Source organism: Callorhinus ursinus, unplaced genomic scaffold, assembly GCF_003265705.2.
Source record: "Callorhinus ursinus isolate GAN/ISIS: 27379988/994484 unplaced genomic scaffold, GSC_fseal_2.0 scaffold8, whole genome shotgun sequence".
NCBI lineage: Eukaryota > Metazoa > Chordata > Mammalia > Carnivora > Otariidae > Callorhinus > Callorhinus ursinus.
The window spans coordinates 37,844,561-37,900,039 of NW_027397070.1; the positions used below are offsets into that span (position 1 = coordinate 37,844,561).

Sequence of the window (55,479 nt, forward strand, 5' to 3'; positions counted from 1 at the left end):
ATTTTCTTACACATTAGTTATTAAAGGTAGAATTATAATACTCTGAAAATCTCTCTGTTACAACTTTTTCATAGTATAAGCATACATTATATTCAGTTAATGTCTTGGGCCTAAAATCTGAGACCAGCAACTTAGTTTTATGTTAATATGCTCTTAGTTATAATATGACCTTAAGAAGTTTCTCTTACTTAGACAAAAAAAAAAATCTTTCTCTCACAGGACACTTGAAGTTGTTAAATATATAGTACCTGTATCCCTACTTTATAACATCATTAATTGTTTTTTTAAGGGAAAATTATATTTCCATTTTAGATTATGAGATTGTTTTTAAAGATTTTATTTATTTATTCATGAAAGAGAGAGAGAGGCAGAGGGAGAAGCAGGCTCCCAAGGAGCAGGGAGCCCGACGCGGGACTCGATCCCAGGACACTGGGACCATGACCTGAGCCGAAGGCAGACGCTCAACCATCTGAGCCACCCAGGCGCCCAGATTATGAGATTCTGATATCACTAAAAAAATCTAACTGGTAAAAAAAAGTCTAACCTAAGAAATGAATAGGTCACCTTTTTTAAAAGATTATTTATTTTTTACTTATTTATTTACTTGACAGAGGGAGAGGGTACAAGCAGGGGGAGTGGCAGGTAGAGGGAGAGGGAGAAGCAGGCTCCCTGCTCGAGCCGGATGTGGACTCCATCCCAGGACCCTGGAATCACGACCCGAGCCGGAGGCGGATGCCGAACTGACTGAGCCACCTAGGCACCCCAATAGTATTGGTCACTTTTTAAATAAATAATGATTTAGAGCCGTAAAAACAATCTTTTATTCCCTTTTTTGTTAGGGTCTGGTAAATACAGAAGAATAAGATGGTCCCTCAGAGTTATCAAAGTTTTCCTATAAATACCATGTCCCTCTAGCACAGGTGAAATAACTTGTCATGTAACTTTTATGTAGATCACTGTGTTCAGGTCTCACCTCTTATTTTTTACCTTAGTTTTATACATTAGACAGCCTGAAGTTAAACTATGGTGAAGTATAAAAGATCTTTGGTTTTCTGTTAGCATTTCTTCACTCACTGGGATAAACTGAAGAAGTTGACTGAAGTGTGTTCTTCCTGACATTGGTGGTGAGGTGAACGGATTCTATTTGGAGTCGCTGGTCTTTCTCAGGCCTTTGTGGAGTGTTAGCTCATAATTTCTCCCTGTCCGCCCCACCCCAAGTTATATACATTGTTAGGTAAAAAACTCTTGGTGACTGAAATATTCTTAACTCCTATTTTAAGTGAGTAATCTCATGTAATAAGCCAGTCCTGAGGCCACAGCCTCAAAGCCCCACTGCCAGTGTATAGGTGGGTTTCCATGTTATCTTATCTGAACAGCAGTGGACTGAGTGGAACATGAATCCAGCTGATTAGTTTTATACTAATTATGTGTCACCCAGTAGTGAGACTGGGGGGCTGGGGGTGGGGGCTGGGGCAGTAAGGGGAAGCAGTGAGATGCCAATTGTCATATGTTTAAAATTGATGGGAATATAGTTACTATTTACTGAGCATCTCTTAACCTAATTAAACTGTGGGGATAAAACAAAGAATATATTAGGCATTCTCAATTGTAACCTAGCATTGCTGACATCAGTGTTGGAAGGAAAAATAACAAAAGTCAGTTGTAAGAAGGAATTCGAAGACAGGATTTGAAAAGTGAAAAGCATAAATGTAAAAATATAATTGAATACTCACTGACACAAAGCAAGTTTCTTTGCTTTAAGCAACACTAATTTTGAGTAGGGTGGTGCTTTACACACATTACTCCTTTAAAAACCTCATAACCCCTGACTTCGGTATCTTCAAGGAGGATCAGAGTTGTCTTGCCCTGGGTAGCACATCTAGATATGCAGCAGAACCAAGTTACAAAAACCTTATTTCCACGCATCCTCCCCTAAACCTCCACCAACACCCCCCCCCATCGACCTAATCCCGCCCTGGATTTGAAATTAATTTAGTGCTATTAAATTTTGGGACAAAGGGATCTTCCCTATGGAATTGAATCTTGTTACTCCAATTAAGAACAAAAAACAGTTAAGTGGTTTACTTCACGGTTGGAAGGCCATGAAGAATTGACTTGTACAGAACTAACCCCTGGGCAGCTTTACTCTGCGTACGCCTCTAAGCCACCAGAGGTAGCCAGAAAGTGGACGGAGCCCCGCGGGAACGGGAACCGGGCCGAGGCGTGCCCCGCCGGGGCTGCGCAGCCCGGCCGTTCGCCAGCCCGCGGGCGCAGTCCCCGCCCCCCGCCCGACCCCTCAGCTGCAGCCCTCGGGCCGCGGTTGGCCGCGCCGGTGGGCAGCTGACTGGGTGACCATGTTTGGCGGGCTGGGAGAGGACAGGCATCCGGTGCCGTTGTTTTATTCCCGGAGAAGGCGGTGGGACGGGCAGGCCACTTCCCTGCCGGAGGTAAGTGCAGCCTTGGTCGCCCCGACCCCCGAGGCCGGAGCAGGCCTGCCCTGCCGCCGCCTCCCCGGCCCCGCGGCTCCCGGGGCGTCTCCCCCTGCAGCGGCCCTGCCCTCAACCCTGGGCGAGCGGCTCTTTGACAGACGTGGCCCTGTTTGCCTACAAAACCAAGACTAGAGAGGTGTACTCGGCCAAAGGTCAGAATTGAATTCTGGCTTCCTACCCAGATATTTAGATGTTTATGAAAGTTCCACCCCAGCACCTCTAATTTGGTTGGTTGCAAAATAAATAGCCCTCCTGTGCAGAAAGCCGTCGTGCTCCGGGCGCGATCCCCGGTTAGGAAAGGCTAGTGGCTTGGTAGCTACCACTACTGAAAAGGTAAGCTTGTCCTTTGCCTCCTTCCCCCTGAAGGGCGGGGTCGGTGTTAGAGCACGCTCCCCTGTTTTGAATGTCTTATCTCCTCTCCTCCGCTGAGGCTCCGCTGGGCATGTTTGTTGTGGTCTGAGTCCCAGTTCATAAATTGCTCTGATGAGCCCCGGGATAGTAGTGCAGACTAAGTGAAACGTCCTCCCTTCCCTTCCTTTTCTTCCTCCCCGCTCTTCATCCCTCTCTTCCTTCTTTTCTACTGAAACTATACCTGAACACAAAAAGGATAAAATCCTGGCTTCAATCAAAACAAAACAAAACCCCACCACACAACATTTGAAGATTCTACATCTTTACTGAATAAAGAACAACAAGTGGGAATTGTTAAAAGTTCATTGTGACATGTGTATTGTAAATTGAATTTTTAATATTTGCTGCAATCATTTCATTTTACAGCAGTTGGGATTGCGATTGGGGATGTGGTACTGGAAAGATGAAACCAGAACTCTTGAATTCAGAAGGTAAATTTTATTAAAACTTTATTTTAGCTTTTATAAAAATTATATGTGCTTGGGGTAAAAAAAAAAAAATCAAGCAATACACAAGAGTATAATGAGCAAAATAAATATCTGCTGAAATCCCACCATCTAGAGAAAACCATTTTGGTGAGCAGCCTTCCAGATACCACTTTCTGATAACATTTATCAGCTGCTTCCTATGTAGCACTGTGCTAATCAGTTTGCCAACCCTTTGAAAAAGCTGCATGTTCATCCACTTAAGAGATGAAGAAACTAAACTCAAAGGGTTAAGCAATTTAAAGAAAACTAAGTGACTTAGCCAAATAACACAGCTCACAGGTGACTAAGATGATTGAAATCTAGGTCTGTTGGCTCAGAGTCCATATTTTTTTTTTAAAGACTTTATTTATTTGAGAGAGAGCGTGGAGCAGTGGGAAGGGGCAGAAGGAGAGGGAGAAGCAGACTCTGTGCTGAGCAGGGAGCCCGATGCGGGGCTTGATCCCAGGACCCTGACCCTGGGATCATGACATGAGCCGAAGGCAAATGCTTAAAGGGCTGAGCCACCCAGGTGCCCCCAGAGTCCATATTCTTAACTACTTTATAAAATTGCCTCTTTGAGTTACAGAAATACAATTTTACATTAATGAGGCCATATTATACTTGCTGCATAATAGACAGTTCTCCAAGGATTAATTATTAAATTAGGAAAAACCGATTTTAATCTCCATTGAGAAAATACTGACTCTATTAAAAGTGTATAACTTGGGGCACCTGGGTGGCCCAGTCGGTTGAGAGGGGTCGGTGTTAGAGCATGTTTCCCTGTTTTGAGGCTCAGGTCATGATCCCAGGGTCCTGGGATCGAGCCCCGCATTGGGCGCCCTCTCCTCCCCGCTTGTGCTGTCTGTTGCTATCTCTGTCTCTCTCAAATAAATAAATAAAATCTTTAAAAAATTAATAAAAAGTGCATAACTAAACAAACAGTACTAGCCACTATCTGCTGTGTACCTATTATATGCCAGACGTTTGCATGTTTTCTGATTCTTAAACAGCCATGAAAAGTGAGAATTAATACCTCCATTTTATTTTTTTAATATCTTTTTTTTTATTCATTTGAGACACAGAGATACAGAGAGAGAGAGCATTAGCAGGGGAGAGGCAGAGGGAGAGGGAGAAGCAGGCTCCCCGCTGAGCAGGGAGCCCAATGCGGGACTCCATCCCAGGACTCTGGGATCATGACCTGAGCTGAAGGCAGACGCTTAACCATCTGAGCCACCCAGGTGCCCCGAATACCTCCATTTTATAGATGAAGAAACAAGGCTCAGGGAGATTAAGCATCTGACCCAAAGTCATACAGCCAGTAAGTAGCAAAACTGACATTTTGAATCAGGGTTTGTCTGATGCCACAGCCCTTCCCACATATACACTGTCTCCCTCCTTTAGACCGTAAGCCCCTCAGTGGCAGGAGCTGTCTTACTCATCTTTGTGTCCCTAGGAGCTGTCTACAGAACTTCACAGAGTACACCCTCACCAGGTGTTTATTGAATATTTCAGTAAACCAACTAGTTTCAAGTAGAGGAAGGCCAGAGGCAGGGGACCAGTTAAAAAGCTAGTTGTGGGGGGCGCCTGGGTGGCTCAGTTGGTTAAGCAGCTGCCTTTGGCTCAGGTCATGGTCCCAGGGTCCTGGGATAGAGCCCCGCATCAAGCCCCACATCGGGCTCCCTGCGCGGCGGGGAGCCTGCTTCTCCCTCTCCCTCTGCCTGCCTCTCTGCCTACTTGTTCTCTCTCTGTATCTCTCTGCCAAATAAATAAATAAAATCTTTAAAAAAAAAAAAAAAAGCTAGTTGTGGGAGGTTTATAGATGGCTGTACAGGTACAAAACCATGAGTCGGCTTGAAGTCTTGTATCAGGAGGAATAGAGAAGGGTGCAGGACTACGAAATACTTCAGAGTTGGAACTGACAGGATTTTGGGTAGAATTGATAAGATGTGAAGGGAGAAGGAGAAGAGGGGCTCCTGCTGATTCCCAGTGTCTGGCTTGGGTGATTGTGTAGCTGGGACTGCCCTTCACCTCTATACAGAATAACAGACAAAACTGGTGATGTGCTTGAGGTTACTGTGACGTATTCACAATGGTCTCTTAGGCTATTGGATAAATGGGCCTGGAAATCGGGAAAGGCTAAGCGATGTATTTTATAGTTACAGTATAAATATAATGATATTTAATGTCAAACAGTTTAAAGGCTAAGCATTGTTTTAGAGTCAAAATCAAAAGTTTATATTTCAGGGAGCCTGGGTGGCTCAGATGGTTAAGCGATGATAATCCTTCGGCTCAGGTCATGATCCCAGGGTCCTGAGATCGAGTCCCGCATCGGGCTCCCTGCTCCTTGGGAGCCTGCTTCTCCCTCTGCCTCTCTCTCTCACTGTCTCTCATGAATAAATAAATAAAAATCTTTAAAAATAAGTTTATATTTCATAGAATATTTGTTTCAATATTTCTGGGGTGTTTGTCATTTCCAAAGTGGTGATTGATTTCAGTTTTTTGTTTGTAGATGTGTCACAGAAAATTCTGTTGTGTAGCTCCTGAAATATCACACTCAGTGAGTGTGAGATTGACAGTGAGAAAGAAAGAGCTTTGGGATTAGACAGCCAAGATAAACACAGGAGTCAAAGTACAAGTTAAATACCTGTTAAAATACCAGAAAATGTGGACATAAATTTTAAGTGCCAACATTTTCATTTCTTAATCTTCATGTATATTTAAAGGCCATTTCAATCCTCTCTCTCTCTCTCTCTTTCTGAGAGAGAGAGAAAGAAAGCAGGCATGCATGTGGGTGGATGGAGAGGGAGAGAATCTTAAGCAGCCTCCATGTCCAGCACAGAGCCGAGCAGGGCTCGATCTCACAACGCTGAGATCATGACCTGAGCTGAAATTAAGAGTTGGATGCTTAACCGACTGAGACACCCAGGTGCCTCTCAATCCTCTCTTCCTATGATGAAAGTTGGACCATACTTTTTACTTACCTTTGTAAATGAAATTAATTTGCAGTATTTTTCAAACTAATTTTCAGTGCTAATTTAATGGTAACCCACCGAAGTCTCACTGTTTCCTATATACGCCTACTAATAAATTCACAAATTATCAATTTCACAGACTTTCTTACTCATAAAATATTCATATCCATAAACTAGTTTCTTTTGGTTTATTATCAAATTATTCTTTAAAAAATGGCTTGATTGATTTCCACTAATTTTGGAGAATATATGTGTGATGGTATGATTTAAAAGGTAGATTATATGACATAATGTTGAAAGGCCAGATACAAAAATGTAAATCTATAATTCCATTTATATAAAAGTTTAAAATAACAGGCAAAAAAAGAACTGTGATGATAGAGGTCAGAATAGTGGTTACCTTTGGGACATTATCAACTGACAGGAGGTGGGGGAAGGTGTAAGAGAACCTTCCGAGGTCCTGGCAATGGACTATATATTGATCTGGGTGGTGGTTACATGGGTATGTACATAGTAAAAAATTCATCAAGCTGTCCACTTAAGATTTATGTACTTTACTACATGTTAAATTATACCACAATTTTTTTTTTAAGATTTTATTTATTTGGCAGAGAGACAGTGAGAGAGGGAACAAGCAGTGGGTGTGGGAGAGGGAGAAGCAGGCTTCCCGCTGAGCAGGGAGCCCAATGCGGGGCTCGGTCCCAGGACCCCGGGATCATGACCCGAGCCGACGCCTAACAACCACCCAGGCGCCCCTATACCACAGTTTTAAAAAGCAAAAAACCAAACCAAACCAAAACAACACACAAAGTCCAGACTGTGGAGTACACAAAATGGGAGCAGTTAGGAGAGAGAGGGAAAAGAATGCCATGAGGAGTAGACGGGTGACAGCCGTTTTGTGGTGGAGCTGCTCTGTTTCAGCAACTCAGCATGGCAAATCTCAGCGTATCAGGATTCCCTTGGGACTCCAGCTGCTAAGGACAGTCCTAAGGAAGAGGAAAGTAGACCTTTGTATGTTTTAGGCCAGAGTTAGTGTTTGGATTTGATGGAAGTGCAGGTACTGATTCCCTTTTAGAGTCTAAGCATATCCCATCACAATTGAATTAAATTGTGAGAGAACTCATGAGCCGGAACATGCTCTTTTTTTTTTTCTTTTCTGAAACTGTGTTTCAGAGACTTACCTCACCCCAGTTACTGGTGATGGTACAGGGCAGAGGCAGGGGAGGCTGAGAGGAGCCAGCGGTAGGGGTGGGAGCAGCGGAGGCAGAGGGAAGGCCTGTTCAGTTACTGTACTCAGACCTGGTTCTGTTTAGTATGCTCCATCAACCTTGACTGAGCATGTATTGGATGGGATTGCATCTATGCTCTAGAAAGCCCCTCCCACAGTAGCATGGAGCGGAAGGTTAGAACTAGGGGCGCCTGGGTGGCTCAGGTCATGATCTCAGGGTCCTGGGGGGATGGGGCTTCCTGCTCAGCAGGGAGTCTGCATCTCCCTCTTCCTCTTCCTCTGTGCACAGCTGGCTCTCTCAAATTTTTTTAACAGTCTAAAAACAAACAAACAAACAAAAGAACTAGGGAGACAATCAGGCAGCCGTCCAAGGGGGGCGGGGACTAGGACCCGGATGAAGAGTGGCAGGAGAACAGAGAGTCAAAGACCCACGGTAGAGGCAATGGGAGGTAACTCTGGCCCCGCTGACGGAGGGAGTAGTTGGTGAGACTGGCTGTGAGATGAGGGCAGGAAGCACGAATGTCCCAGTCACTGTGTGGGCAATGATATTGCTCCTTGAGATAAGGAGGGAGGGAGGGCCAGTAAGTTTGTGGAGGGGGTGAAGGGTAACAAGTTACTTTTGTAGATGTGCAGAATTTGAGGTAGCTGCCCGTGAGACTCCCAGGTCAGTAGGCGGGAGTTTGGCCCCCCTGAGAGAGGCCTGAGCAGAATTAGAGCATGGAGTGGAAATGACAGAGGCCAGAACCCTAGGAAATATGTACTTTTAAAAATTAGGAAAAAAAATTTAAAAAGTCATATTATTTTTTTTACTTTAATTTTTTAAAAGATTTTATTTATCAGAGAAAGAGTACAAGCAGGAAGGAGTGGCAGGTAGAGCAGGCAGAGGGAGAAGCAGGCTCCCTGCTGAGCAGGGAGCCCGATGCAGGGCTCGATCCCAGGACCCCAAGATCATGACCTGAGCCAAAGGCAGACGCTTAACAAACTGAGCCACCCAGGCACCCCTAAAAGTCATATTATTTAAACAATCAGAAAATACCAGTAAGCAAAAACAAAGAACTTTACAGTCCCACCCAGCAAAGTAAGAGTTAACATATTAACATCTTATTATATAGCCTTCTAAATCTTCTATATATGTACACAAACACATGCTTTTAACTGACTACATTCTACATATCTTTTTTCTTTTTCTTTTTTTTATGTTCAGTTAGCCACTGTATTATTATCTTTTTTCTTATGGCAAAGTTGTACATATGTACTGAAAACAAGTACATAAACGTACAGAGTTGAAAGTGAAGATTCCACCATTGTTCTACCCCCAAAGACCAACAGTGCACCAGTGTTAAGGGTTACCACCTTATTTTTGTCTTCGACATACTGGTTCCATTTATTTTATATCCAGTGACTGAAAATTCCAATGTCTAAAATCCTTGCAGGTCTGATTTTTTGCTAGTTTTTTTCTTATAGCATTATTAAAGTTTTATAAATAATTGTAAACATTTAAAACTTTTTATACTGGAATATTTCCAGCATATACAAAAGTAGAAGGATGATGTAATGAACTCCCAACATTCCCATGACATAGCATCAACAGTCACCAAATTAAGGTCAACTTCATATCATCCACACCCCATCTCCTCCACCCCTTGATTATTTTAAAGCAAATTCCAGACATCATATCATTTCATCTATAAATATCTCAGTATGTATCTCAAAAAAATAAAGCACTGTCTTAAAAAAAACTTACTATTTGCGCACTTATAGTGTAAATGGTAATCTCTTTATATCATCATATATTCAGTTTGTATTCAGGGGTCTGCTATGGTCCAATGTTTTATAAGTTTCTTCCAATCAGGATCCACATAATTTCCATACATTGTAATTGGTTTAATACGTCTCTTAATCAAGTGTACATGTCTTAAAGTTTTATTTTCACGTGGCTCCCAGGAACAGTGGACAGGCAAAGAAAGAGGAGCTAGTGAAAGAGAAAGGACAGTTAGAAGGGTCAGAGAAAACGCATTGGGACGCACAGGGCTTTGAAATCAAGAGGACGGGGCAGGGAGTGTCAGCATGCCAGATGCTAAAGAGGGTTTAAGGTGAGGCAAATACTAAAAACAGGCCTTTAAATTTAACAAGTTAGGATTGCTGGGGGTGGGGGGGCTAGGTGGGAAACAGTTTCAGGAGGCCAGTAAAGTGGAAATCAGATAACAGTAGTTTGAAGAGAACATCTGGGATAAATTTCAAGAACCTAGCAAAAATAGAGTACTCTTATCGGTGACTTTATCTATGAAGAAGGAAAAAAAAGAGATAGTAGGCTTTTGGGGATCCAGTGCTAAGGGAAGGGGATTTTTGTTGGTTTTGTTTTCAAGGTAGGAAAATCTCAAGTTTGTTTTGGGGAAAAAAAGAAATGCAACAGAAGAGAAGGAGTACGGAATGGGGTCAAGAGCACAGAAAAGACAGTAGCGCCTTCCCACTGAGTACCGTGGAAGGGAGGTGACACAGACAGGAGGACAGCGGCAGTTGGAGGGGGTGGGGGCAGGTTGGGTATCTATGCTGCCCTTCTTACTGAGTAAACCCGACCCTTCCAGGCTCCTGTTAGAAGGGGAATCTCTTGGTAGCAGTGCTATGACCCTAACTCTTTCCCCTGAGATTGCTTCTCTCCTTAGGGCCCACTCATTAGTTACTGTCACCACTGCCACCACTGGGCTAGGGCCAGGGCTGAGGAAAACTGCATGCAGCCAAGTACCTTGACCCAGTCCCCAAATAGGGCCATTTTCTGAAACCCAGGGGAGGGGGAGGACAGGGAAGTCTTCCCAGGGGAGGTGATATCTAAGCCAAGACCTGAAGAGGAGTAAGGGGTTGGCAAGGCAAAGGGAGATTTGGTTGGGGAGGAAGAGAGTGCATTCCAGGCAGAAGGCCCAGCGTGTGCAAAGGCCCAGTCCTGAGAGGGCCTGGGGCATATTTGAGACTGCAGGCAGTTCAGGAAGCTGGATATAGGGTTCCAGACGGGTGTGAGTAGAAGACTTAAACCAGGGTAAGATCATGAAAGGTCTTGCATGCAATGTTGAGGAATCTGAACCTCACAGGGGAGCCGCTGGAAGGGTTTTTTTTTTTTTTAATTTTTAAAACTTTTTAATATATTTTTTAAAGATTTACTTTTGAGAGAGTGTGTGTGCGAGCAGGGGGAGGGGAGGAGAGGGAGAGAGAGAATCTTAAGCAGACTCCCTGGGAGCAGGAGATCAGTTAAGAAGTAGTTGCAGGGCGCCTGGGTGGCTCAGATGGTTGAGCATCTGCCTTCAGCTCGGGTCATGATCCCGGGGTCCTGGGATCGAGTCCCGAATTGGGCTCCCTGCTCTTTGGGGAGCCTGCTTCTCCCTCTGCCTCTCTCTCTCTCTGTCTCTCATGAATAAATAAATAAAAATCTTAAAAAAAAAAAAGCAGTTGCAGACATTCTGTTGACAGATGATGGTGGCTAAAATTAGGAAGGTGGCAATGGGAAGAGAGGGAAGTAGACAAATTTGAGATGTATTTAAGGATTAAGTGGTTAGTGGGCTGCAAGGGCCACAGGTGATGGAGAAACCAAGGATGACACCATTTTGCGGCTTGGCCACCTGGTGGGTGGTGGTGCCCGTTTGCCAAGATGGGGGAGTAGTAGGGAGTACAAGTTAAAGGGGAATGAGTTCAGCTCATCCTGAGTTTCAGATGTCTGTAGGAGGCCCAAGCGAAGGTGTCCAGTAGGCAGGTGTATCATTTTATAAGTTTGCAGAAAGAGCTGAACCTTCACTATAAAGTTGTAGGTAATCGATGTTAGTGGACTAGATGGGATTACTCAGGGGAAGTGAGAAGAGGAGCGAGATGGAACCCTGAGAAAGGCTCTCATTTAGGGAACATGTCCAGGAAAAGGAAAAGGAGCTTTAAAAGGAGACTAAAGAAAGAACAGCCAGCAGTGGGGAAGAAAATTTGAAGTGTTATGAATCCAAATAATTTGCTTTTGCAAAGTAACAGCTTGATCTCAGGGGCATTCGGTGTCAACCCGTCAATTTCAAGCCCTGGGAATCCCTCCTGGGGTTTTAGTCCTCTTTCACATGGCGTAGGCCCCCTTTTACACCCACTAGCAAATGGGAGTTCACAGACTTCTAGGTATTCTTGAGTTCAGAGAAGAGGATCCCTTTCCTCTTTCCAGCCTTTCAGGCCTTCACCTCTTTCCTGAATGAGTGACAATGGAAATCTTACCTTTTAGAGAAGACCTAGCTCCCTATGTCACAGGCAGATCTTGCCTTATATTTGCAGATTATACCCTGAGACGGATAACTGTATCAGAATATAAGATGCCCATAACCTCCACAGAAGAAGTGGACACACACTAATGGGCAGGAAAGGATGGTCATTATTTCTTAATAGGCAGTTAAGGAAGAGACTTTGAAGGGGGGCCTGAAAGTTCAAAGACCTAGGGTTCAAAGCCTATGTCTCTCACTGACTAGGTGGTTATATTTGTCATGATCAGTTCCCTCATCTGTAAAATGGAATAATAATGCTTTGTGAGGCATAAATGAGGGTGTTGCATAATTCACCAGCATGCATGTCCATTTCTTGTTTGTTAAAGAGGGAATACCTTTCTTCACAGGCCACCTCTGGGTTGGCCCATGAGGCAGGCTTCCCTCTGACACAGTGTCAGCTGCCCTACCCTTTCTTGTTTCAAGAGGCCCTCCTCACAGCTGGGAGAGAGTCAGCAGCCCGCCTGAGTCTTTGCCAAGGTCATTGACTCCCCTGGGGATATACAGCTGAGGAAACTCAACCTCCAGAAGCCCCACACTCCTCTTGTCTTTCCTCGGGGCCTGAGAGAAGACTCTAATGACCACTGAGGAGCTCTAATTTGTGTGGAAGCCAAGAGTGGTCCAGCCCTCTGCATTTTAGGGATCGTTCTAGGGGAAAATATGATTCTTTTCCTCATTTATTTCAGGGCAAAGGGAAATGACATGATTATGTTGTAATACTGGGAATGTAACAAAACGTGGTCTGAGAAAGGCCCAGATTCTAAAGGGGTTGCCAAATGGAGGGGGAAATGGCGGAGACTGCAGGAGGGCACAGAACTAGTTCAGCCTGCAGTTTGGGAGCCAATCAGAGGTATGATTCTAGCTTTCAGTTACTACTAGTGATGCTTTGTAGTGATTTCAAATGCACTGTGAGCATAGTCTGCCTGTAGAGCTATAGCAGGGCACTCACAGGGAGAAATCCTTCTCACCAGACAAGCTAGAAAATGACTTTACTCAAGGGAACAGCCACTCAGAATAGTGGGAAGTAGAGAAGGCATGTCTGAAGGTCAGAGAATAAGGACTAGAAGCTTAGCAGTAAATGTCAGGCTATTGGCTAAGGACAGGCACTTAGTGTCTTATTTTAAGGCTCTCTCATCTCAAATCATCTCAGGCAAATAGGGCAAGACACTTTGAATGATAGGGATAGGACTGAGAAAAGGGTAGGAGACAGCAATTTCATTTGACAGTCACTGAGATTGGGTGTATCTATCTTCTAGAGAAGAGAAATCCTGGGAGAGCTGGTGACCTGTGACTTCCTTAGCCTGGGGTAGGAAAGTTAACAGCCAGTGGCTCATAAGTGGCCAAAACAGTGTGATGATCCAAGAAGAAATGTGAAAACAACTTTGTGTTCTTTTTTTGGGTGGTTATATGAAGGAATCTGCACAAGGCATCTAGCAAGGAGAAATGGCTTCAGAGAGCCATTAGAAAATGTCTGGGGGGCCCCTGGGGGACTTAGTTAAGCATCTGACTCTTGATCTCAGCTCGGGTCTTGGTCTAAGGGTCATGAGTTTGAGCCGTGCACTGGGCTCCATGCTGGGCGTAGAGCCTACTTAAAAAAAAAAAAGTCTGGATGTTTGGAAGATTTGATTATTTTGTTAAAGGCTGTCCAAATGGTCTGTCAATATAACATAATCAACCATATAGTGTTTTCTTTCTATGTGTCTCTATCAACTTTTTCTTAGTGATGCAGGAAATAAATCAATATATTCCTATTATTAAAAAGAAACACCTCAAAACGGAAGTACACAGATTGGAAGATAGACCTCTTCATCACCATTTCACCTCTCTGCCCCATCTGATCCCCAGTCTCTCTTTGGCAGTAGCCCCCATCAACATTTGGTATTCTTCCATTTCTTTATTTTTTCCCCACCCACCCCCTCAGTATTTCAGCATACCCACCCCCTCAGTATTTCAGCATACTCTCCCCACTAAATACCCAATCCTTGGAGGCATCAGAAAGAATGAAAAGCTTAGAAATCATCCACTGACCAACATGGTGCCAATGACCTTAAAAAAAAAGTAGAAAAATGCAAAGGATCATTTCCTTGCGGTGACATAATGTACATGCTTTTAGGAGCTAACTTATTCTACAACCCGAATACTGCTAGGAGGTTGGCAAAAACTGGAGGAAGAAAGAACCAAACTGATTAACTTTATTATTCCCATGGGAAAGTATTTCTCTAAAATGATTACTTTCGGGGCGCCTGGGTGGCTCAGTTGGTTAAGCGACTGCCTTCGGCTCAGGTCATGATCCTGGAGTCCCGGGATCGAGTCCCACATCGGGCTCCCTGCTCAGTGGGGAGTCTGCTTCTCCCTCTGACCCTGTTCCCTCTCCTGCTATCTCTCATTCTCTCTCTCTCAAATAAATAAATAAAATCTTTAAAAAAAAAAAATAAAAAAAAATAAAATGATTACTTTGTGGGTAACACTAATCAAAGAAAATTTTCAAAGGAAGTTGTTTCAAAAACTGTTGTGTCAAAAAAAAAAAACCTGTTAAAATACACAAAACTATTTTGTTGGCAAGGAGATGAAGAGAGTAGACATGATTGATATCCATCTTTAGAAAATGAGTAAAGTCTGGGGGGATGTGCTTCTATTACTACACCTGCATTTAAGCTTGGGAAAAGACATGAAACTGTGGGCAGAAATTAAGCTTCTGGGTCGTGTTATCACTGTGGCATTGTTTCAGACAGAAAAAATGAAAATCATAATCCACGGTGGGCTTCGAAACCAATGTATTTGGTAGACACCCCACTTCTCCCAGAAAATGTACTCTCTGTAAGGGCAGGAACCACATTCTGCTGGTCTTCAAAATGTCTTTCTTGGCTTTTCTATTAAGCATTTGCTGATATTCCCAAGAGGTTGTGCATGGACTCAGACAGACACCATTTTCTTTTCCTGTCAGAGCAATGTGTGACAGAGTATGGCCTCAGTATCTGTGTGTTTGTTGCTTAGTCATGGTCCCTTCTTAGCCCCATTACTGCTTAGTAAATGTTTGTATAACCTTAGAATTCAAGAAGCCCTGAGTTAAAGAAAGGGTCCTGAAACCTTCCATGAGATAGTCAAGAGTCCAGAGCAGCGACAACTAAAATGGCAGCTCAGGAGGCAGGACTGCCTGGTGGGTACGCGCATGGCTCTGCAGTGAGAGATCCCGGACTGCAATCCTGGCTCCGACACGGGCTCGGTGATCTTGGTCATGTTACTTATCTCTTTCTAAGCTTCGGTTTTTCCGTGTGTAAAAATGGCCATACTAGTAATATTTTCCTCATAGAGGCACTGTGATTGAACAAGATTGTGCCTAAAAGCACTTGGTACGTAACAAGTGCTCAGTAAATAAAAACATCTCTCCAGACTTCTCATGAGCTTTCTGTTTCTTGTGAAGCTACTATGACATTTTCAGATGGAAATGTTTTGTGTATGGTGGTGTTCTGGAGACTGCAGATACGTAGAGGCTGAACGTAAAGTCTGAAACGTTCGTCTCTTTCTAGATGGTTGTTCCATATGTAAATAATGTGAATTGAGTACCACGGTGCCTCAGATTCTCCTCAGGTGCCTATCATAACATCTGCAAGTCCTAAGATGCCATGAGCTACTGTCCTGATAGGATCAGTCTTCCCCCGGGGAAAGGTTAGGGTCCTAATTTTCTCCTTTCTATTACAGTTTTACACCTGCAATAGAACTCAAGGAGAAAGGAAAGAAAGGCAAAGCAATACACTTTGCTGAAACTGACGGCCCCGCTTCAGACAGGTACCTTTGCTTCCCAACTGTGGCAGTGCTGCTGACCGCTCTCAGCAGAATGGCTCAAGTTGTCACAAATTCTTTTTTTTTTTAAGATTTTATTTATTTATTTGACAGAGACACAGCAAGAGAGGGAACACAAGCAGGGGGAGCAGGAGAGGGAGAAGCAGGCTTCCCGCGGAGCAGGGAGCCCGACATGGGGCTCAATCCCAGGACCCTGGGATCATGACCTGAGCTGAAGGCAGATGCTTAACGACTGAGCCACCCAGGCGCCCCTATGCAGATACCTTTTAAGGAAAGAACATGCACTGTTTCTCAGTTATGGGGGGTGTTACAATAGTCCTTGCAGATGTATCCCTGTGATAATTTGGCTCATAGCAAATTTTCAACGTTTTATACTTTTTTTAAAAATCTGAAAATGGTAGCTACACCATGAATAGATTATCTAAATAGATGATTAATAGGTGATTTAAATGATCTGTTTTGGATGGAATTGGTATTTACATTTTATATCAGGCTTTTCTCCTACCCCTAGCCTGGTAAATATAACGTTTAATAAAATGCATTCCAGAATTCTCCTCCATTAAACAAAACCCATTTTTGGGTTTTGACACTCACACTCTCCTTACTTTATAGTAAAAGTCTCATGTACCTCAGGATCAATTAAATACAACTGAAACCTTTCAAACCACCACTAGAGACTGTTCTATTCTAAAATAGGTTGACAGATAAAAAGTTTGCTTCAAGAGACGATAAGTCACCTAAAGCCTTAGAGAAACGAGGTCAGCAGGGCAACGTGACACTACATGATGCTAAATGTGAGTAACTGTTGGGTCATCTTCACATATCCTATCTAGAGTGGATCTCTGACACAGCCCTTTGTCCGTCTCTCAATTGTCCATCTTCTCTCCTTTCAGTTGTTGCTTTGTTTTTGCTACAAGATACTGAGATGCAGCGGATCTGTTCTTTTACAACGTTTATGAGGTATGTAATGCTCATGAGACATTTTAGACCTTTTATCCTTAATTTGAAGCAATTTTAACTGATAAATGATGACAAATCTGGTTTTTTGCCAGGGACATGGGACTGGCTTCATGCAGGCCATCCCTTCAGGACTCAGTCCCCAAGGCTGAGACCAAAGACAGGAAGCCAGAAGTCACAGGAACCCAGAACAAAGTCCCAGGGCAAGGAGTATAGAGAGCACGTTGTGAAAGTCCCATAAAGACTACATTATATTTATATAATGGTTAGAGGGTAGACTCACTTACTGAACATCAGTTTTCTCCATGTTTGGAGCCCCCGCAAGTACTAGGTGTATGACTCTGGGTAAGCTTCTTGACTTTTCTAAGCCTGTTTCCTCAGATACAAAATCGGAAGTAATTGTGTCTCGGTCTGGCTGCGGGTCGGTGTTCAATGAGAACTGGGTACCCAAGATTGGCAGCCCTCCCACATTCCCTCAGCATTCAGCGAAGGCTGCTTGTGGCAAGCACCTGAAGCTTTATTCCACAGCGGGAGCACACTCAGCCTGACCACAGGGCAAGCTGGGAGCACTGTCAGTGTCCCAGAGGCAGCCTTCAGCCAGAGTTGTGCTAGATGGGAGAGTTGGTACAAAGATATCCCAGCTTCCCTCTGTCAGGATAACTCTGAGAAGTTTTCTGCACTGTCTCCCGGAGCCCCCCACAGGACTGAACTGCATTTGTCCATAGGGATAATGAACTTGTTAACACCCGCTGTGTGGGCTTCCTTCCCCTTTCCTGTCTTGCTTCCCCAACCTGCTACTCATGTTTCCTGTGAGCACTTCCTAAGTAAACTACTTAATCTCACATCTTTGTCTCAGAGTCTGTTTCTGAGAGAACCCAGCCCAGGACAGGTAGTTAATAACATTGTGGAAAAAAAATCAGCAATGCTCATCTTCATCCGGTTGTCAAGGTATAGTTGAAGAAAGAATGTCAGTAAGAATTTGCATTTGCTAGAAAGGAAGCAGCAAAAATCTTGTAAGAATACTTAGAAAGACAAAGGCTTCTAGTTTTAAAAGAAATGAGATGGGATTGTGAATCAATGCAACCTTTTCCTAGAGCAAAACTGTGAAACTTCAATATGCTGTACACCATGCCCTAGCAATTTCACTCCTAGGAAGTTCCTCAGAGACGTGGCCACAAGGATAATTATGGCAGCAATGTTAACAGTATTTTTAAAAGAACTACCTATCCATCAATAGAGGACTAGTTCAATAAAATATGAGATATAGAAAACTTTATACAACTTTTAAAAGGATGAGGAAAATTGATACATGGTATCATGGAAAGAGGTCCGTTCTAAGCAACTAAGTGAAAAAAGCAAGTTGCAAAGACTTGCATATATATGCATTATCTTCTTTGTTACCGAAGAAAATTTTAAGGCATATATTCATGCATATGTATGTGCGTTGGTGGGGGAGGACCTTACATGTAATTGTCTATGCTTTGAAAAATTTAGGAAGGATTCATTCCACTCTTAGCAGTGGCTGTCGCTTGGAAGTAGGATGGTAGCAAAGGAGTGAGAGGACTTTTTACTTTACACATTTGTGTACATTTTTTAAACAATGGAAAATATTATTTGTATAATGAAAACTTCTTAAAAATTAAAACTAATTGATAAGCAAACCTGTAATTTAGTGTGTGACCCCCTAAAAAGTTTGGTTACAAAAATCAGATTTCTTACATCTTCGATAGTATAGTAGGTAGAATTTTAAATGGTAAATTGTGTGATAGGCATGATAATGTGTATTTCTACTTATTCTTATGTCATGTGCCCACATATTCTTATGAAAAGTTTTATGCTTGAAATATGTTTATACTATATGTTAACTAATTAGAATTTAAATAAAAATTTGAAGAAAAAATAGGGCGCCTGGGTGGCTCAGTTGGTTAAGCGACTGCCTTCGGCTCAGGTCATGGTCCTGGAGTCCCAGAATCGAGTCCCGTATCGGGCTCCCTGCTCAGCGGGGAGTCTGCTTCTCCCTCTGACCCTCCCCCCTCTCATGCTCTCTCTCTCTCTCTCATTCTCTCTCTCAAATAAATAAATAAATAAAATCTTGAAGAAAAAATAAATATGTTAGCATTCATTTCTTCTATTTTTTTTTTAATTCTTCCCTTAGGAATAAAAATCTTGACAATTTCCTCATGGCATTGTTGTACTATTTATCTCATTACTTGGAAAAAAATTCACTGGAAAAGAAACCCGAAAGCTATATGGTGTAAGTAGGATTTTGTAGTGCACTTTAAAGTTTTATTATTGCCAGTATGAAAACTAAGGTAGAGATGATGGAAATTTTTAAATTTGGGGAGTATATGAAAACAAACATTTCACATGGGAGGAGTTCATCAGTTTTTAAAGCTCACTGAATAATTCAAATGGTTTTTCTAGCAACAAAATATTCCAGATAATATAGACCAGCACTGCCCAATAGAAATATAATGAGAGCCACATAGGTAACTTAAAATTTTTCAGTAGCTCTATTTAAAAAAATGTAAAAGATAAAGGTGAAATTAATTTTAATAATGTGTTTTATTTAATTCAATGACTCAAAAATGTCATTGCAACATGTAGTCAATATTAGAAAGTTATTGATGACATACTTTTTTTTTTGGTGGTAAGTCTTTGAAATCTGATATCTATATTACACTTAACAATATACCTCAATTCATACTAACCACTCAATAGCCACATGTGGCTTCATGGCTACCATATTGGACAGTGCAGATATAGATATTGGTTCTATGCTTTTTATGCTTCTGAAATTCTCGCTAGGGCTTTTGTAAGCATCTAATGAAAAAAACGAAGAATTAAAAAAATTAATAGATATGACCAAAATGATATTCCATATCACAGAAGAAAATAAGATTTCTTAGGCTACATAGGAAGAATTTAACTGCTTTAGGCAGAGGTGGCTTACAGCTGTACAGGGCAAGAATCTGGGAACTCAGAATCCAGAGCAGAACAATGCCTCTCAGGCTTGGTGACCTTTGGCAAGCCATGGAACTTTCCAAGTGCCCAGGCTGCCCTCCCCGGTACTTGTGGAACCAATCCAGTGATTCAGCTGTTAGAAATGCTGTTAGAGTCATCAATTTGTTGCTGTGGAATGTTGTTTTTTTTTTAAGATTTTATTTATTTGAGGGAGAGACACAGCGAGAGAGGGAACACAAACAAGCAGGGGGAGTGGGAGAGGGAGAAGCAGGCTTCCCGCTGAGCAGGGAGCCCAATGCAGGACTCGATCCCAGGACTCTGGGATCATGACCTGAGCCAAAGGCAGACGCTTAACGACTGAGCCACCCAGGCGCCCCCTATGGTGTGATTCTAAAATAATAAGACGAAGGTTTCACTTTCAGGATTCCAGTGGTCAGTTAGTGTACTTATTAATAGAAATAAATATAGATTATATTGAGATATCTGGACTTAAATAACTTTAAGAAAAAAATTGATTTCAGTCAAACTAGTGAGATAGAACAGAGATAATAGTATCTACTTTACAGAGTTATCATCCAGATTAGATGAGATCATCAATATTATCTTAATGCAGAGGTTGCCGCTTGGGAGGAAAGCCTACAACTTGTGAGAGGAGAGCTGGAAGGGGTACAGAGGTACACTGTGGTGGTTTTAGACGATTAAAAGCCCTAATTCCGGAAGAAGAAGCCTTATCCCCATTTTAGAGATGAAGAAGCTAAGGCTCAGGTTAAGGAGCTGGCCAGAGAAGACTTGCCTAGTTAGTGGTGGAGCTGAGATGGGTGCCCAGATCCATCTAACTCCCCAGCCTCTCAGCCTCTGTGCAGCATGTTCGCCACCCTGTCCCAGTCAGCTGAGCCCTCTTATACAGTTTATCCATTTGTAATTAGGATTTGTAGCTTCTGTACAAAGGCAAAATTATGCAGTTTTTAAAACAAGTATTTTTCAAGTCATTACATCTTCATAATTATTTTTAATGGTGGCGTAACTTTCCGTCAAGCTAATGTGTGTTGATGGACTGACTGACTTATTAAGTCATTACTAAGCTACTTACAGTGACTATTAAGTCATTTATTAAGCTAATGTGTGTTGATGGACTGACTGACCTATTAAAAGGCAGTATGGTACGTACTGTGGTTAAGAGTGTGGACTTTGGTGCTGGAATAAATCCTATAGGGACTCATATGTTAAGTTAATAAATGTCAAGTCCTTCAACAGTATTTGGCTGTATTACTACAGCCTGCATTACTACTCCTTTTTCCCCTCCATTTTATATATTTTTGGGAGTTGCCAGTTTTCCTGATAAACAAGTAGGTAATAACTGAATATTATTGACTATCTTCATGCATTAGATTTCCCCCTTAATTTTGGATAATTTTTTTTAAGAAGGATAAATTTCCAGGAGAGATTATTGGACCCAAGTTTATGGTCAGTTGTATGGCACTTGAAATTATTGTCAAGTTTTCCCCAAAGGATTATACTTGTTTTAAATGGCAGGTTCTACACAGACCTACTGAATCAAGATCTTGGAGAGGGGGGTGGCATTAGGAATCTGCACTTTTAGCGAGTATCCCAGGCAATTCTTACATATATTTATTTATTTATTTTTAAGATTTTATTTCTTTGAGAGAGGGAGACACAGCGAAAGAGGGAACACAAGCAGAGGGAGTGGGAGAGGGAGAAGCAGGCTTCCCGCTGAGCAGGGACCCTGATGCGGGGCTCGATCCCAGGGCCCTGGGCAGACACTTAACGACTGAGCCAACGAGGCGCCCCAATTCTTACATATATTTAAACTTAGGAGCCAGTGGCCTAAAAGTTTCAAGGCATTTTTTCCTTGTTTTGTCTTCAACAGCAAAAGAGATGTATTAGCTACTGGCAGCTCTGGCAACGCAGGGGTGAGGAATAAGAGAGGGTGGAGGTTGCTGAAAGAGACAGGGAGGCAGGCATAGTGATGGGGTTTGGGGTGCAGATGGATGCAGATGTTTGGGTTATATGAAATTTGGGCATTTAAAGTTGGAACTCACTTTATCTATTCCAGAAACTTACTTTATTCCAGTGACTCACAAGCCTTCTCACCGCATGTGATAACATTTTGTGCTTTGAAATAGCTCTATGATCCTTAAACCCCTTCCTCCACAGCATATCCTCATGTGGTCACTCTAGTGGTTAACATCAGAAGGGGGAGTAATTTGTCCCTGTTGTTTAAAGTGCATTTCATGGGGTTTAAATCTTTCTGAAAGTTAAAAGGCAGATAAAAAGCCAATGACACTTCACTTTTCTTTCTTTTTTTTTTTTAAGACTTATTTATTTATTTGACAGACAGCAAGAGAGGGAACACAAGCAGGGGGAGTGGGAGAGGGAGAAGCAGGCTTCCCGCCGAGCAGGGAGCCCGAAGCGGAACTCGATCCCAGGACCCTGGGATCATGACCTGAGCTGAAGGCAGTTGCTTAACCAACTGAGCCACCCAGGCGCCCTGACACTTCACTTTTCAATAGCAATCACTGGAATGTATTGTTAGCAGTATTTTTTCCTACTATATTGTACTGCAAAAACTCTAAAATTTGGCTCCAGACACGCTGTAACCTGCGAACAGGTTGTCTTTTGGAAAGTTCATTTGCAATTCGATTGGAGCTGGGGCAGTGTTTTCGCAGGGAAGCAAGGTTATTATAATTGATGCCAAAGTTCCCAGATGAGTGGTCCACACGTGCTTCCTCAGCCAACACAGAACTGGGAGTAGGGAAGCATTGAGAAGGTCGAACATTGGGCCTTCAAATTTAGTAGTAACTTCAGGAACCCAGGGGAAGCTGAAGGGAGAGAGTCTCCATAGCTCTTTTAACAAAACAGCAGGGAAATGGGCTGCTAGCTGCCTCAGAAACCAGTGTAGGTCATTTGTCAGTTGAGCTGTCCTATATAAATTAGGACAGCCTATATGTAAAATTAAGGATACATACTACAAAGAATCTATAAAGTGAAAATTCACCGTAAACTCAAGATGCTGATTACAATGATAACTATCAAAGGGCTTGGAGGCCCTCCCTTTGCCATAGCTCAAATTGAATAAAAGGTAAGTGAGATGTGTTGACTCACTTGTATTTCTTTCAAAATAGTTTACACTTCTGACTTTTTGCTAATTAGTATTGGCATTTGCCCAAATGAACCCAAATGATCATTTTCTTTTCAGGGGCCTTGTAGAGAAGAAAGAGATGGAATTGGTTATAAGTAAGTTAGAAGCGGCCCAGAAGTACTTGGCCCAGAAGTACTGCATTCTCGTCCTGGGCTTGGCCATGCCTGATAAGCATCACATGTGCTGCGGAAAGTAAGAGCACACTGCACAGTTTCATGAGATCTTCACTTGTTTATGTATTCATATCCAGAAAATTTGACTTTTGGTGCCCTTGTGAAAGTTTCCACTTTGGTTGTAGAGGATAGTTGGACTCAGGTGAGACTCTGCCCCAAACACATGTGGTGTCTTGTTTGAGAAAGCCGAGTATGGGAAGGATCCCAGAATCTACACTGCTTAAGTTTAAAAGACTTTCCCCGCAGGGTATACTGGCTCAGCAGAATCTCGCTCTCAACCTGGAAGGCTTCCTGCTTCCAGGGCCAGGGCCCCACGGCTGCCTAGGGCAGGAGGCCTGGTGATGGGCCAGTGTCAAAGGGGGCGTTGGGTGTGTCCCTTGCCCTTCTGCTGCTCATTGTGCAGCAACAGGACCTGTGGGGACAAGCTAGTAAGGTGGGGGTGATAAGATGACATTTGTGTGGAGATAATCTTTGCCCTAGAATGATAGTTTATATATTACTGTAATTAAATTTTAAGTGTCTCGTGGGGCACCTGGCTGGCTCAGTCAGTACAGCAAGCACCTCTTGATCTCTGGGTTGTGAGTTCGAGCCCCACATTGGGTGTAGAGATTACTTCAAAATCTTTAAAAAAAATAATGTGTCGTATCACAGGAGGGTTTGGAGACATTGAGGGAAAGCTCTGATCCTTAAATTGCACTCCCCCCCACAATCTCCTTCTCAGAGTGGTTTTACAACAGGCTCAAGAGCCACACCAAAGCTGTGGCCAGAACCCTTATTTTTAACTTCATAGAAAAAGAACAGAATTCATGATTTCTCTCTGCATTCCCCACATTTTCAAAATACAGATATTTCCATATGCTCTGTTTAGTTATTCTGCTTACAGAATCTCACCTAACACTTTGAATAGCAACTATAGTTCTGTGTGATACACCAGTTTGCCTCACCATTCCTTCTGTGCACGCTTATGTGATTTCAGTTTTTCTGCTTTATGCTATTTCTGCGTTAGATATCATTATGGAAATTACTTTTGTCTATTTGAGCTATTTACTTATGGCTTATTACCCAGAATGTATTTACCTAGAAGGCATCAGTAGTTCCCTAGCTCTTGTTACATATTGCCAGATTGTTCTCCAGAGAGGCTAGAACATTTTGTATCACCATCAGCAATACACATACCTAGCTCTATTAGTTAAATATTTTTGATAGCTTAAAGTTGTAAAAAAAAAAAAAAAAAAAAAGCTTAAAGCTCTTTCCTTTGACTTTCAATCTTTCATGACTGTGGGGGTCTGTGCTCTTTTTCTTTATAAAATAATTTACTGCCTGTTTATTATATTATTAATTATCAAAATTACTGCCTCATCTAGTTTTAACCATTTATCAACTAGAAAGTGGGTATTGTATAATTTATGTTTCATATAGCAAGGCTTGGCCATTTGTTTTTCTGGTTTGTTGCTTTCCTTTGATGTTCATGTTTTTACACATTATGAAAGTGTTAAAAATCTTTATTTGAACACTTCTACCTTGTTTCTAATGCTATTCAGTAGCCATATAAGTTCATCATCAGCTTCACAGTTTCCTATTCAGTCACTTTAAAATTACTTTTTCTCAGGGGTGCCTAGGTGGCTCAGTCAGTTAAGTGTCCTGACCCTGATTTCAGCTCAGGTTATGATCTCAGGGTCATGAGATCGAGCCCCAAGTCGGGCTCCATGCTGGGCATGGAGCCTGCTTGGGATTCTCTCTCCCTCTCTCTCTGCCCTTGCCCCCCCCTTAAAAAAATTACTTTTTCTCAACTTAACATTACTCTAATTTCTTCTGTCTTCTAAGTGTCACTTCAAATTGAGAAAGCTAGAATTTGAGGTTTGTATTAGCTTGGGCTGCCATAACAAACTACCACAGACTGAATGCCTTAAACAGCAGAATTTATTTTCTCATAGTTTTGAAGCCTAGAAGTCTAAGATCAGAAGGCCGGCATTGTGAGTTTTGGTGAGGGCCCTCTTCCTGGCTTGCAGACAGCTGCCTTCTCACTGGGTCCCTCCATGATGGAAAGAGAAAGTCCTAGTCTCTCTCTTTCTGTTCTTAAAAGGACACTAATCCCATCGTGGGGGGTCCACCCTCATGACCTCCTCTGAACCTAATTACCCCCACCTGCAAATGTTATCATAGTGGTTGTTAAGGCTTCAACATATGAATTTGGGATGGGACTAGGGGGACACAAACATTAGGTCCACAACAAGGTTAAAAAAACCTACTCTAGGGCGCCTGGGTGGCTCAGTCCGTTAAGCATCTGCCTTCAGCTCAGGTCATGATCCTGGGGTCCTGGGACTGCGTCCGGTTTTGAGTTCCCCGCTCAATGGGGAGCCTGCTTCTCCCTCTCCATTTTCCCCTCCCCACTGCTCATGCTCTCTCTTTCTCTCTCAAATAAATAAATAAAATCTTTATTAAAAAAAAACCTCAAAAACAAAAAACACAAAACAGAAAAACACCTACTCTTAAAAAATAATTATATTGGCAATATTTAATGTTTAATTTTTTTAAAAGATTTTATTTATTTATTTAACAGAGAGGGACACAGTGAGAGAGGGAACACAAGCAGGGGGAGTGGGAGAGGGAGAAGCAGGCTTCCCATGGATCAGGGAGCCCGATGCGGGGCTCGATCCCAGGACCCTGGGATCATGACCTGAGCTGAAGGCAGACACTTAACGACTGAGCCACCCAGGTGCCCCTAATGTTTAATTTTTAAAGATTTTTATTTTTAAGTAATCTCTACACCCAGTGTGGGGCTCGAACTCACAACCCTGAGACCAAGAGTTGCATGCTCTACTGACTGAGCCAGCCAGGCACCCCTTAATGTTTAATCTTTAAAAGCACAGGTACAGGGGTGGCTGGCGTGTGGCCCCACTGGTTAAGCTTCGGACTCTTGATTTTGGCTCAGGTCATGATCTCAGGGTTTGTGGGATTTAATGCCTCAGGCTCAGCGGGGAGTCTGCTTGAGATTCTCTCCCTCTCCCTCTGTGCCTCCCTTCCACTCATGCGTGCACACGCTCTCTCTCCCTCCCTCTCTCAAATAAATAAATCTTTAAAAACATTAAAAATAAAAGCACATGTGCAGTGCGGACTAATTTTGAGATTTAAAAAACCCAAACTATGAGTAATTATAACTAAAGATTTTATTATATCTTTTAGTTCTCTGGATATAGAACGTACACTTACATTATTATGCTTTTAACAGTACATTTTTATTACGATGTAATTTTTACAAACTTTTAAAGAACTCATCGTGTTTGAAAGATAAGGATTGCCTCAGTTTAGTACTGGCTCATCTCCAGGAGGTGCTGGTCTTTTTGTCATTATATGCAACATCACCTGCTTTTCTCCTGCCTATTGGATAGCAGTTTGGAAAAGAATCAGTTTAGAGCTCACCACCCACCACTCACATAGCAAATTCCATACGGGTCATAGAGCTGAACAAAGGATATCAAGGAAAATAGATTACAGCATGTTTTTTGCCAATAAACGTTGTTAATTGGCCATGGGCGTTGATTATGTCCTAGAATGGAGTTTATATTGTTCTTTTGGCTATTTTTATCTAGAAGGTGAGGACAGTTTTTTTGCCAGTTAGGAGTGATTACCTGATTTTAATATATCGTTCTTTCACTTCCAATGTGAATAAGTTAATATTCCCATGAGAACATTCTCATGTATTTTCTGACTTTTCTAATATATGCACACTTAATATTGGACTAGGACCACCTTAAGCTATTTGTCTCTGGAGTTAAATTAGAGATTTCAGAAGAACCAGCAATTTGGGGGCAGTTAATTTAGTGCTTTCATGTTTCTCGAAAAGTAGGAGGACATACTTTTCTATTCTTAATACATCTGTAAAATCCTGATATCGCAAAAGCTTTGGCACGATTTTGATGAACGTGTTCAGTAAAAGATCTCCGTGTTTTCCAGGATAGATAAGGAAACCTCTTCATGGCACATGCTATAGAATTAGATCTATTCTTCGGGCCAATTCGGGCTCCATCCCCGCCTCTATCCTAGGATTTCTACCCTCCTCCTTTGCTCTCAGTGCAAGCTGTCGCCTGATGGGTGACCAGAGAGGCTGGCATAGGGATGAGCATACAGAGAAAGGGGTCTCTTTGAAACTCAGTTTTATAAATCATCCTTAAGCCCCATTCCCCACCCCCACCCTTCTAGTCACGGTCAATACGGCCTCTTTCCCCTCCCACAAACACATCCCTTTGATATTCTGTTCCTTTGTGCAGAGTAGGCCTTGACCTCCATTTAAACCTGATTTCCATCCAAAGCAGCAGGGGGTAAGTGGGAGCAAACTTTTTTTCTCTAGGGCCTCAGGACCCCTTGGGCCTGGCTTTTTTTTTCCCAGGAATATAAAATATGATATACTTTCCTCATTTTGTTTTAGAGCTAAGAGTCTAATGTAGCAAGAAGGAATAAGAAAGCATCATAACAGGGGCACCTGGGTGGGTCAGACAGTTAAGCGTCTGCCTTCAGCTCAGGTCATGATCCCAGGGTCCTGGGATTGAGCCCCACATCGCATTGGGCTCCCTGCTCCGCAGAAGCCTGCTTCTCCCTTTCCCTCTGCCTGCTGCTTCCCCTGCTTGTACTCTCTCTCTCTCTGTCAAAAATAAATAAAATCTTTAAAAAAAAAAAGAGAGAGAAGAAAGCTTCATAGTAGGTCACTGAAAATCTCTGGATTTACCACCAGGTTGGCTTTCCCCCCTTTTCTTTGGAGTTTGCCCTCACAGGTGAAATGTACAGCATTTTTGCTGACTAGCATGGTAGCCACTTGCTACATGTGGCTATTGAGCACTTGGAATGCAGCTGGTCCATATTTAAATGGATGTAAAATATACACTATAGATGTATATAGATGTAAAATATACACTATACAAACAAGTTTAAAAATGAACAAAATATCTCATTAATCATTCTAAAATGTTGGCTACATATTAAAATAATATTTCAGGGTTTGGATACAATAAGTATATTATTAAAATTAATTTCACCTGTTTCTTTTTACTGTGGCCACCAGAAATTTTATTCAAAAATTACATTTGTGGCTCACATTATATTTCCATTGGATTTTGCTATTATAAAGTCTATTTGAATTTGGAGTGTTTAAATTTGTTATTGATGCTCAGTGAATCTTTAAATTTATAGTCAGTTTATAATTATGTACTTAATACAAAAATTATAAAGTAAAATTAAAAAGAAGAAAAATGACCCAAAATTCACCAAGAGAGGAATTTGCAGATTTAAACTAGGAGGTTCCCAAATGTGCTCATTCTCTGCCTCCATTTCCTTGACTCATTTCAGGTTCATACGCAGAGCTAAATCAGAATGGTAAGAAGAAACCCACTGCCTTCTGTACTTGATTTCGGTGGGGTAGGCTCCTTCAGTTTGCTTTGGGCTTTAAGAGAGAAAGAAGTCTCCTTTTATGGCAACTTGAGGGGAAGGGGAAGAGGTTCATGGTACCTTCTCTTCTAATGTTTAAAAAGAGAGGAGAGGCAACTGGCTGGCTCGGGTGGAGGAGCATGTGACTCTTGATCTTGGGGTCATGAGTTGAAGTCCCATGTTAGGTGTAGAGATTACTTAAATAAAATAAAACTTAAAAAAAAAAAAGAGAGAGGGACACCTGGGTGGCTCAGTCAGTTTAGCATCCGACTCTTGATTTCAGCTCAGGTTATGATCTCAGGGTCATCAGACAGAGCCCCACATGGGGCTCTGCACTGGGTGTGGAACCTGCTTAATATTGTCTCTTTCCCTCTCCCTCTCCCCACCCCTCCTCATGCCCACTTGGGAGTGTGCACATGCACTCTCTCTCTCTAAAAAAAAAAAAGAGAGATAAGAAAAGAAAAGAGGCGGGGCGTCTGGGTGGTCAGTGGGTTGAGTGTCTGCCTTCCCCTCAGGTCGTGGTCTCCGTGTCCCGGGATCCAGCCCCACATGGACTTCCTGCTCAGCAGGGAGTCTGCTGCTCTCTCTCTCTCCTGTCCCTCCCCACCACTCATTCTCTCTCTCTCAAATAAATAAATAAAGTCTTTAAAAAGAGAAAGAAAGAAAAGAGAGGAGAGGAGAAAGTGTGTGTTTCCTGTGCACCCTGTCACTTCAAAACCTCACTAAGATGGTGCTGGTTTGAGTTGTATTAAACCTCTGGTTTGAGTTGTATAACCCTAAGTGCTGGTCTAAATCTTCTCCCAGAAGGCAGGCTGACTTGGTATTCCAGATACCGAGTGTGGTTGGTTTTTGCTTCAGCTTGGCAGGTCTGCATGGTGTCTGGTGTCAGCTGGTAGAGGCCATGGAAGAGGGGAAATGCCACATAAGCACTCTGGTCAGGTGGAGGCTGCAGGTGGCACAGAAGGACAACAGAGGCTTGTCCTGAAAGTTTCTGCTGGGCCTGTAATTTAATGTTTTCCATCTGCAAACTAATCTAAAGGAAAAGCTTGTTTTCCTAGCGTTCTGGTTGCAGGGACAGATGTGGAGATCTGACAGGCCCAAGTTTTAGTACAGACTCTGTCCCTAATTACATGTCTTTGAACTTCAGTCTCCTCAGCTGTAAAGTGGGAATAATAATGCTGACTACATCGTAGAGATCTTATGAGGACTAAATATGGTCATGTAAAGGGCTTAGCATACTTGGCACAGGGTCCATACTTAGTAAATAAGCACTGTAATGATTGCCTTACTTCCTTGTTGAAGACTTGCACACGAGGAAACCAGTGTATGAATGAAGAGGCTGCAGGAAGGGAGGGATCCACCCCAGTAAAAGCTGAACCAGTGCTTCCGTGTTCCCCCCAAATGGAGGGCTAATTTGGGCCTACACAGATCATGAAGTCCCTGAGGGGTTTGGTTCATCTTCCCCAGACCACTGGAGTTCAGGATGGTTCTTGAAAGCCTGATAACAAGGGCCAATCCTGGGAGTCTGTTATTCAGAGGAAGTCTCAAGCAAAACCAGAAGCACATCCAGGATCAGCCTTGGAGTGCCTGGGTCTAGCCTTGGCCCCCTTGAGTGATCAAGTGATTGCAGGTGCATAGCCCTCTCCATCAGTTCTCAAGTCCTCCGCAGGCCATGGCAGCTCTCCTAAGGCTGGGAATCAGAACTAGAATGGCATGTGTTGGGGAGGGGGGCCAAGTTCAGTAAGTGTGCCCATGCCGGTACAGTATCCTTAACACTGAATTTGTGTTGCAAGGACTCCTGAGCAGATGCCTGCCTTTAAGAGACAAGGCTCAGTGTATATACCACATCTAGAAGGAAGAGCGCACTGCTGTCTCCAGTGAACTGCAGATTTTATTTAAAGATTTTTTTTAATCTTTCTAAGATTTTTAAGATGTTTATTCTTTGTCTTTTTCTCCATTGTAGACTTCCCTTTAGTTTCCTATTTCCCTACCTACTAACACCCCATGTTACCTCTTTACCACCTTTCCACTCCCCTTTCTCCCCAACCCTCACATCACCAAAAACGTTCATAAGAATACATTTCCTGCTGGCTTGTGTATCCTGAATTTATATTGATTAACTTTTAACCAAACACTCTAGTAGGGGTTTTGATCTGGATAACCTGAGAAGTTGAAGAAAAAGATACCGGGACTCATCAATGCCTTTTGACCGCATTTACGTAGCTAAATAGCCTTGGGGCCGGGGTGCCTGGGTGGCTCAGTCGGTTAAGCGGCTGCCTTCGGCCCAGGTCACGATTCCAGGGTCCTGGGATGGAGCCCCACATCAGGCTCCCTGCCGAGTGGGTAGCCTGCTTCTCCCTCTCCCTCTACCTGCCGCTCCCCCTGCTTGTACTCTCTCTCTCTAATAAAAAATAAAAAATCTTAAAAAATAAATAAATAGCCTTGGGGCCACAGGTAATGATCCTGCCAAGAGGCCTTTGAAGATAGGGGCTTGCCTAGATCACTGAAAGATTGAACTTCCCTCTCAACCTGTAGTTGTGATTTGTTATATTGCAGGGAGAAAATATCAGATACACAGAAAGACTGGAAATTCTTTGAGGTGAGTCTTTGGGGCTTTTCTCTTTTGAATGAAACATGAAGTATACCAGTAACCAATAGCCATTTGTTAGGTACTTATTTTTAGTGAATATCTTTTCTTAAAAGGTTGCTAACAAGCTGTATGCCATATCTTAAATTTTTGGTCTCATTTTCCTCCTGCAAATGTGAGTACGTGTGTAATTTTCCACAGCTTTTCAGGAATGTGGAGAAATGGGGTCATCTGGGTTTGCGTCTGATTAGCAGCGTTATATAGACAGGTGGGAGTTTTTACTATCATAGCCGTGGGTCGTGATTCTTGTCTGTTTTCTGTCGTAGTCCTTTTATACTTTCTGTACATATGTAGCTTGGATTGTCTTCCGACGTCAACACTTCACAGAGATTGAGGAAGAAATAGGGAGGCTCTTTCGTACCAATATGTTCAACATTCCTCGGAGGAAGCGTGAGGATGAAGAATCGGGGGGAAAGAAACACATGACTTTTGTACAATTCAGGTATGACCTTTTGACTTTCCAAAGCTCAGGGATATTTCTAGAAAACAGGATGATGTAACCTAAATGTCACCCCTCCCCACCCCAGGAGAATGATGGCAAAACGCCCAGCGATTAAAAAAGCCATCAACATGCGCTCTCCAGTCATGTCTACTCTGCTGCCGTCTCTCAGAGAAAAAGCTCAGAATGTCTTTGAGAAAAAGAATCATCAAGGAGGCATCAGACTCCCAGCCCCGAGGCAAGAGCACATGGACAGTCTGGGCTCTGTGCCCATGCCAACGTAAGTGGCCCAAGGAGAGAGAAAGGGGAGCCTCGGGTCATGTCCTAGGTTGGGCCAGGAGGCGCAGGGGCTCAGACACCATGCCTTGTCCAGAAAGTTGAACGAAGATGAAAGCTGCCTTCCTACCCACCCCCCTCCGCTCCACCTGTTTCCTTTCCCAAGCATCTCTTGGTACACCTGGCCAGACTAGAAAACACTGCTAGAAAGTTATGCTAGACTTCAAAGAGTTCTAATTTGGAGGAGGGAGTAGCCAACTTTATAAGGCTGAAGTTTCTCCATTAGAAGAACTACCTCTGGGAAATGTGGGAAGGCCAGTTACAAAATCTTACTGTGGGCTGAGTTTTTGGACCCACACTTAAGACCACAATGGGGGTTCATGGAAACAGGGAAAACTTAAAAAGAAAAAAATATATATATATAGGTGTGTGTGTGTGTGTGTGCGCGCGCACGCAGCTTTGGTGTGTACACACACATACACACACATGCACGCACAGCCAGAACCATACACCTTCTTCTTTGGCCTTATTGCTTCAGCTATACCAGTAATTCTTTTCACAGAGTTGGCATCTTGGGGGAGCCTCGGTGTCTGTTCAACCCCCATACACTTCTCCCCCTTGAACCAGAAGAAAACACGAAACCGGATGGGAGACATTCTTCCCTGATAGAAAGAAATAACATGAAGATCCAGGATACACTGAACTTAGTCATGAGAACACTGTCCTCTCAAACAACATTCCCTAAACAATCGGGTACATTCCATTTCTGTAATTAAGTCTCTGTATTTGAAGTAAACTACTTTGACTTAATCACTTTATATAGGACTAATATTTATTATTATTAAACTTTTTAAATTCAAATTATTTTGTTAAAAGTTCAACAGTAGACAATTAAAGAATCCCAGAAAGCTTTTGAAAAACTCATTTTCCTGTATTTACTAGTTTGCTGTGTTATTTATTTACCTCCTTGGCTTCTCTGTGACTATTCAGAGTAATATATTAGGACATTTAACCAGTGTTCAATGGACTAGTGAAGAAACATCCTGTGTATTTGTTCCTAAGTTCATTTTTACTGTATGAGAGAGTATATTTGGGACTTTTGAAAACTAAATTTTATAAAAAGGGAAATTAAAATGTTTTTAAAATGAAATGTTTTTCTATGGCTATGTTATTATTGGCATTGAGATATAAAGTATATATGATTCATTTAAAAGCCTTTTAGCATATATGTTTCATTCATTCTTTCATTTACCCATTCAACGACAAACATGTATTAAGCCTCTGGTCCATCCAAAGCCGTGTGCTGGGTTATGTAGGGAAAAGGGTTCATCAGGACAGAGACCATCATATCCTCAGATGTGGGTAGTGGAGAAGATAAACAAAATACACACCTGCTCACAAGACAATATTGAATGTGTTAGAAGCCATAAAAGAGGTAAAAACCAAGGCCCTAAGAGGACAGAGCAGAAGAGCAATCACTTCTAGGGGGACCAGGAGCATTTGGACTTGAATTTGGCTTTGGGGGGGATCGGTTGGCACTAAAGGGGGACTTCCAGGGAGAGGAAGAACATGTGCAAAGGCCCAGAGATGAAAAAATATGCCCTGTGACTGAGGAAAGGCAGGAGCATGATGCCTGCAAAGGGAGCAGTCGAGGAGCAGGCTGGAAAGGACAGCTGAATGTCCAGCTACGGAGTGAGTTGGATGTTACTTGGCAGGAGGTGATGATTAAGAATCACTAAGGAGGGGCGCCTGGATGGCTCAGTTGGTTAAGCAGCTGTCTACAGTTCAGGTCATGATCCCAGGATCCTGGGGTCAAGTCCCATGCCGGGCTCCCTGCTCCGCAGAGAGTCTGCTTCTCCCTCTGCCTGCCGCTCCCCCTGCTCATGCTCTTTCTGTCTCTGTCTCTCTCTCAAATAAGTAAACAAAATCTTAAAAAAAAATACAAAAATAAAACTGCAAAGTTTTTATCAAAATCATGTACTATGAGCTAACCTTTGTTGGACTTTTAATTTATGTAGAGAATTTGGTTATAATGTACTCTGTCATAACAAATCTCTATCTAGAATATGTTGACATGGTTTTATTTTTGGTTTTTGTTTTTATTTTTTGATATTTTAAAATAAAGCCCGAGAATTATGAGACTTTTATAACTATCTTTACTAGGGCACTGGGCTTTTCTCTACCTCCTTTCTGAACGGCAAGGCTTTGGGATACTTCATTTACTAATTCCTTCATTTGCTTATTCATTTTTTCATTCTATAATTAGTATATCCCCACTCTGTGCTGGGCACCATGTTTGGTGCTAGGAATTCAGTGTAGAAAAAATACAGCCAGCTCTGACTTGGAACTGACAAGTCTTAGGGAGTAACAGATGGGAAGCAAATACCATGATAATGAACTAATTGCAGTGGTGATGAATGCTGCATAAGAGAAGGAGAGAACGCCAAGAGTGTGGAACCAGAGACTTGCTGGGGTGTGCAGGATGGGCAGGGGGAAGAGAGTTCACCCCTCAGGAAGTGACATTTAAATCTGAGACTTGAGGGGCGCCCAGCTGGCTCAGTCAGTGGAGCCTGTGACTCTTGATCTCAGGGTTGTGAATTCGAGCCCCACGTTGGTTGTAGTGATTATTTTATTTTTTTTTAAGATTTTATTTATTTATTCATGAGAGACAGAGGGAGAAAGAGAGAGGGAGAGAGAGAGAGAAGCAGAGGGAGAAGCAGGCTCCCAAGGAGCAGGGAGCCCGATGCGGGACTCGATCCCAGGACCCTGGGATCATGACCTGAGCTGAAGGCAGACGCTTAACCATCTGAGCCACCCAGGTGCCCGGTTGTAGTGATTATTTTAAAAAATAAAATCTTAAAAAAAAATCTTAAAAAAATAATAAAATCTTAAAAAAAATAATAACCAACTGAGCCTGCATGGCTCAGTTGGTTAAGCATCCAACTTGATTTCAGCTCATGTCTTGATCTCAGGATTGTGAGTTCAATCTCCACATCCATGCCCAGCCTGGAGCCTACTTAAAAAATAAGTAAGTAAATAAATCTGAGACTTGAAGACACATGGGATTAGAGTGGTAGAAAGTGAGGAGGGGAATGCTCCTAACCATATTAATCTATTGCTGTGAAACAAATTACCCCAAAACAGCGGCTTAAAACAGTAACATTTATTATCTCACAGTTTCTGTGGGTCAGGCATTGGTGTGCAGCTTAGCTTGAATCTTCTGACTCCTGGTCTCTCATAAAGGTTTCAACCAATGTGTCAACCAGGGCTGAAGTCATCTGAAGGCTCAACTGGGGTTTGATCTGCTTTCAAAATGACTCAAGTGGTTGTTGGCAGGATTAAATTCCTCATAGACTATTGGACTGAGGCTGCAGCCCCTCAGAAGCTACTGGCCCAAAGCCTCCTTCTTTTCCCTGCTATATGAGCCTGTGCCTCAGTAGCTTACAATAAATCAGTAGGCTTCGTCAGAGTGAACAAGTAAGAAAGGAAGAGAAAGTGTGCAAGACAGAAGTTAGTAATTTACCTACTACTGGAACTGCCATTCCATCAGTTTGCTGTATTCTGTTCTTTAGAAGCAAGTCACAAGGTTCAGCCTACTCTCAATGGGAGGAGACCATACAGGGTCATGAATACCAAGAGGTGAGGGTCACTGCGGGTCTTAAAAGTCAGCCTGCCACACTGGCTATGAAAATCTTGAGGCTGGAAGCAAAGCCTTTTGAAGTTGTTTCGATAAGGCTTTTGTGGGTATAGACAGAAAGGATAGAAGGATGAGATGTGGCAAGAAAATAGGGAGAGCCTATCATGGAAGGTTCTGTAAGTGTATTAAGGATACACTTAAGATCAATGGGGTTGTTACAATGTGATTATGCAGTTTGTGGCTTGCACAAGGGCACCAGTCAAAGGGATGGATGGGGTCTGAAATCCAAATACACATCTTTACTTGGCCCTAGATCTTTCCAGAGAGTCCCTTTAGTAATTTACAAAACAACAAACTTAAATGGGTACCCTTTGATGTTTTTTAAGCAGGTGCATTGTTAAAGCTTACCAAAGGGTTTGTTTGCTTTTTGTTTTTTTAAATATTTGGCAATTAAGTGAATGAAAAAGCAAGCTCCCAACTGAGAGAAAATACCTGCAAAACTCATATCTGATAGCGGACTTGAATGCAAAATATACAAGAACTCTTAAAAATCAACAATAAGAAAACAACCCAATGAAAAAAATGGGCAAAAATCTTACATAAGGGGCACCTGGGTGGCTCAGTTGTTAAGCATCTGCCTTTGGCTCAGGTCATGATTCCAATGTCCTGGGATCGAGCTCCATGTGGGGCTCCCTGCTCAGTGGGAAGACTGCTTCTCCCTCTCTCATTCCCCTTGCTTGTGTTTCTTCTCTCACTGTGTCTGTCTGTCAAATAAGTAAATAAATTTTTTTAAATTTTATTCATTTATTTGACCGAGAGATAGCACAAGCAGGCAGAGCAGCAAGCAGAGGGAGAGGGAGAAGCAGGCTCCCCGCTGAGCAAGGAGCCCGATGTGGGGCTCGATCCCAGGACCCTGGGATCATGACCTGAGCTGAAGGCAGACACTTAACCGACTGAGTCACCCAGGCACACCAAGTAAATCAAATCTTAAAAAAACAAACAAACTTACATAAGACAACTTACCAAAGAAAATATACACACAACAAATAAGCATATGAAGAGATGTTCACAATCATTAGGGAAGGCAAATTTTGAAAGTTATGAGATAACACTACACACCTATTAACATGGCTAAAATCCAAAGAACTGACAATATCAAATGCTGGTGAGGTTGCAGAGCAAAGGAACTCTTATTCACTGCTGGTGGGGCGGGTGGGGAGGGAATAAAAATGATGCAGCCACCTTAGACGATGATTCAGAAATTTCTTTCTCTATGTTTCTTACTTTTAAGTTTCTTAAGATTCATATGAAAATGTAAGAGACCCAGATAAGCAAAACAATCTTGCAAAAGAACAAAGTTGGAAGACTAACACATTCTGATTTCAAAATTTTAACTCAAAAGGGATCATAGACCTAAATGTAAGAGCTAAAACTAGGAAAGTCTTAGAAGAAAATGTTGAAGTAAATCTTGATGGTATTGTGTTAGGCATTGGTTTCTTAAATATGAATGACACCAAAAACACAAGCAAGAAAAGAAAAGATTGATAAATTGGTTTTCATCAAAATTAATAACTTTTGTACTTCAAAGGACACTATCAAGGAAATGAGGGTGATGGTTGTTCAACTCTGTGAATATACTAAAAATAATTAAATTTTACACTTTAATGGTGAATTGTATGGCATATTTTTATCTCAATGAAGCTGCTATAAGTGAAAACAATCCACAGAATGGGAGAAAATATTTGCACATCATATATGTGATAAAGGTCTGATATTCAGAATATATAATGAATTCTTACAACTCCACAATAAAAAATAAATACTCCAATTTTTATTTTATTTTATTAAGTTTTTATTTTAATCACCTGGTGCTCGTCATGAGACACACACTCCTGAATCCCTATCACCTATTTCACCCATCCCCCACCCTCCCCTCTGGTAACCATCAGTTTGTTCTCTAGAGTTAAGAGTCTGTTTCTTGATTTGTCTCTCTCCCTCTTTTTTTTCCCCTTTACTCATTTGTTTCTTAAACTCCACATGTGAAATCATATGGTATTTATCTTGCTCTGACATTTCACTTAGCATTATACATCTAGATCCATCCGTGTCATTGCAAATGGCAAGAATTCTTTTTTTTTAAGATTTCATTCTTTTTTATGGCTAAATAATATTCTATTGTATATATATACCACATCTTTATCCATTCATCAATCGATGGGCATGGGCTGCTTCCATATCTTGGCTCTTGTAAATAATGCTGCTATAAACATGGGGATGCATGTGTCCCTTTGAATTAGTGTTTTTATATTCCTTGAGTAAATACCCAGTAGTGTGATTGCTGGATCTTATGGTAGTTCTATTTTTAACTTTCTGAGGAACCTCTATACTTTTTGAGCCACCCACAGTGGCTGCACTGTTTGCATCCCCACCAACGTTATAAGAGGGTTCCTTTTTCTCCACATCCTTGCCAACACCTGTTGTTTCTTGTGTTGATTTTAGCCATTCTGACAGGTGTGAGGTGATAGCTCATTGTAGTTTTGATTTGTATTTCCCTGATGGTAAGTCATGATGAGCATCTTTTCATGTGTCTGTTGGCCATCTGTATGTCTTCACTGGAGAAATTTCTATTCATGTCTTCTGCCTATTTTTAAATTGGATTATCTGTTTTTTGGGTATTAAGTTGTATAACTTCTTTATATATTTTGAATACTAATGCTTTGTTGGATATGTCATTTGCAAATATCTTCTCCCATTCCATAAGTTGCCTTTTAGTTTTGTTGATTATTTCCTTCACTGTGCAGATTTTTATTTTGATGTAGTCCCAGTAGTTCATTTGTGCTTTTGTTTCCCTTGCCTCAGACCTATCTAGAAAAAAGTTGCTATGGCCAATGTCAGAGAAATTACTCCCTATGTTCTCTTCTAAGATTTTTATGGTTTCAGATCTCATATTTAGGTCTTTAATCTATTTTGAACTGATTTTTGTATATGGTGTAAGAAAGTGATCCAGCTTCATTTTTTTGCATATTGCTGTCCAGTTTTCCCAACACCATTTATTGAAGAGACTGTCTTTTTCTCATTGGATATTGGATATTGGATATTGGATATTTCATTCCTCCTTTGTCAAAGATTAATTGACCATATAATTGTGTGTTTATTTCTGGATTTTCTATTCTGTTCTATTGATCTATGTGTCCATTTTGTGCCAAAGTACCATGCTGTTTTGATCACTACAGCTTTGTAATATAACTGCAAGTCCAGAATTGTGCTGCCTCCAGCTTTTCTTTTCTTTTCCAGGATTATTTTGGCTCTTTGGTGTCTTTTGTGGTTCCATACAAATTTTAGGATTGTTTGTTCTAGCTCTGTGAAAAATGCTGTTGGTATTTTGATAGGGATTGCATTAAATGTGTAGATTGCTTTGGGTAGTATAGACATTTTAACAATACTTGTTCCTCCGATCCATGAGTATGGAATGTCTTTCTATTTCTTGGTCTCTTCAATTTCTTTCATGAATTTTTTTTTTTAAGATTTTATTTATTGACAGAGAGAGAGTGAGCACAAGCAGGGGGAGCAGCAGGGAGAGGCAGAGGGAGAAGCAGGCTCCTTGAAGAGCATGGAACCTGATGCAGGGCTCCATCCCAGGACCCTGGGATCATGACCTGAGCCAAAGGCAGACACTTAACCAACTGAGCCACCCAGATGCCCCTATGAATGTTTTATAGTTTTCAGAGTACAGGTCATTCACTTCTTTAGTTAGGTTTATTCCTAGGTATCTTATTATTTTTGGTGCTATTGTAAATGGGATTGCTTTCTGAATTTCTCCTTAAGTTGCTCCATTATTGGTGTATAGAAATGCAACAAATTCTTGTAGATTAATTTTGTATCCCGCAACTTTACTGAATTCATTTATCAGTTCTAGCAGTTTTTTGGTGGAGTCTTCTGGGTTTTCTGCATATAGTATCATGTCATCTGCAAATAGTGAAAGTTTTACTTCTCCTTGATGATTTGGATACATTTTACTTCTTTTTGTTGTCTGACTGCTGTGGCTAGGGCTTCCAGTACTGTGTTTAATGAAAGTGGTGAAAGTGGACTTCTTGTCCTGTTCTTAACCTTAGGGAAAAGGCTCTCAGTTTTTCCCATTGAGGATGATGTTAACTGCGGGTTTTCATACATGGCCTTTATTATGTTGAAGTATGTTCCCTTTAAAACCTACTTTGTTGAAGGTTTTTATCATGAATGGATGTTCTACTTTGTCAAATGCCCTTTCTGCATCTATTGAAATGATGCAGAAAGAATAGAATAAAGAATATTCTTTTTTTTTTAAAGATTTCATTTATTTATCTGACAGAAAGAGACACAGCAAGAGAGGGAACACAAGCAGGGGGAGTGGGAGAGGGAGAAGCAGTCTCCCCACCGAGCAGGGAGCCCCATGCGGGGCTTGATTCCAGGACTCTGGGATCATGACCTGAGCCAAAGGCAGACGCTTAATGACTGAGCCACCCAGGCACCCCAAAAATGTTCTTTATAAATAAAATAAGAACTTTCTCTATTATTCATGTGATGTATCACATTGATTGATTTTTGAATATTGAATATTGAACCACCTTTGCAACCCAGGAATAACTATCACTTGATTATGGTGAAGACTTTTTAAATGTATTGTTGCATTTGGTTTACTAGTGTTTTGTTGGGGATTTATGTGTCTACATTCATCAGGGATATTGGCCTGAAATTCTTTTTTTTTTTTTTTTTTGTGGTGTTTTTTTTTGGTTTTTGGTTTTTAGGTTAATGCGGGCTTTTGGGCTGAATTTTTTTTTTTTTTTTTTTTTTTGTGATGTCTTTATCTGATTTTTGGTATCAGGGTAATGCTGGCCTCATGGAATGAATTTGGAAATTTTCCTTCCTTTGCTTTCTTTCTTTTTTCTTTCTTTTTTTTTTTTTTAATAGTTTGAGAAGAATAGGCTTTAACTCTTCTTTAAATGTTTGGTAGAATTTGCCTATGAAGCCATCTGGTCCTGGACGTTTGTTTGTGGGAGTTTTCAGTTACTGATTCAGTTTCTTTGCTGGTAATCAGTCCATTCAAATTTTCTATTTCTGGGGCACCTGGATGGCTCAGTTGGTTAAGCGACTGCCTTCGGCTCAGGTCATGATCCTGGAGTCCCGGGATCGAGTCCCACATCGGGCTCCCTGCTCAGCAGGGAGTCTGCTTCTCCCTCTGACCCTCCCCCCTCTCATGTGCTCTCTCTCATTCTCGCTCTTTCAAATAAATAAATAAAATCTTTAAAAAAAAATTTTTCTATTTCTTCCGGTTTCAGTTTTGGTAGGTTATATGTTTCTAGGGATTTACCCATTTCTTATAGATTGTTCAGTTTGTTGGCATATAGTTTTTCATATTATTCTCTTATAATTGTTTATATTTCTGTGGTGTTGGTTGTTATTTCTTATTTGTGATTTTATTTATTTGAATTCTTCTTTTTTCTTCACAAGTCTAGACATTTATCAGTTTTATTGATGTTTTCAAAGCACGAGCTCCTGGTTTCATTGATTTGTTTTATTGGTTTTTTTTTTTTTTTTTAGTTTCTATATCCTTTATTTCTGCCCTAATCTTTATTATTTCCTTCCTTCTGCTGGTTTTAAGTTTTGTTTGTTGTTCTTTTTCTAGCTCCTTTAGGTGTAAGGTTAGGTTGTTTATTTGAGCTTTTTCTTGCTTCTTGAGGTAGGCCTATCTGGCTATAAACATCCCTCTTAGAACTGCTTTTGCCACATCCCAAAGGTTTTGAACCATTGTGTTTTCATTTTCATTTCTTTTCATGTAGTTTTTAATTTCTTCTTTTATTTCTTGTTTTACTCATTCATTATTGAGTAGCATGTTATTTAACCTCTATGTATTTGTGGTCTTTCCAGATTTTTTCTTGTGGTTGACTTCTAGTTTCATAGTGATGCATGTCAGAGAAGATGCATGGTATGACACAGTCTTTTTGAATTGTTGAGGCTTTTTTTTTTAACATTTTATTTATTTATTTGACAAAAAGAACCCATCCTTTACTCCTCTCCTCCCCATGTTTTAGGTATATGATATCATATTTTACATCTTTTTGTTTTGTGAGTTCCTTGACTGGTTTTTTTACAGAAATATTCATTTTTGGGCGCCTGGGTGGCTCAGCTGGTTAAGCGACTGCCTTTGGCTCAGGTCATGATCCTGGAGTCCCAGGATCGAGTCCTGCATCGGGCTCCCTGCTCGGCAGGGAGTCTGCTTCTCCCTCTGACCCTCTTCCCTCTCATGCTCTCTCTCTCTCATTCTCTCTCTCAAATAAATAAATAAATAAAAATCTTAAAAAAATAAAATAAAAAAAGAAATATTCATTTTTACTGCTTTTGTGTTTCCTACCTTCATACTGTCATATTTGGTCTTTCCTTTCCACTCAGAGTCCCCTTTAATATTTCTTGCAATGTTGGTTTAGTGGTCATGAACTCCTTTAGTTTTTGTTTGGAAAACTATTTATTGCTCCTCCTATTCTGAGTGATAGCCTTGCTGGACAGAGTACTCTTGGCTGCTGGTTTTTCGCATTCATCACTTTGAATATATCATACCACCTTTCTGGCTTGGAAAGTTTCTGCTGAAAAGTCTGCTCATAGCCTCATGGGGTTCCTTTGTATTTAACTGTCTTCTATCTTGCTGCTTTTAACATTCTTTCTTTATTGGTATATTTTGTCATTTTAATAACAATATGTCTTGGTGTGGATCTTCTTTTGTTGATTTTCTTGGGAGTTCTCTGTGCTTCTTGGATCCAGATATCTGTTTCCTTTCCCAGATTTGGGAAATTTTCAGCTATTATTTCTTCAGATAAATTCTCTGCCCTCTTTTCTTTCTCTTCTTTTTCTGGGACTCCTGTAAATGAATATTATTACATTTGATGGAGCCACTGGGTTCCCTAAGTCTATTTTTGTTTTGCATAATTCTTTTTTCTATCTTTTGTTCAGCTTGATTACTTTGCATTACTCTGTCTTCTATGTCATTAATTCATTCCTCTGCTTCTTTCAGCCTGCTGTTCATTCTATCAAGCATGTTTGATCAAATATTTAAATGGACAAAGAATTTGAACAGATATTATTCCAAGGAAGATATAAAATTGGCCATACGCACAGGAAAAAATACTCAACATCATTAGTCAATACAGAAATGCAAATCAAAATCACAGTGAACTACCACTGCATACCCACTAGGATGGCTATGAACAAAAGACAGACAAGAACAAGGGTTGATGTGGATGCGGAGTAATCAGAACCTTCACAACATTGTTGGTGGGAATGTAAAATGATGTAGCCACTTTGGAAAAAAGTTTGTCAGTTCCTCAAAAAGTTAAGTATAGAATTACCCTATGACCTAGCAATTCCACTTTTAGACATAAACCCAGGAGAACTGAAAACATATGTTTACACAAACACTTGTACACAAATGTTCATAGAAACATTATTCGTAATAGATAAAAAAATGGCACAACCTGGGGTACCTGGGTGGCTCAGTCAGTTAAGCATCTGACTTCAGTTCAGGTCATGATCTCAGGGTCCTGGGATCAAGCCCCGCATTGGGGCTTCCGCTGAGCAGGGAGTCTACTTCTCCCTCTCCTGCTTCTCCTGCTTGTGCTTGCTCTCTCTCAAATAAATAAATAAATAAATAAATAAATAAATAAATAAATAATAAAATCTTTAAAAAAATGGAACAACCCAAATGTCCAACAATTGATGAATGGATTAAAAAAATGTATATCCATACAATGGAATATTATGCAGCCTTAAAAAAGAATGAAGCAACCAATTCATTGCTACAATGTGAATAAAGCTTAAAAGCATCGTGCTAAATGAAAGAAGTCAGACACAAAAGGCCACATATTCTATGATTCCAATTGTATGAAATGTCCAGAATAGAGAAATCCATAAAGACAAGTTAGATTAGTGGTTGCCAGAGGCTGAGCGGAAGAGGGAATGGGGTGTGACTGCTAACAGGTACAGAATTTGGTTTTGGGGTGCTAAAAAATGTGCAGTAGATAGTGCTAATGGTTACACGTTGTGAATATACTATCACTGAATTGTACATTTTAAAAGAGTGGATTTTATAATAAGTGAATTATATTTCAATTAAAAAAAAAAAGAAATTCCGAGAAACTGCCACATGATGACTAAATGTAATATAGTATCCTGGAAAGGATCCTGAAATAGAAAAAGGACATTAGGAAGAAATAAAGGAAATATTAATAAAGTGCGGATTGTAGTTAATAGTAATGTATCAATATTTGTTCATTAATTGTGGCAAATGTACCATACTAATGTAAGATGTTGATAATAGGGGAAGTTGGGTGTAAGGTATACAGGAATTCTCTATATTATCTTTGCAGTTTTTCTTTACATTTAAAATTGTCCTAAAATAAAAAGTTGATTAAAAAAAATGCTCAGCAGATACTTATGTAGTAATGTAGTAATCTGATATGTGGATGTAGAGACAGACAACATGTAGTCCATTATGCAGGTTGCTCTCTGGGCATAAGGGAAGGATAAGACAAATACAGGTTTAAAAAGGAGAGTAGATGTCAGAAATCAAGAAAAACAAGCAGGGGCGCCTGGGTGGCTCAGTTGGTTAGGTGACTGCCTTCAGCTCAGGTCACGATCTAGGGTGGTAGGATAGAACTAGGTGTCAGGCTCCCAGCTCAGCAGTGGGTCTGCTTCTCCCTCTGCCCCTCCCCCTGCTTGTGCTTGCTCTCACTCTCTCTCAGATAAATAAATAAAAGATCTTAAAAAAAAAAAAAGGAAAACAATGCAATGGGGCTTAAGGGAGAGAGCCTATTAGGTTGAGGGAGTGAGAGGTGGGCACAGAAATGGTTCTTGAAGAGGGGAGGGGTCTGGATAGGCAGAGATGGAGTGGAACATACCAGGGAATGCTTCTAGGGCATCTCACAGGGTTTAGACCTGGAAACCGGGGGGCCGCGAGGCCTCGTGCAGTTGAGCTGGACCATGGGGTTGGTTTGAGAATAGTGAGGACTTCTCCTTTAGACCGGAAAGAAGGGGTCTTATTGCTTAACCTTCTGCTGGTGACTGCAGAGCTCTTTTCTCTTTGGTCTTTGTTTTAAGGCTGCCTGCTCCAGGGTCCTAGAGCATCTGAACTATCACTGTTGAAAGATTCAGCCTGCCTCACTCTGTCATCCTATTTCAGATTGGTCTATGGCATTCTGATCTCCCAGCTAATTTTTATACCAAGAAAGAAAAATAAACTTGACTCCTCCAGGCCCATTTTCATTTACCCCTCCCGCCTCTGAACAAGTTTCAGGTTGCAGAAAGCAAGCGGTTTCAGGGAACTGAGCACACAGCGGGAACTGGCTGCTGTTGTATTTGTAGTTGGTCTCCAGAGCAGTTTGTGCCTGGCAACAGGCTCCTACAGTTGTTCTCTGTCTCTGAGGTTGGGCACATGCTGGTGGTGCTCTCTCTGGGAGTGATGCCTGAGGCAGTCTAGGCGAGCCATGCCCAGGGACTTGGTGTCTGAGACTACTTCCTTTGCACCTTGGCCTCCCTCCTCCTTCTTGTACCGAATGATTTGTTCTTATCTCCTTTACTTCTCCTGCCTCTAACCCAGCTGCCCAAGCAGAGCCTAAGGAGCATGCCCTGGGATGGAGGGCCTCAGCCCTCACTCTTCAAAGTCAGGCCACACTGAAACCTGACACAGAGTGGCCACCCAAGCCTAGGACCTTTGCAGGGTCACCTCTCCCGCCCTCACTGGCCAGTGTCAGAACATAGGAGCTATTTAGAATCAAAATTTTAAGTCTATTTGTGGATGCCCCGTATTAACCCACACTTCTTTTTTTTTTTTTTTTAAGATTTTATTTATTTATTTGACAGAGAGACACAGCGAGAGAGGGAACACAAGCAGGGGGAGTGGGAGAGGGAGAAGCAGGGAGCCTGATGTGGGGCTCGATCCCAGGACCCTGGGACCATGACCTGAGCCGAAGGCAGATGCTTAACGACTGAGCCACCCAGGCGCCCCAACCCATACTTCTTAGAAATACTTTTTTAAAAAATTTAAATTCAATCAGCCAACCTACAGTACATCATTAATTTCAGATGTAGAGTTCAGTAATTCATCAGTTGCATGTAACACCCAGTGCTCATCACATCATGTGCCCTCCCCAATGCCCATCACCCAGTTACTCCATCCACCCACCCACCTCCCCTCCAGCAACCCACAGTTTGTTTACTTTAGTTAAGAGTCTCTCATGGTTTTTCTCCCTCTCTGATTCCTTTCCATTCTGTTTTCCCTCCCTTCCCCTATGATCCTCAGCACTGTTTCTTATATTCCACAGAAACCATATGATAATTGTCTTTCTCTGATTGACTTATTTCGCTCAGCATACCTTCCAGTTCCATCCACATCGATGTAAATGGCAAATATTCACCCTTTCTGATGGCTGAGTAATCTCCCATTGTGTGTGTATACCACATCTTCTTTATCCATTCATCTGTCAGTGGACATCTCAGCTCTTTCCATAGTTTGGCTATTGTGGACATTGCTGCTATAAACATTGGGGTGCAGGTGCCCCTTCGTATCATTACATTTGTATCTTTGGGGTAAATACCTAGTAGTGCAATTGCTGGGTCATAGGGTAGCTCTATTTTTAACTTCCTGAGGAAGCCCCATACTGTTTTCCAGAGTGGCTGCACCAGCTTGCATTCCCACCAACACTGTAAGATGGTGCCCCTTTCTCCGCATCCTAACCAACATTTGTTGTTTCCTGACTTGTTAATTTTAGCCATTCTGACTAGTGTGAGGTGGTATCTCATTGTGGTTTTGATTTCTATTTCCCTGATGCCGAGTGATGTGGAGAATTTTTTCCTGTGTCTGTTGGCCATTTGTATGTATTCTCTGGAAAAATGTTCATGTCTTCTACCCATTTATTGACTGGAGTATTTTTTTTTTGGGTGTTGAGGTTGAGTTTGATAAGTTCTTTATAGATTTTGGATACTAGCCCTTTATCTGATATGTCATTTGCAAATATCTTCTCCCATTCCATAGGTTGCCTTTTAGTTTTGTTGACGGTTTTCCTTGCTGTTCAAAAGCCTGGGCTGCAAGAGTGGTTCAACATTCACAAATTAATCAATGTGATACATCGCACTAATAAAATAAAGGACAAGAACCATATGATCCTCTCAATTGATGCAGAAAAAACATTTGACAAAATACAGCATCCTTTCTTGATTAAAACTCTCCACAGTGTAGGGATAGAGGGAACATACCTCAATATCATAAAAGCCATCTATGAAAAGCCCAGAGTGAATATCATTCTCTATGGGGAAAAACTGAGAGCTTTTCCCCAAGGTCAGGAACACAACAGGGATATCCACTCTCAACACTGTTATTCGACATAGTACTAGAAGTCCCAGCCTCAACAATTAGACAACAAAAAGAAGTGAAAGGCATTCAAATTGGCAAAGAAGAAGTCAAAGTCTCACTCTTTTCAGATGACATGATACTTTGTATGGAAAACCCAAAAGATTCCACCCCAAAATTGCTACAACTCATACAGGAATTCAGCAACGTGGCAGGATATAAAATCAATGCACAGAAATTAGTTGCATTTTTATACACTAGCAGTGAGAAAGAAGAAAGAGAAATTAAGGAATTGATCCCATTTACAACTGCACCAAAAACCATAAGATACCTAGGAGTAAACCTAACCAAAGAGGTAAAGGATCTGTACTCTAAAAACTACAGAACACCTATGAAAGAAATTGAGGAAGACATAAAGAAATGGAAAAATATTCCATGCTCATGGATTGGAAGAATAAATATTGTTAAAATGTCTACGCTACCCAGAGCAATCTACACATTCAGTGCAATCCCTATCAAAATACCATTGACATTTTTCACAGAGCTGGAACAAATAATCCTAAAATTTGTACGGAACCAGAAAAGACCCCAAATAGCCAGAGGAATGTTGAAAAAGAAAACCAAAGCTGGTGGCATCACAATGCCCGACTTCAAGCTCTATTACAAAGCTGTCATCATCAAGACAGTATGGTACTGGCGCAAAACCAGACACATAGATCAATGGAACAGCATAGAGAGCCTAGAAATGGACCCACAACTGTATACTCAACTGATCTTCGACAAAGCAGGAAAGAATATCCAGTGGAAAAAAGACAGTCTCTTCAACAAACGATGTTGGGAAAATTGGACAGCTACATGCAGGAGAATGAACCTGGACCATTTTCTTAGACTATACACAAAGATAAACTCAAAATGGATAAAAGACCTAAATGTCAGATGGGAATCCAACAAAATCCTAGAGAACACAGGCAACAACTTCTGTGACCTCAGCGGCAGCAACTTTTTGCTAGACACATCTCCAAAGGCAAGGGAAACAAAAGCAAAAATGAACTATTGGGACTTCATCAAGACAGAAATAGTTTTTTTTTTTAAGATTTTATTTATTTGACAGAGAGAGAGACAGAGATAGGGAACACAAGCCGGGGGAGCGGGAGAGGGAGAAGCGGGCTTCCCGCTGAGCAGGGAGCCCGATGCGGGGCTCGATCCCAGGACCCTGAGATCATGACCTGAGCCGAAGGCAGACGCTTAATGACTGAACCACCAGGCACCTCAAAATAGAAATACTTTTTAATGACATCGTCCCTCCTCCCCCTAATTTATACAAGTAAACTTTGTTTGGTGTAAAAAGCGACCCTTAGAAAACACAAAGAAACACAAAAACCTTAGAAAAGCACAAAGAGTGAAAAATAACTTATCATTGTTAGTGTTTTGTGAATCCCCTTTTAGTCATTTGCGTGCAGATACATACAAACAAAAACTGGGTCATGGAGTGAGCTGTAGTCTGCACCCTCCCTCCTTTCTATGTAATGCATGGTGAACATTCTCCTATGATAGCCAATGCTCCTCTAAAATACGATTGTAATTGCCCTGTAGTATTCTATGGTATGAATATGCCACAGTATCCTTGCCTGATTCCCTACTTTATTTTACACACACATTGTCACTCAAACGGATGGCTGTTTTCTTAGGATAAAGCCCTGCAAATGGTATTGCTGTATCAAAGAGCACACTCATCCTCAAAACCTTATTATGGCCAAATCTTTTCCTGGAAGGCTCGCTCCAAAGCACACTACCTCCAGCTACGTATGAGACTCTCACTTTCTCACCTGGGCATTATCATTTCTTTGAATCATTGCAAATTCTACGGTAGTGAAAAATAGAATTGTATGTTCCTTCTAATTTATACTTCCAAATAACAGGAGGGATGAATATCTCTTCACATAGGTCATTTGTACTTCTCCTTTTCTGATTTCTCACAGAAATAGTATAATGTATGGACTGTTTTGTTTCCTGGAGTAAATGCATTACCCAACCCAAGGAACTATATTATGACATCACAGATAATAAAAGTGAGAGCACCTTGTCATAAATTCTGGATAAAGGCAAATGGTCTCTGGGTGTTTGCTCTTAATTGATAAAACTCATTTGTCCATATTTTAGCTCAGAATCTCAAAACCCTTTCCAGATCCCAGTTAAACTTGTTAAAAGACTTTTGAGGTACTTGTTACAGGAGTAACAACTCAGCAACTCCTGACCCACCAACCTCATCTCCAGCTTGGTAGTGATGCGAGAAAAACAATCCGAACTCAAGTACCTGGTTGTTAACCTATTCATATATTTTGCTTATTTTTCTATTAACAGACTCTATATTTATCTTTCTTTTATTGGTTTGTCATTCTTTGAAGAAATTGCAAATGTTCCTCTGAGGAAAACAGGTTACAGAAAAGCTCATTATAACAAGACACCATGTGTCTAAAACACACATATTCTTATAGAAGGTCTGGAATGAAATAACTAAATTATTAACAATTCTGCCTGGGGGTGCCTGGGGGGCTTAGTTGGTTAAGCATCTGCCTTTGGCTCAGGTCATGATCTTGGGGTCCTGGGATTGAGCCCGGCATTGGGCTCCCTGCTCAGTGGGGAGCCTGCTTCTCCCTCTCCCTCTACCCCTCCTCCCCACTCCTGCTCTCTCTCTCTCAAAAACAAATAAATAAATAAATACATACATACATAAATAAAATCTTCTTTAAAAACCCCACAATTCTGCCTGAGAAGTAGGATTTTGAATGATATTTCTTTAAACACTTTTGCTTACATGTACTTTCTATTTTTTTTTGCAATAGATTGAAAAAAATAGTGTCCCCAATTTCTTGCATCATGGTGACATCTAGCACCCACTCCCATCTGGCAGCACACAGGGACCTCAATGTCTATGACCAAAAGACATGAGTAGGTAATTAGCCACAAAAGGAGAAACACAATGGCCAATATGAAGAGGTATTTATTCTCACAACTAATTAGAACATACAATTCCATTTTCACCTATAGGATTGGCAAAGGTTCCAAGAAATGACCATGTCTAATGTTGGCAAGTGGGTGGAGAAGTAGGCATTCTCATATGCTGACGGGGAAATACACTCTGGCGTGAGATCTGGAAGTCAATTCGGGAGTAACATATCACTTTTTGAACATATGTATGTATCCGTGTATTCATTTACGTCCGATTCAACTATCTGGCTTCGCATGTCAATCTGTGATGGTGTTGTCCATTATTGGTTTAAGACTTACTAAGGGGTGGAACTATATCATTTCATCCAACCCTCTGACCAAATAGATACTTCAAAAGTGCTTTGGAGGGTGATTATGGTGATAAATAATTTATCATCCTGAATTTATGAGCAGTCATCAGTCGTTGGCTGAAAGCCTACTCAGTGCTCCGTGCCTTGCTCAGTGCCTTGCTAGAAGAATGAGGTGAGGTTGCTGTTCTCAGAGCTGAACTAGAGTCAGGACAAAGCTCAGTAACAGAATGGGGAAGCATGCATGTAAGCTCAATTGTGAAGTGGAAACTTAAGGGCTCAGCAATCAGCCAACTCATACTCATCCATGCAGAAGTAATGAGTGAGGACCCAGGTAGGAGGAGCTCACATCTCATTTCCACTGCTCACACCACCCTCCTCCTGCATCCATGCTCTGATGAACGCTTACCACTTAGCACAGCTGGTGCATCTGAGTGGGCCTGGTCTCCCTGCAGGCATGAGCTCTTTCAAAGTGCACTCCAGGGCAACCCAGACCGTTGATGAGGGAAAATGTCTCTGTGTAGAAATAGTCCAGGTGATCACTGTAAAAGGAATGACAGAGTTAGAAACTGACCTTCTTATAAAACCTTAATGGAATAGTGGGTCTAGGAATTGATTGCCGGGGGCAGCTAATCAGAAGGGATATCTAGTCATTAAATGCCCCCAGTGGAGGGGCGCCCTGGTGGCTCAATTGGTTGAGCGACTGCCTTCGGCTCAGGTCATGATCCCAGAGTCCTGGGATCGAGTCCTGCATCAGGCTCCCCCTGCTCTGCGGGGAGCCTACTTCTCCCTCTGCCTGCCACTCCCCCTGCTTGTGCATACTCTCTCTCTCTGTCAAAGAAATAAATAAATTAAATAAATAAATAAATAATCTTTAAAATAAATAAATAAATAGATGCCCCCAATGGAAATATGAAACGCCACCTATGAAATATTCCTGCCAAAAAAAACCACCCCCAAGATAAAAACCAAAACTCAAAGCAGATCAGGCCTCTAATCTAACATTTGATTTATGGGAAGTCGGAAGAAGAACAGGTTAAATGATACTACAAGAATTCAATCAGAAAAATTCAAAACGGGGGGAACTCTTCAGAAAAACTTACCTTATTCTTCAACAAGTAACAAGGGGGAAGATGAGAGGGAAGAGGAACTTTAGGTTAAAAAAGAAACTTAAGGGCCACCTGGGTGGCCCAGTCGCTTAAGGGTCTGCCTTCGGCTCAGGGCATGATCCCAGGGTCCCCCTGCTCAGCGGGGAGCCTGCTTCTCCCTCTCCCACTCCCCCTGCTTGTGTTCTATCTCTCACTATGTCTCTCTCTGTCAAATAAATAAATAAAATCTTTAAAAAAAAGAAAAGCCATATCAGTCAAACACAATACATGGCCCTTGCATGGATCCTGATTTAAACAAACCAGTTATTTTAATATATACATATATTAATATATATTTAATATACTATATTGTATACTATAATAAATATATTAATATAAATATATTTATATCTTATATGAATATATTTTTAATATAATATATATGATATAATCAGGGACATTTACTACTAAGGGGGATATTTGATATTAAGAATTATTGGTAAATTTAACAGGCATAATAACGTTACTGTGGTTTTGTAAGCCCTCCCCCACCTCACCACCCTGCTTTTTAGAGGCACAAACTTCAATATTTACAGAAGGTAAAGGCCAAAAAGGCTGGCGATGGAAAGGGAGATGAGAAAACATGAGTAGGTACCAGTGCTCCTAAACCACCAGATGTGATGGCAGGCTGACTGAGGTCCCGTCCACTTCCCCAGCCTTTCCTTTTGCAACAAGCGCAGACTAAAGCAGGCGGTGAGAAGGTTAAACAGACAAAACATACCCTCAAGAAAAAGAAAACAGTAACAAGATACAGTAAAGCCATCAAGCGCAGACAACTGGAATCCACTTCAGCCTGAGCCAGCAGCCCAGTCAGGCCTCATGTGGATGCGCTGCGGGCTCAGAGCCATTTCCTGCTTCGGGGACTGTGTTCTTTTGTGTGGCTTCTCGGAGCCGCCTGACTGCATAACTATGCTGGTATCTACCCCAACACTGCCACTTAACTGGGGGATAATTATCTCCTTCTCCATACGCACCCTATTCCCTTCACACACATCCCTTATCATGCCACGATAATCACACACTGATGCAGATGTAAAAGGCACAAATGGAACATTTGCTTGAGGACTCAAGAGTCTTGTGTCATTGCACACAAAGGATAAAGTGAGGAGGAGCCCTGACTGTCATCACAGGACTCACACTGGTACATGTACCCATTAAAGAACAATTGGGTGGATTTTTAGAGCTAACATTTTTTTCTACTAGTTCTCATAGCAAACCAGGAAGAGTGGTAGTTATAGATGCTGGCTTTTCAAGTCAGGACCCTGAGATAGAGAGCTGTTGTTACCAGTCTAGGACTGGTAACTTTATCTTATGAAATCATTCGTTTATTGATTCACAAACCAACACTTACGGTGTACCTGTTGTGTTAGTTTCTGAGAATACTCCCATTACAAGGCAGACATGGTCTGTGCCCTTCCACATGGCTGGAGCTTCTTCTGGCAGAGGGTGGAATGAGAGGGAGTTAGCAGGGACCAGATGGTTCGTGCTTTGTAGGTTGTAGCGTGAAGTTTGGATTATGTCTAATTGGATGGGAATCTAATGGAGGATTTTAGGCAAAGGAGTGACATGATCCAATTTATGTTTGCAAAGATTGTTCCAGCTACTGTGTGGAAGATGGGCTGGGGTTGGGGGTGGGAAGATGGAGAAGGGAGGCTGGAGGTCAATTAGAAGTTATAGAGGTGGCCCAGGACAGGGACGGTGGTGAGTCGGACTAGGGATGGTATTCTGGATAAGGTAGAGTTGGCAGGATTTGCTGATGGATTGGCTGTTGGGGATGAGAAAAGAGACAGCAAGGAAACCTCTAAACTTTTTGCCCTGAGCAATTGGATGTTTGGTATTTCCATAGGGGGGAGTGGATGAAGAACAGGTTGAGGGAGAAATGTTCAATTGCTATTTTGGACTGTTAAGTTTGAGATGTCAATCTGTCATCCCTTTGGAGATGAGTTGGCCTTTGGATAGAGAGATCTGGAGCTCTGGGGACAGATTTGGGAGTAAATGGCTCTGGGACTGGTTAAGATGACCTAAGTAGAGTGAAACTAGAGAAGATACAGGATGAGCAGTAGGGCGCTCTACACGTAAGAGGGCACGGAGCAGGAGCAAACAAACTGTGGCAAATCCCTCCTGTGCTCCAGCAGCTCAACTCGGTTTCAGAACATGCGATGAGCCAGTGCAGTAAGAAGAAAAACATGAGGGGTGCAGGCGGAAAAGTCATGGCAGACGAGAAAAAAAGTCTGCCATGAAGTAGGGAGTGGGCAGCTGGGTAGAAATGCTGCAGAGAGAACCAATAAGACACCCACGGAGAGGTGACTGTCAGATTTGGGAACACTGAGGTCAACTGCGCAGGCTCCACGTGTGGAGCCCCTTGATGAAGGCCAGGTAGAGAAAGGCTGGTGAGAAAGTGCAGACCAAGCCTCTGGCCAGTGCATGGTGTGCCCTGACGGGGAAGAAAGAAATGGTGCAGTAGCGAGGGGGAGACGTAGGGTCAAGGCAGGAAGTGCAGTTTTCGTGTTGGGTTGTTTGGGTTTGGGGCTTTAGCGATAAGCGATAACAGAACCGTTCTGTATGCTGACACAGCTGATCTCATAGAGGGAGGAAAACTGACAATTCAGGAGGGAGAGGGATACTTGTAGGAGCTGAGAACTGAGGGACAGGAAGCACAGGGAAGGGGCATCTGTCATCGCAGGAGGGAAAGCAGAAGGTAGGATATTCTTTCTCCAGGTTCTTCCGAGTCTCCCAGATGCCCAGAAGCCCCTTGTGTGTGCAACACTTGAACAAGGCCCAATCTCTGATTTGTCAATAGAAGAAACCAGAGAGCAAAAATTCTCAGCCCAGAGGGGTGCATAGCTAGCGATGGACTTTCCGACACCACATAGGCGAGACATAGCTGGGCTGTGAAGAGTGTCTTTTTGGTTTCCCTGAAGCCACACTTTTTTGGGTGATCATCTACTCCATTTAGGTACAAGACCAGCCATGAAAGTTGTATCATTTTTTTCCCATAGGATCCCTTAACCAAGTCATGGGTCCTCGAGCATTAAAAGTAACAGCACCTGAGCCCTGAGCCAGCCCCTCCTCTGTAGATTTTATTTTATGCCCTGGGGTTGTATTTTAAGAGTAAGTTTGGGGCACCTGGGTGGTGCAGTCTGTTAAGTGTCTGACTCTTGGTCTCAGCTCAGGTTGTGACCTCAGGGTCATGAGAGGGAGCCCCCTGTGGGGCTCCATGCTCCGTGCAGTGTCTGCTTGAGATTCTCTCTCCCTCTGCCCCTCACACCTTGTGCTCTGTCCCTCTAAAACAAACAAATAAATCTTAAAAAAAAAAAAAAAAAAGGCTAAGTTCATTGCTCTTTTAGAATTTACTCCCAGGGGCACCCGAGTGGCTCAGTCGGTTAAGCATCTGCCTTTGGCTCAGGTCAGGATTCTGTTGTCCCAGGATCAAGCCCTGCATGGGGGGGGGTGGTCTCTGCTCTCAGCAGGGAGCTTGCTTCTCCTTCTCCCTCTGCCCCTCCCCTGCTCATGCTCTCCCTCTCTCTCTCTCTCTCTCAAATAAATAAAAGAATTGATTCCCAGGGGAAAGACTGTCTCTCCTAAAAATGTACTGTGATTACTTTCATGAGAAAACAAGAATATGTGTCCTATCATGGTTTCTTCTTTTTCTTTTGCTGCAAGAAATCACAGAAATAAATGTAATGCTTAACCATGAGAACTCAGAGTTTTGGTTTCTCAAGTTTATATTTTCTATTTTTACATCTTTGTGTTAGTTGTACCTTTTCTTTTGTTTCTTTTTTAATTTTTTTTTTTTACTTTGAAATAATGGCAGATTCACATGTAGTTGTAAGAAATTATACAGAGGCATCCTGTGAACTCTTTACCTGGTTTCTCCCGATGGTATCATCTTGCAAAATTATAGTACAGTTTCACAACCAGGATATTGATATTGACCCAGTCAAGATACAGGACGTGCCATTGCTCCAAGAATGCCTCATGTTACCCTTTTATAGCCACATACTTGTCTCTTGTCCCACCCTGTCCTTAACCTCTGATAACCACTATTCTGGTCTCCATTTCTATAATTTTGTCATTTCAAGAATGTTTTATACAGGGATGCCTGGGGGGCTCAGTTGGTTGAGTGTCTGCCTTTAGCTCAGGTCATGATCCCAGGGTCCTGGGATCGAATCCCACATCGGGCTCCTTGCTCAGCAGGGAGCCTGCATCTCCCTCTGCCTGCCTCTCTCACTCTCTCTCGGACAAATAAATAAATAAAATCTTTTTAAAAAAAGGATGTTGGGGCGCCTGGGTGGTTCAGTCGTTAAGCATCTGCCTTCGGCTCAGGTCATGATCCCAGGGTCCTGGGATCGAGCCC

The 55,479-nt window shown here is 41.8% G+C and overlaps 1 protein-coding gene across 5 annotated transcripts; it reads left to right on the top strand.

The window, feature by feature from the left end:
* Positions 1-421: 421 nt before the first annotated feature.
* Positions 422-32,874, top strand: PPP1R36 (protein phosphatase 1 regulatory subunit 36). 5 transcript variants are annotated; one of them, XM_025870492.2, is made up of 12 exons: positions 2,195-2,447; positions 3,267-3,331; positions 15,538-15,624; positions 16,336-16,433; positions 16,533-16,599; positions 18,752-18,850; positions 22,778-22,912; positions 28,234-28,260; positions 30,868-30,910; positions 31,225-31,400; positions 31,486-31,677; positions 32,236-32,871. In XM_025870492.2, exons 1-12 carry the CDS (start codon positions 2,355-2,357, stop codon positions 32,447-32,449), a joined length of 1,296 nt encoding a protein of 431 aa, XP_025726277.1. In that variant the 5' UTR covers positions 2,195-2,354; the 3' UTR covers positions 32,450-32,871. The 5 variants fall into 5 exon arrangements, with proteins under 5 accessions (XP_073751451.1, XP_025726279.1, XP_025726278.1 ...); XM_073895351.1 differs by lacking the exon at positions 2,195-2,447 and adding an exon at positions 2,490-2,641; XM_073895350.1 differs by lacking the exon at positions 15,538-15,624 and having other exon boundaries at positions 422-2,447; positions 32,236-32,874.
* Positions 32,875-55,479: the final 22,605 nt, after the last annotated feature.

Bases quoted from the DNA above. Each gene is read 5' to 3' on its own strand.
- PPP1R36 (XM_025870492.2), top strand. From the start codon at position 2,355: ATGTTTGGCGGGCTGGGAGAGGACAGGCATCCGGTGCCGTTGTTTTAT. The intron at 16,600-18,751 runs GTATGTAATGCT...TTCTTCCCTTAG, and splicing joins TCTTTTACAACGTTTATGAG to GAATAAAAATCTTGACAATT. The intron at 31,678-32,235 runs GTAAGTGGCCCA...TTCTTTTCACAG, and splicing joins GGCTCTGTGCCCATGCCAAC to AGTTGGCATCTTGGGGGAGC.